We start from the raw sequence: 72,089 nt of genomic DNA, 5'->3' as shown, positions 1-72,089 counted from the left end.
CACGCAGCCGCGCATCAGACACGCATGACACACGCAGCTGTCAAATGGTTTTTGCGCTCGCAAAACGCTGCGTTGTTTGCGCGCGCAAAAACGCAACGTTCGTGTGAATCTCCCCTTAGAGGACTTACAGTCGAAGTCGTTTTTGTCTGGAGACGACCCAATCTCTAATCTCCCCACCACGGATCAGGTGGCATCGGAAACGTTTATTAACCCCTTCAGGACCCAGCCTGTTTTGGCCTTAATGACACAGCCGATTTTTTCAAATCTGACATGTGTTAATTTATGTAGTAATAACTCCGGAATGCTTTTACCTATCCAAGCGATTCTGAGACTGTTTTCTCATGACATGCTGTACTTTATGCTAGTGAAAAAATTTGGTCGATAAATTTTGTATTTATTTCTGAAAAACACCAAAATTTAGGGAAAATTTAAAAAAATTAGCATTTTTCTAAATTTAAACGTATCTGCTTGTAAAACAGATAGTAATACCACACAAAATAGTTGCTAATTAACATTTCCCATATGTCTACTTTATGTTTGCATCGTTTTTTGAACGTACTTTTTCTAGGACGTTACAAGGCTTAGAACTTTAGCAGCAATTTCTCATATTTTAAAGAAAATTTCAAAAGGCCATTTTTTCAGGGACCAGTTCAGATCTGAAGTGACATTGAGAGCCTTATATATTAGAAAATCCCCATAAATCACCCAATTTTGAAAACTGCAACCCTCAAGGTATTCGAATCAGCATTCACAAAGAGTTTTAACTCCTTAGGCGTTTCACAGGAATTAAAGTAAAGTAGAGGTGAAATTTACAAATGTTATTTTTTTTGCCGAAATTCATTTCTAATAATTTTTTTTTTTTTGTAACACAGAAGGTTTTAACAGAGAAATGCAACTCAATATTTTATTGCCCAGATTCTGCAGTTTTTAGAAATATCCCAAATGTGGTCCTAGTGCGCTAATGGACTGAAACATCGGCCTCAGCAGCAAATAAACACCTAGTGGATTTTGGGCCTCCTTTTTTTTAGAATATATCTTAAGCACCTTGTCAGGTTTGAAGAGGTCTTGTGGTGCCAAAACAGTGGAAACACCCCAAAAGTTACCCCATTTTGGAAACGACACCTCTCAAGGAATTTATCTAAGGGTATAGTTAGCACTGTAAAGCATTTTCTCCGGATTACGGCAATACCCCATATGTGGTAATAAACTGCTGATTGGACCCATGGCAGCGCTCAGAAAGGAAGGAAGCGCCATTTGGATTTTGGAGCACGGATTTTGCTGGATTGGTTTTCGGTGGCATGTCGTGTTTGCAACGCCCTGGAGGGACCAAAACCCCCCAAAAGTGACCGCATTTTGGAAACTACACCCCTCAAGGAATTTTTCTAGGGGTATAGTTAGCATTTAGACCCCACAGTTTTTTTGCAGAATTTATTAGAATTAGGCCGCGAAAATGAATGTCACAATTTTTTCCACTAAAATGTTGAATTTTCTAATTTTCACAAGTGATAAAGGAGAAAACGACAACCAATTTTTGTCAATTTTTCCAGAGTACGGCAATACCCCACATGTGGTCATAAATTTTTTCATTACAAATGAATTAACCCTTTCAGGACTGATCCATTTTTTGCTTTCTTATTTTCGTTTTTCACTCTCCGCCTTCCAAGAGCCATAAGTTTTTTCTTTTTCCGTCAGTAGAGTGGTGTGAGGGCTTATTTATTGCGGGAGGAGCTGTAGTTTCTATTGACACCATTTAAATTACCATAAAATGTACTGGGAAACTAAAAAAAAATTATTTGCAGGCTGAAATTGAAAAAAAATCTGATTCCATTTTTTGGGTGTTTCGTTTTTAGAGCTTTTGTCGTGCGGTAAAAACGAAAACTTTACTTTATTCTGCGGCTCAATACAATTACGGGGATACCAAATTTATATAGTTTTTTTTATATTATACTACTTTTACAAATAAAAATCTAATTGTTAAAATAAAAATTGTTTTGTTTCACCACATTCTGTGAGCCGTAACTTTTTTTATTTTTTGGTTGATTGAGCGGTGGGAGGTCTTATTTTTTGTGGGACGAGCTGTAGTTTTTATTGGTATATTTTTTTGGTACATAAAAAGTGATCAAAAAGTTGTATTACAAGTTTTTTTTGAGAGCTAAGGTGACAAAAAAAACTGCGATTTTGTCTGTTTAAATTATTACAGTGTTCACCATGCGAGTTAAATAATGGTATATTGTAATAGTTCGGCCTTTTACGGACGTAGCGATACCAATTTTGTTTATTTTTTTACATAACTTTAGAAGAAAAATGGGAAAAGTTTTTTTTTTTAACTTTCCATTTTTTTTTCTCACTACTAAAAACTTTAATTCTTCTACACATTTTATTAGTCCCCTTAGGGGACTTGAACCAGCGATTATTTGATCGTTGGTACAATATACTGCAATACTAATGTATTGCAGTATATTGTTTTTATATTTACAGGCTTCTGTAACAGCACGATCACTGTTCCTGTCCGTTAGTCCCGGGTGTCAGCTGTAATACACAGCTGACACCCGCAGCATATTGAGCGGGCTCAGCACGTGAGCCCGCTCCATAAATCAACCCCCGCACCATGACGTGCAACTAAGTCATAGTGCGCAAAGGGGTTAATGCACAGCGGATGGTTGAAAGTGAATATTGCAATTTTGCACTCATATGCCATTGTTGTGCCCAGTTTTTGCTACTGAAGACAAATACCTCATAAAACGTTAAGCGGGTTCTCCCAGGTATGGCGATGCCATATATGTGGGCACAAACTGCTGTTTGGGTACGCTGCAGGGGTCAGAAGGGAGGGAGTGCCATTTTGCTTTTGGAGTGCAGATTTTGCTTGGTCATAGTTCTGTTGGGGTTTTACTGGTGTTTCAGTTTATATTGTGGGGGCATATGTAATCTGTGCGGAGTACATCAGGGCATAATAAGAGGGTATAATAATTCGGTAAATAAATAATCTGCAGATATGTGGCCGATGTCGCACTGATAAATGGAGCCCGATCTTATCCGCTTTTTGAACACGCTGCACATTTTGCATCGCCATATGCTGAGAGCCAGAACTTCAGAACTTCTTTATTTTTTTTCCACCGAAGCGGTGTGAGAGCTTATTTGTTGCGGGACAATCTGTAGATTTAATTGGTACTATTTTGGCGTATATGCGATTTTTTGATCACTTTTTATTCCATTTTTTTGCAAGCCGGGTGACCAAAAACAAGCAATTCTGCCAATGTTTTTTAGTTTCTTTTTTGCGGCGTTCACTGTGTGCTATAAATGACAATTTTACTTTATTCTGCGGGTTGGTACAATTATGGCGATACCACATGTATATAGGTTTTGCAGCATTTGCGCAATAAAATCACTTTTTTATAAAACAATTTATTTTCTGTGTCACCATATTCTGAGAGCCATAACTTTTTTAATTTTTAGTCAAAATAGCTGTGTAAGGGCTTGTTTTTTGCGGGCGGGTTGTAGTTTTTATCAGTACTATTTTCGGGTACATGCGCATCTTTGTTCACTTTTTATTCTCTATTTTGGGAGGGGTGGTGACCAAAAAATAGCGATTCTGGTGTAGCTTTTTGTTGATTTTTTTTGGGGTGTTCGTCGCGCGGGAAAAATAACATTATAGTTTTATAGTTGGGGTCGTTACAAACGTGGTGATACCAGATATGTGTACTTTTTTAACGTTTTGAATTTTTCCTGTAGTGAAAGTCTTATTGTAGGAAAAAAATGAATTTTTTGTTTATATAACTTCTAACTTTTATTTTGACACTTTTTTTAAAACATTTTTATTACTTTTTTTTACTTTTTTTAAAGGTTATATCCAAGAAAGCCTGGCCAAGGGTTACATTCGACCCTCTACTTCTCCGGTAGGTGCTGGCTTCTTCGTGGGGAAGAAGGATGGTGGTCTCAGGCCGTGCATTGATTACCGAAATTTTAATAAAATCACTGTAAGGAACCCCTTCCTTTGATTCCTGATTGAAAATTGAATCAGGTTCAGGGGGCCCAATGGTTCTCTAAGTTCTATCTTCGGGGGGCTTATAACCTTATCCGGGTCAGAGAGGGGGATGAGTGGAAGACTGTGTTTAATACACCCGAAGGTCATTTCGAATATCTCGTCATGCCCTTTGGGTTGTGTAATGCTCCCGCGGTCTTCCAGAATTTCATAAATGAGATTTTAAGAGACTATCTGGGGGTATTTCTTGTAGTGTACCTTGATGATATACTTGTGTTTTCCAAGGACTGGTCCTTCCACATTGAGCATGTCAGGAAGGTGCTCCAGGCCCTTCGGAAAAACAAGCTCTTTGCTAAAACCGAAAAATGTGTGTTTGGGGTGCAGGAGATGCCATTTTTGGGCCAAATGCTCACTCCTAACGAATTCCGCATGGACCCTGCCAAGGTTCAGGCTGTGGCAGAATGGGTCCGCCCTGCCTCCCTGAAGGCCTTACAGTGTTTCCTGGGGTTTGCTAATTATTACAGGAGATATATTGCTAACTTCTCGGTCATCGCTAAGCCTCTTACGGACCTCACTCGTAAAGGTACTGATCTCCTCCACTGGCCTCCGGAGGCGGTTCAGGCTTTTGAGATCCTTAAGAGGTGCTTTGTCTCTGCCCCAGTGCTGATTCAGCCTAACCAAATGGATCCATTCATCGTGGAGGTTGACGCCTCCGAGGTGGGAGTGGGTGCTGTTTTGTCCCAGGGTACTAGGTCTCTCACCCATCTCCGTCGCTGTGCCTACTTCTCCAGGAATTTCTCCTCCACTGAGAGAAATTATGACGTTGGCAAGCGCGAACTCTTAGCCATTAAATGGGCATTTGAAGAGTGGCGCCACTTCCTAGAGGGGGCTAGGCACCAGGTAACGGTCCTTACTGACCACAAAAATCTGGTTTTCCTAGAATCTGCCCGGAGGCTAAACCCGAAGCAACCTCGATGGGCGTTGTTTTTTTACGAGATTCAACTTTGTGGTTACCTATAGGGCTGGGTCAAAAAATATTAAAGCTGATGCTCTGTCGCGTAGCTTCATGGCTAGCCCTCCTCCTGAGGAGGACCCCGCTTGTATTTTGCCCCCAGGTATAATCATATCCTCTGTGGATTCAGACTTAGTCTCCGAAATTGCGGCTGATCAAGGTTCTGCTCCTGAGAACCTTCCTGAGAACAAGCTGTTTGTTCCCCTGCAATTCCGGCTAAGGTTGCTGCGGGAGAATCATGACTCCGCACTATCTGGCCATCCAGGCATTCTGCGTACCAAGCACCTCATTTCTAGAACCTATTGGTGGCCTGGGTTGCTTAAAGACGTTAAGGCCTAAGTCGCCGCTTGTGAAATTTGTGCCAGGTCTAAGACTCCCAGGTCCCGACTTGCGGGCTTTCTATGTTCTTTGCCCATTCCAAAGAGACCTTGGACCCATATCTCCATGGATTTTATCACCGATCTACCTCCATCTCAAGGCAAGTCGATGGTGTGGGTTGTAGTAGACCGCTTCAGTAAGATGTGCCACTTTGTACCCCTTAAGAAACTACCCAATGCTAAGACGTTAGCTACCTTGTTTGTCAAACACATCCTGCATCTCCATGGGGTCCCGGTCAATATTGTTTCTGACAGAGGGGTACAATTTGTTTAATTATTTTGGAGAGCTTTCTGTAAGAAGCTGGAGATTGATCTGTCCTTTTCCTCGGCCTTCTATCCTGAAACTAATGGCCAAACTGAGAGGACTAATCAGTCTCTAGAACAATACTTTATCTCTGACTGTCAAATTGATTGGGTCTCCTTCATTCCCCCCGCCGAATTTTCCCTTAATAAACGGGTCAGTAACTCGTCGGGGGTCTCCCCCTTTTTCTGTAATTTTGGGTTTAATCCACGGTTCTCCTCCGTTTCTCCTGGTGGTTCCAACAATCCCGAGGTAGATGTCGTTCATCGGGAACTGTGCACAGTCTGGGCCCAGGTTCAGAAGAACCTTGAGGCGTCCCAGAACATCCAAAAGACTCAGGCAGATAAAAGACGTTCAACTAACCCCCTTTTTGTGGTCGGGGATCTGGTGTGGCTGTCTTCAAAAAATGCGCCTTAAAGTTCCGTCTAAGAAATTTGCTCCTCGTCTTTTCAGATACACAACGTGTTCCATGTCTCCCTCTTGAAAAGCTGCTCCCCGTCCTTGGCTTCATCGAGGAAACCTCCGGTCCCTGTTCTCACTCCGGATAGGCTAGAATTCGAGGTAGCCAAGATTGTGGACAGCAGGATGGTCCAAGGCTCTCTCCAGTACCTGGTCCATTGGAGAGGATACGGGCCTGAGGAGAGGACTTGGGTATCCGCCCGGGTACTATTGCTCAGGAAGTTTCATCTTCGGTTCCCCAACAAGCCAGGCCCACCTAGGAAGGGTCCAGTGGCCCCTCATAAAAGGGGGGTACTGTAAAGGGTTTGCCAGACACAGGTTCTGTGTCGACGCCTGGGGTTAATCAGCCCTCATCAGCTCCAAGGTCTTCTAGAGTGACACGATCTGTTACCACTCAGGCTTACAGGCTGAGGAGAGGGAGAACCTATCACAGCCTGGCCTGATGGTTCTATTTATACCCTCACTTGCAACATGTTCCTTGCCTGTGATTGTTCTGGTTTCCTGGCTCTGCTATTCCTGCTATTTACCCGATTGACCGCTATTACTTATCGACCCTGACTTGCCTGACTTTTTTATTGCTCTGTTTTTGCTACTACGTACTCTCCTGGTTTGATTCGGCTCGTTCACCGCTGCCTGTTGCTCACGGTAGCCCCGTGGGCAACTGCCCCTAACCCCCCTTGCTTCTGTGTGCCCTTGTCTTGTGTTGTCTGTCTTGCACGTACTGAGCGTAGGGACCATCGCCCAGTTGTACGCCGTCACTTAGGACGGGCCGTGCAAGTAGGCAGGGACTGAGTTGTGGGTAGATTAGGGCTCACCTGTCCGTCTCCTTACCCCGATTCATTACAGTTTCATATTATAAAATGAATGCCTCCAAGTCTCAGATACAGGGTGTATCGATACCCCTAGCATTGCGCCAGGACATTCAGAGGGTGTTCCCGTTCGGATGGGAGGAGGTGTCGATACCCTACTTAGGTATCAAGTTGTGTTCCCCAACTTCTACGCTAGCTCATCTTAGAATTCTCCCCCTACAAGCTAAATTGCAAGACAAATTGAAACGCCTATCAGACACTGAGCCTTCCTGGATGGGTCGGATGGTACTATATAAAATGCTTATCCTCCCTAAGATACTTTACATTTTTAGGACTGTTATGGTCCATATGCCTGGATCCCTACTCCGGAAGTTACAGGACCAATTGATGAGATTTATATGGAATAATGGTCAGCCTCGTATAGCTCGGCATCGACTTTATATACATAGGAAGAGGGTGTGCCAAACCTTGATGCATACCACAAGGCTATAGTGGTGCGTCAGTTGAGATACTGGTGCCTCCCGTTCTCAGGCTCTAGTTGGCCTATGATTAAAAGACATCTGATAGGAGATGTTTCTCTTCCCTCGTTACTTTTGACCCATGCGAAATTTCCTAATAGCTTGATGCTAGAATTTCCTACAGTGCAGGTTTCGCTTCAAGCGTGGAGAGCGATTTTAAAACTGATCCCCTCCTCTGCTTCTACTCGCATGCTTTCTTTACCAGTGGATGCTCTTGAGTAGAGATGAGCGAACTTATGAAAAGTTAGGTTCGGCTGGTTCGCCGAATTTCATGAAAAAGTTCGATTCGGACCGAACTAGTTCTGACCGAACCTGTAATACAAGAAAGCCCCTAAAAATCGTGTATAACACTGTTTAAAAGTCTTAGAAGCCCTGTATAACACTCTTAGGTCACCCATGAGTGTATCCAAGTACTTTTGAGCTGTCTTTAAGGCAAAGTTAGTGTCAAAGTTACGCCAACATGTATGGCTATAGGAAAACGGATGGGACACGGTGATAACTAACAGAAACCACTGCACTTGTGTATGTTGTATGCTTAATGCATTGTTAAAAAAGGTACAAAAATTAACCATTTTTGGCAGGGTTCATACATATAAGGTGGTAAAAGAAGAAGCAATGGCTTTTGACAAGCCCTCAAAAAATGTACCCTTTTTATTGGCAGATGCCTGCCTGGGTTTATCCATACATGGATGTAAAAGCAACATGCAATTGCTTTTCAAAGCCCTCCAAAAATGTACCCTTTTTATTGGCAGATGCCTTTCGGGGTTCATCCATACATGGATGTAAAAGTAACAAGCAATGGCTTTTCACAAGCCCTCCAAAAATGCACCCTTTTTATTGGCAGATGCCTGCCGGGGTTCATCCATACATGGATGTAAAAGCAACAAGCAATGGCTTTTGACAAGCCCTCCAAAAATGTACCCTTTTTATTGGCAGATGCCTGCCGGGGTTCATCCATACATGGATGTAAAAGCAACAAGCAATGGCTTTTCACAAGCCCTCCAGGCCTGCTTGTAGCAGACGGCAGTGGAGGTGTATTGGTGGTAGTAGAGGTAGCCAACAGACAGCAAGGGTGGTAGTAGTAGTAGCAGCACATTAAAAGAGACTGGACAGTCATAGGACTAAGCCCTGTGGTGGGGCAGGCCTCAGGCCTGCTTGTAGCAGACGGCAGTGGAGGTGTATTGGTGGTAGTAGAGGTAGCCAACAGACAGCAAGGGTGGTAGTAGTAGTAGCAGCACATTAAAAGACACTGGACAGTCACAGGACAAAGCCCTGTGGTGGGGCAGGCCTCAGGCCTGCTTGTAGCAGACGGCAGTGGAGGTGTATTGGTGGTAGTAGAGGTAGCCAACGGACAGCAAGGGTGGTGGTAGTAGTAGTAGTAGTAGCAGCACATTAAAAGAGACTGGACAGTCACAGGACAAAGCCCTGTGGTGGGGCAGGCCTCAGGCCTGCTTGTAGCAGACGGCAGTGGAGGTGTATTGGTGGTAGTAGAGGTAGCCAACAGACAGCAAGGGTGGTAGTAGTAGTAGCAGCACATTAAAAGAGACTGGACAGTCATAGGACTAAGCCCTGTGGTGGGGCAGGCCTCAGGCCTGCTTGTAGCAGACGGCAGTGGAGGTGTATTGGTGGTAGTAGAGGTAGCCAACAGACAGCAAGGGTGGTAGTAGTAGTAGCAGCACATTAAAAGACACTGGACAGTCACAGGACAAAGCCCTGTGGTGGGGCAGGCCTCAGGCCTGCTTGTAGCAGACGGCAGTGGAGGTGTATTGGTGGTAGTAGAGGTAGCCAACGGACAGCAAGGGTGGTGGTAGTAGTAGTAGTAGTAGCAGCACATTAAAAGAGACTGGACAGTCACAGGACAAAGCCCTGTGGTGGGGCAGGCCTCAGGCCTGCTTGTAGCAGACGGCAGTGGAGGTGTATTGGTGGTAGTAGAGGTAGCCAAAGGACAGCAAGGGTGGTGGTAGTAGTAGTAGTAGTAGCAGCACATTAAAAGAGACTGGACAGTCACAGGACAAAGCCCTGTGGTGGGGCAGGCCTGCTTGTAGCAGACGGCACTGGGGGTGGATTGGTGGTAGAAGTAGTAGCAGCACCAACAGCGGCACATTTAAAAAGAGTGGACAGGACAGAATCCCGTAGTAGCAGGCGGCAGTAGCAGGCGGCAGCAGCAATGTCAGATCTAATCAGTGGCATCAGGCACAGGGGTTTTAAAATCCTCACCGATCCACGCTTGATTCATTTTAAGAAACGTGAGATTTTCCAAGCTGTTGGCGGACAATCTTGTTCGCTTAGGGGTGACGAAGCCCCCTGCCGCACTGAATACCCTCTCTGACGCTACACTGGAGGGTGGACAAGACAGTACACCCATGGCAAACTGGGCCAGTTCTTGCCAATGATCCAATCTGCTGACCCAGAAGTCCATGGGGTCTGGGATCAGGATTTCTGACAGAGAAAGGGCACAGTCCAGGTACGAGTGAACCTGGTTGTTTAGGTGCTGGACCTGGTGATGGTGAACATCCCTTTGGTGACTACGATGTGTGTCAGGTCGGGATATTGGATGTAAAAATGTTGTCATCATATTTTCCAAATTGGCTGCTGCTGCTGCTGCCACTGCCTATTGCAGAGGTAGCTCTGCCAGAGGCGGTGGAACGATGAGACAGTGGGGAGCGGAGAGTGGCCCCCCGGTCAGACATGCTTGCAGCAGGTGTTTGCCGTTTGAAAGCCGTGACAAGCTGGCTGCATAGCTTCTCTCGATAATAAGCCAATTTTGCCTCCCTCTCGGAAGGCGCAAAAAACTCCCCCATTCTGGCTTTATACCGAGGGTCTAAAAGTGTGGCTATCCAGTACTTATCTCTTTTCTTCATGCTAACAATACGACAGTCAGCGCGCAAGTAAGGAAGCATACAGCTCGCCATCCTGGCCAGCGTTTCAGAGGGCCCGGTTGATTCCATCTCCGCCCCATACTGCCATGGTTGTCCATCATCAAGGTCGTCGTCAGACTCGTCATCACCATCACTGTCATGTTGTGCGGCTGCCTCGTCCCCTATCCCTTCCTGTGATTCCATCTCCAAATCCAGCTCCTCTTCAGGTCCTGTTTCCTCATCCTCATCCTCCTCCTCCTCCTCCTCAACTTCTATAGCCAGATGTGATCCTTCCTCCATCCTTTGCTGAATCATCGCTGTGAGCGTTTGCTCCATAATGAATATCAGCGGCATAACATCGTTCATTCCACTAGCGTCACGGCTCACAAATCGTGTGGCCTCTTCAAAGGGCTTCAAAACGCGACATGCGTCTCTAACCAGCTGCCAGTGCCTGACCTCGAAATTACACTGGCTCCAAACGCTGCCCGTCTGCTGCATCAGGAAATCATTCACGGCTTTCCGCTGTTCATACAGACGGTCCATCATGTGCAGGGTGGAATTCCAGCGTGTTGGAACGTCGCAAATCAGGCTGTGTTCTGGGAGATTGTTTTGACGCTGCAAGTCCAGGAGGGCGTGCTTAAATGCATACGAACATCTAAAGCGAACGCAAACCCTCCTGGACATGGCCAGCACACCCTTCAAACCAACATATGACTTTAAGAAGCGTGTTATGACCAGATTGATCACATGTGCCATGCAAGGAGCGTGTGTCAGGTGACCTAGACGCAGTGCAGCCACAACGTTCTTCCCGTTATCAGAGACAACATTGCCCAGTGTGAGTTTCAGAGGAGACAGCCAGCGTGCGATTTCCTCCTTGATGCACAGCAGCAGCTCCTGCCCTGTGTGGCTTTTCTCGCCCAGGCTCAGCAGGTGTAAGACAGCATTGTGGCGCTTCACCTTGCACCTATGAAAAGAGGAGGGAGGAGGAGTGGAAGATACGCTGTGTCCTGTCGGGGACGGGAAGACCTCCATTGAGGAGGGCAAGGAGGAGGAGGAGTAGGAGGAGGAGGATGGTAGGCGCCTGGTGTCCGGAGTTGAACCAGAAAGATACAAGCGTGGAGGTGGTAATGCCTGGCATTGCTGCGGTGGTGCATCGGACTGCAAAATATTGACCCAGTGGGCCGTGAAAGACATGTACTGTCCCTGCCCATAGTTGCTGCTCCACGTGTCGACGGTGGCATGTACCCTGCTGCACACGGATAATTGCAAGGATTGGCCCACCTTTTCCTCCACGTGCTTGTGCAAGGCAGGGACAGTTGTTTTGGAGAAGTACTGTCGGCTAGGTATTCGCCACCTAGGCTGAGCGCACGCCATCAATTGCTTGAAGCTGGCGGAGTCGACCAGGTGGTACGGCAGCGACTGCACCACCAACAACTTAGGCAGGTGTGAATTAAGCCGCACGACAAGTGGATGACTGGGTATATATTGTTGCTTATTGGACAACGATTCCGTAATGGTTAACTGACGGGACGTAGGAGGAGCACTAGATGACAGTGATGATGATGATAACGACATGGTGGATAAGGCCTGGCTACTACTTAGATGACAGGGACTCGGAGCAGCAGCAGCAGTGGCAGAGGGGATCTTCATTAGATGTACATGATGGTGGGGCATGTCGATTGTCCCACATGGCCTTGTGATGCCGCTCCATTTGTTTACGTAGAGCGGTAGTTCCTACATTGCTGCCCTGCCCACGCCTTACTTTCTTCTTGCAGATACGGCACTGTGCCATGTTTTCGTCCTCCGGGAAGGTACAGAAAAATTGCCACATGGCAGAGTACCGTAAAGAGGTAGTACCACGTCCACCACCACCACCCGAGCTTGCCCCTTGTCTGGCAGGCTTTTTTCGGGAGCCTACACCAGTAGCATCAGTGTCGCCGTCACCAGCTCCTGAGCTGACCCTACCGCTGCAACGTTTTGCAGATTGACTTCTGCCCCTACCTCGGCTTGGCTGTTTATCACTGCCAGTGCCGCCACTACTACCCTCCTCCTCTGACGCAGTCATCACCTCGTCACCTGGTTCCCACGTCCTGTCTAAAAGAACATCATCATAGCCCTCCTCATCATCCCCGCCACTTCTGTCACTGAGTTGTGAATGTGATGTGACATCATGGCGGGCTCCATGCCCCCCCTCTAAACTGCGTCTGCCACCACGGCTACCACCAACACCCCCACTACCACAGCTATGCGTCTCGGACACCGCTTCCACCTCCACCGCCGCCGCAACACACTCCATTGGCTGACTCGCGGAAAATAAATCATCATCACTATGTTGTTCAGTATCTTCCTTCGCACCCGAGGAGATGTCTCTTAGGACTTTCAGGAATGATGGCTTCCCGCTAGGAAGGGGGAGTGAAGACATAGATGATGGAATGGAAACGCTAGAAATACCCATATTACTACTGTCACTGTGCCAAGGAACTGTAGAGGATCTGGAATCCAACTAAACCTGGCTTGAAGCCAGATCGTCAGAGTCTTCCTGCTGAGATGACCGCGAGCCAGCCAACCAGTCCACAATGGCCGTATTGTCTAAAGTAACCCGCCCACCGGAGGAGATGGACAAGTCTGGCTTGCTGATACTGCTACTACTACCAGCAGGCACATGGCTGCTGCTACTAGTGGAACTGGGCACATGTCTTGTGCCACAAATGCTGGTACTGGGTCTGGCACCAACAGATCCAACATTTGGACTGGAAGAGGACACGGCATGGGTGTTTTTTCCTCTACCCCGTCCTTTCACAACCTTTTTTTTACCAGACATTTCACTGCTGGAGTGCAGCAAGTTGAATCAAAACCCCGGGGATGAGCCCCTTCTAAATGCATATTCACACACTGGCTTGGCAAATGGCAATGAATGAGAATTTCTATCAGCCAGCTGCGGTGCACTCAGGGAATGCTGGGCGTTGTAGTACTACAAAGGCTGTCTCAGCTGCCTGTATTGCAAGTTGGATGCAACGGCCCGGGATGAGCCCCTCCTAAAAGTGTATTCACACACTGGCTTGGCAAATGGCAATGAATAAGAATTTCTATCAGCCACACCGCGGTGCACTCAGGGAATGCTGGGCGTTGTAGTACTACAAAGGCTGCCTCAGCTGCCTGTATTGCAAATTGGATGCAACGGCCGGGGATGAGCCCCTTCTAAAAGCGTATTCACACACTGGCTTGGCAAATGGCAATGAATGAGAATTTCTATCAGCCACTGCACTGACTCAGGGAATGCTGGTCGTTGTAGTACTACAAAGGCTGCCTGTATTGCAAGTTGGATTGTTATGTTAACGGTAACGGGGATGAGCCCCTTCTAAAAGCGTATTCACACACTGGCTTGGCAAATGACAATGAATGAGAATTTCTATTAGCCACTGCACTGACTCAGGGAATGCTGGGCGTTGTAGTACTACAAAGGCTGCCTCAGCTGCCTGTATTGTAAATTGGATGCAACGGCAGGGAATGAGCCCCTTCTAAAAGCGTATTCACACACTGGCTTTGCAAATGGCAATGACTGAGAATTTCTATCAGCCACTGCACTGACTCAGGGCATGCTGGGCGTTGTAGTACTACAAAAGCTGCCTCAGCTGCCTGTATTGCAAATTGGATGCAACGGCCGGGGATGAGCCCCTTCTAAAAGCGTATTCACACACTGGCTTGGCAAATGGCAATGAATGAGAATTTCTATCAGCCACGCCGCGGTTCACTCAGGGAGTGCTGGGCGTTGTAGTACTACAAAGGCTGCCTCAGCTGCCTGTATTGCAAGTTGGATGCAACGGCCCGGGATGAGCCCCTTCTAAAAGCGTATTTACACACTGGCTTGGCAAATGGCAATGAATGAGAATTTATATCAGCCACTGCACTGACTCAGGGAATGCTGGGCGTTGTAGTACTACAAAGGCTGCTTCAGCTGCCTGTATTGCAAGTTGGATGCAACGGCCGGGGATGAGCCCCTTCTAAAAGCGTATTCACACACTGGCTTGGCAAATGGCAATGAATGAGAATTTCTATCAGCCACTGCACTGACTCAGGGAATGCTGGGCGTTGTAGTACTACAAAGGCTGCCTCAGCTGCCTGTATTGCAAGTTGGATGCAACGGCCCGGGATGAGCCCCTTCTAAAAGCTTATTCACACACTGGCTTGGCAAATGGAGAATTTGTATTGCAATTTGGATGTTGAAAGTAGACTCCCGCTGTAGTGGATGAGCCCCTTCGATTGCTGGATTCCTAAAGCTTTCCCTAACTGCACAGAGATACTATCCCTACAGCTCCTGTCTGTAAAATTGCCGCTGAGCTCCGTGCATAGACTTTTATTGCAGGCTTGAGCCCGCCCCTATGCTGCCTCCCGATTGGCTGGGAAAGCCGTTTGCAAGGCATTATGGGGTAGCCTGATGTCAGGTGATATTGTGAAATCCTCCATTTTACATCTAACATGTGGCAGGCGCCAAAATGTAGCCGGGTTCGGTCAAAACGGGTTCGGCCGAACCCGGTGAAGTTCGGATTCGCTGCGAACCGAACTTTTCACGATGTGCGGACCGAAACCGGGTTCGGTTGTCCCGGTTCGCTCATCTCTACTCTTGAGCTTTTGATTCCTTATTTAAAGATGAGGGATTGGGCTACTTTAGAAATTGAGACACTGGACGACCTTTTCCGGAATGATTCTATTAAATCCTCCTCGGAATTGAGGTCGGAGTTTGCAATTTCACACTCTGATTTTTTCAAGTACCTGCAGGCTCGACACCTTCTCCCTTCTAGGTCTCACACGCAAGTTCAAATTCCCTCTAAGCTGTATGAAATGCTCTTCACGTCCTCCACGGGGGATTCAAAGTTAACAAGGCCTTTCTATGATATGATCTTGGGGGATGTGGTGGCTTCTAAGATCCCGCAAATGTTAAAGTGGGAGGGGGATTTGGGGTTTACTTACCTTATTGTTGATTGGTCTAAAGCTATTAAGTAGACGCTTAGGTCTACTATGAATTCAAATCTTCTGGAGTTTCACTACAAAACCCTTTTAAGATGGTGTTATACTCCATCTAAGCTGTCCAAGATCTTTTCAACTTCTAGTCACTTGTGCTGGCGGGGGTGTGGGGGAGTGGGATCCTTATATCACATTTTCTGGGATTACCGGTTATTACTCCATTATGCGTGGCAGTCTTTGTTCTCTTCTCTAGACTATTGGGTATTCTGTTTGTACCGAACGTGGCTATGGCTCTCCTGTCCTTAGATATGGTATCTGTTTAGCCGGCTCACAGTGCTCTAGTCTGTCATATTTGCCTCTCGGTTAAACTTTTGTTGGATAAAAATGGAAGTCTGACATGGCTCCTTCTCTGCGGGAGGTTATTGATAGAGTTTCGTCACATTGTGTGTATGAGAGACTTTTTGCACTCCGACAGAACAGGTTAGGTAGTCTTAAGGCCCAGTGGCACTTGTGGACAGATATGTTCCCTTGTTGAGGTTCCACGCTTGAGAGTTTGGCCTTTGACGACGGGAGGGTGGGAGTCCTCCTCCCTTTCGGGTTGTTGTTGTTATTATTATTATTTTCTTTATGCCTTTGTAACATGCTATTGGATGTACAGATATTTGGTGCTTATCATTGTTTCCTTTCCTTCCCTCCCTAACTTTCCTCTCCCCCTCCAGTTATTCTCATTTGAATGCCTTCATTGTCCTTGATTGTATTGTTTTGCACTTTTATGTGTACACATTTTGTATTTATGTAAATTGATGGACTTATTTGATAAATTAATAAAAAATTAATGATTTAAAAAAAAAAGGCATTTGACGGCCATTTATGCTAATTCACAGGGGAGGTTCTCCAACCATCTACGGATAACCAGATTCCTGAAAGCAGTTAAAAAATTAAGGCCATACTATCACAATCCTCTGCCCTCTTGGGAATTGCCCATTGTTTTGAAGCACGTCAGCCGTGCCCCGTTTGAGCCGCTTCATAGTATAAGCCTTAGACTGGGTTCACACACACTATTTACGGACGTAATTCGGGCGTTTTAGCCCCGAATTACGTACGAAAATGCGGCTCAAAAGCGTCGGCAAACATATGCCCATTCATTTGAATGGGTCTTACGATGTTCTGTGCCGACGGTCATTTTTTTTACGCGCCGCTGTCAAAAGGCGGCGTGTAAAAAAGACGCCCGCGTCAAAGAAGTGCCTGTCACTTCTTCAGACATAAATGGAGCCGTTTTCCATGGACTCCATGGAAAAACAGCTCCAATTACGTCCGTAATGGACGCAGCAAAAATGCCTGCACATGCCATTACGGCTGAAATTACGGTGCTGTTTTCTCCTGAAAACAGCACCGTAATTTCAGCCGTAACGGACACTGCCGTGTGAACATACCCTTAAGCTTCTCTCATATAAAACCCTATTCTTGATAACTATTACCTCCGCAAGGCGGGTTGGCGTGTTGCAAACTCTGTCCTGTAAAGAGCATTATCTTAGGATTTTGCCCGAGTGCGCTATCCTTAGAACAATGCCAGGGTTCTTACCAAAAGTACCATCTAGCTCCAACTTAAATCAAGAGATAGTTTTGCCGGTCCTATCTGTAGACTCTGCCTCTGATACCCCTCTTGATTCACAATGCTTAGACGTAAGGAGGTCTCTACTTGCTTATCTAGAATTAACGGCCCCCTTTAGACAATCCGAAGGGCTGTTTCTCCAATTTCAGGGCCCAAATAAGGGGAAAAAAGCCAGCAAAGGCTCACTAGCTAGATGGCTCAAAGAAATCATCAGGGACTGCTACTCCTTGGAAGGCCTAGAGTCCCCTTTAGATATTCGGGCCCACTCAACCAGGTCCACATCGTGGGCAGAAAGAGGCCATGTCCCCTTAGACCAGGTCTGCAAAGCAGCCACTTGGTCTTCTTTCTCGACCTTCATTAAACACTATAGGCTCGACTTGTTTTCTTCTGAAGGTTCTGTCTTTGGCAGGAAAATACTAGTGGGAGCATCCAAAGCCTAAACCCCCCCCACCCATATTGTCATTGCTTGTTAAGTCCCTTAAGTGTGCTGCCTTAGGATGATCAGGAAGTGGAAAATTTACCTGAAATTTTCATTTCCTGGAGTCCATGGCAGCACAAGTTTCCCAACCTATATACAGTGAAGGAAATAAGTATTTCTAAGGATGTCAGGGACAAGATCATAGACCTGCACAAAGCTGGAATGGGCTACAAAACCATAAGTAAGACGCTGGGTGAGAAGGAGACAACTGCTGGTGCAATAGTAAGAAAATGGAAGACATACAAAATGACTGTCAATCGACATCGATCTGGGGCTCCATGCAAAATCTCACCTCGTGGGGTATCCTTTATCCTGAGGAAGGTGAGAGCTCAGCCGAAAACTACACGGGGGGAACTTGTTAATGATCTCAAGGCAGCTGGGACCACAGTCACCAAGAAAACCATTGGTAACCCATTACGCCGTAATGGATTAAAATCCTGCAGTGCCCGCAAGGTCCCTCTGCTCAAGAAGGCACATGTACAGGCCCGTCTGAAGTTTGCAAATGAACATCTGGATGATTCTGAGAGTGATTGGGAGAAGGTGCTGTGGTCAGATAAGAATAAAATTGAGCTCTTTGGCATTAACTCTACTCGCCGTGTTTGGAGGAAGAGAAATGCTGCCTATGACCCAAAGAACACCATCCCCACTGTCAAGCATGGAGGTGGAAACATTATGTTTTGGGGTGTTTCTCTGCTAAGGGCAAAGGACTACTTCACCGCATCAATGGGAGACTGGATGGAGCCATGTACACATACAGCCAAGGCAACAAAGGAGTGGCTCAAAAAGAAGCACATTAAGGTCATAGAGTGGCCTAGCCAGTCTCCAGACCTTAATCCCATCAAAAACTTATGGAGGGAGCTGAAGATCCGAGTTGCCAAGCGACAGCCTCGAAATCTTAATGTTTTACAGATGATTTGCAAAGAGGAGTGGGCCAAAATTCCATCTAACATGTGTGCAAACCTCATCATCAACTACAAAAAACATCTGAGTGCTGTGCTTGCCAACAAGGGTTTTGCCACCAAGTATTAAGTCTTGTTTGCCAAAGGGATCAAATACTTATTTCTCTGTGCACAATGCAAATAAATATATATAATTTTGACAATGTGATTTTCAGTTTTTTTTAAATATAATCTATCTCTCACTGGTAAAATTAACCTAGCCTAAAAATTCTAGACTGTTCATGTCTTTGACAGTGGGCAAACTTACAAAATCAGCAAGGGATCAAATACTTATTTCCTTCACTGTATATACTGCTGCATACATTACGCTTTCTGAAAGGATTTGGGCTCTATTTAAGGTTACCTTGGACCTCCTAATTGTTTAATTGATTACTGCTGAGTAATATGTTTCTTCTATCTGGTCAGATAAAGTATCTTAACCCTTAAGTGGGCTGCCTACGGACTCCAGGAAATGAAAATTTCAGGTAAATTTCTCACACACACACACACACACATATATATATATATATAAAATAAATCACGAAAATGTCTTAAAAAATCTGCTTAGCATAAACAAAAGGTAATTTTCTGATGACACATTCACATTAAGGGGTTAATGGCTCATCCATATATCAGATATACAGCCTATGCTTAGCTATTATAAATCTACTAATAGAGCATGTGATAAGAATGTAAAATTATTAGCTAGAAATCACCTAATGGACCAGCATCTAATGAACCAGATTAGGTTAAAATCTACAGGGTTGAGATTCACAGTGAATGAATGGAGAATTGCATTTATAAAGATTCACTCATCTCTATATTAAAGCCTGACAATGTCAGGGGCTGGAGATGAAAATCTGCCAAATGAAAATCTTACAAACAGCATGTTCTCCAAATCAAGCACCATACAGCCCCTTCTATAGATAATCAGACTCGCATTCCTCTGTGAGCAGATTTTAGAAATTCAGCTTTGAAAGCATTTTATTTAGTAAAAGTTTATATATTAAGTGCTGACCCTGAAAATACTAATTCAATATCCAAGCTGGATTGTCAGACTGGATTTCATTAACTGCAGCATACCAAATAGGAAAACAAAATTTAATTTAATTTTAAGGAAAAGCCCAAGAAGCAAGTAAACACATTTACAGTCAATCAGTTTGATTATTCTAACAAAGCTGACTCATGTATGATGCTCTGTGTAAAGCACAACATTTTATTGGGATTTCAAATTATAGCATTTTGTAAGTATTCATATATTTTATTAGAAAAGGCATGCTGATTCTGACAAGAGAGCAACCGAAAATGGACAGGTATATTTTAAGCACAAGTAGAAATATGTTACTATACCTGTATTATTTTCTTTTGCTTGTATAGCACCAACATATTCCGCAACATTGTATAATGATTGTCACAACTCATTGTGGCTCACAATCTAATTAACGCTCACAAGGGCCAAATTCAAAGGAAACAATTAACCGATCAGTATGCTTTAGGAGTTTAAAGGGATTGTCCAGTCCCTAAAAATTGATGGCCCATCCTTAGGATAGGCCATCAATAGCTGATTGGTCGAGGTCCGACTCCTGGCGATTCACTGCATGAGCAGATAAAGAATAAAGGGAAAGCAGCTTTTGTACAAGCACTGCGGCCCCATCAAAACAGCTCCTTTCAACGATGTGCCGCTTGCGTCGTTCAGCTCTAGCAGACCTGCTCAGAAGAGAGCAGATCTGCATTGCTGCCGGACGGCGCGGGAACGGGATCAGGGTGAGTATGTACAGTTTTTGTTATTTTTCTACTAAAACTGTGAGTGGCATTATCTACAGTGGGGGCTGTACCTACAGGGGGGTCTACATGTGGAGATGTGGAGCACTATATACAGGGGGAGCTATATGTGGAGCGCTATCTATAGCGGGAGCTATTTGTAGGGCAGTATCTATAGGGGTGGGCTATATGTGGGACACTATATATAGGGTTGGGCCATATGTGGGACACTATATACAGGGGTGGGCTATATGTGGAGCACTATCTATAGTGGAAGCTATTTGTAGGGCACTATCTATAGTGATGGGCTATATGTGGGACACTATATACAGGGGTGGGTTACCTGTGGGGCACTATCTACAGGGGGCTATTTGTAGGGCACTGTCTACAGGTGTGGGCTATATGTGGGACACTATATACAGGGGCAGCTATATGTGAGGCACTATCTACAGAGGTGGGCTATATGTGGAGCACTTTCTATAGGGAAAGGTATATGTAGGGCCACACGGTGTCTCAGTGGTTAGCACTATTGCCTTGCAGCTCTAGAGTCCATATTATGGCCACTATCTACAGAGGGCTGTATGTGGGGCACTATCTACAGGGGGCTATGGGGGCACAACCTACAGGGGGCACGGTCTGTGTGTGGGTCACAGTATTTGGTACTATTATAATCAGGGACACAGTGTATGGCGCTATTATAGTTAGAGGTGCAGTGTATGGTGCTATTATGTTTAGAGGTGTTGAGAATTTTATCTTCGTTTATAGGTGCAGAAATATTTTAAAAGTGAGAAGCTGAAAAAAAACATCTGAGCGGAAAAATGCAGAAATGGGTCATGGCCTGGAGAAATCCATCATAGAGGTCTGGACCGGAGGGAGAAGAAAATAAAAAAAATCTGAGACGTCACAGGTGAGTCACTAAATGTAAATGTTTATTCTGCCTCTAATCAGTACTGTAGTGGCTGTATGATCTGCAGTGAGATAATGGGTGGTATGATTTTTTTTATGAAACAGCATCTCCCAGCATATCCTTACCATTGTTCAGGCCATGCTGAGAGCTGTAGTTTTAGGCCGTGCGAACCTATAGGGCAGGGTTTGCACTAAATTGTGCTGTATTTGTTCTGGTGTTGTATATATGTACTGAGCTTGGTTCTGGGGCAGTATTTATATATTGAGCTTTGTTCTGGTGCTGTATTTATGTACTGAGCTTTGTTCTGGGGATGTATATATGTATTGATCTTGATTCTGTGGATGTATTTATGTACTGAGCTTGGTTCTATTGCTGTATTTATGTACTGAGCTTGTTACTGGTATTGTATATATGTACTGACCTTGGTTCTGGTATTGTATATATGTTCTGAGGTTGATTTTGGTGCTGTATATATGTACTGAGCTTCGTTCTGGTGCTGTATATATGTACTCTGAGCTTTGTTCTGGTACTGTATATATGTCAGAGATTTGTTCTAGTGCTGTATTTATGTACTAAGGTTGGTTCTGGTGCTGCATATATGTATTGAGCTTGACTCTGGTGCCATATATATGTATGAGCTTGGTTCTAGTGCTGTATTTATGTACTGGGCTTGGTTGTGCTACTGTATATCTGTATGAGCTTGGTTCTGGAGCTATAATTATATAGGATATATTTATAATAACAAAATTGCAGGGCAGATGGAATTGTTTTCAATTCATCGTATATTTATTGGGAACCTGTCTGGTAGTTTCAACCGCTTGAACCGCCACCATGCGGTAATTCATGACCTGACAAAATTTCCAAATGTATGTTTTTTCATATGCAGCAAAATCTATAAAATCAACTTTTAAAACGGCATACCCTATATGCTAATTACTCATTAAAGGGTCATGGGGCGATGCTGCTATCCTTAAGAGCCACATAGTCCTGCCTCCAAACCCACCTTTCCATGTTTGATTGACATCCCCCTGGCTGAGATAACTTTCTCGGATATGCCATTGCCTTGTACGACTTGAGGGGCTGTGTGGCACTATATACGAGGGGGTCCTATGTGGCACTACACACATGGGGGAGCTGTGTGGCCCTATATACAAGGGGTTGTGTGGCACTACTAAGGGGGGGCTCTGTGGCACTATCTACTAAGGGGGGCTGTGTTGCACTATATACAAGGGAGGGGGCTGTGTGGCACTATCTACTAAGGGGGGCTGTGTGGCACTATATACAAGGGAGGGGGCTATGTGGCACTATATACAGGGGGGCATTATGGCGATATCTACAGGGGGGCTGTATGGCACTATCTACAAGGGGGAGGTGGGGGCGCTATCTACAAGTGGGGTGTGACACTGTCTACAGGAGTGCTGTATGGCACAATATACAGGGGGCACTATCTATAAGGGGGGCTGCGTGTGGCACCTGGGGGGGCAAAGTCAAGAGTTTGCTATGGGACCCAGTCTTTCCTAGTTACACCACTGGATCAAATATAGTATGTCATTGTAATTATTTATTATGGAGTTATCTCATTGGGATGTTTCCTAGCAACAGCTACTAAGGTCAGCAAGTGACTATTTAAACCGGCACCGGATATAACCATTCACACTTGAGAAAGGGGGAGGGCCCCTGAAACATCGCACCAGGCGTAGCAAGACGCCGACTGTTCCTCCCCGTGTATCTCTGCCGAAGTCCTAGTAAGAAACTAGCCAGGAAAAGAGATGTCTAACAGGAGCTTTAAATGGACTCTAGCATATTGGGTGATACATTTTTATCTGTACACACTATTGTAAAAAAGTCGGTTTTTTTTTTATAGGTTTTTTCCACCAAATGAAAAATGCAAATTTTTGCAAAAAAAAACTGCTTCTTATTCTATAAGTGCTCTACTATACTTACTGTATTAACACACCACCAGCATGGGGAGATGTGGTCATTGATAACATTTATTAAAAAAAACTAATACATATGGTAGTGTCAGGGATCATTACTATGTATATTGTCTGAAAAATATTATCCTCACACATATGTATATACATTTCAGTTCTTTGTGTAATATACTGATATATATAACAAGTTCTTTGTTCATGTCGGACACACCTATGGAAGACACCGCCCCCTGGAATGCAAAGAGGAGTGTGCAGAAGAATGTATAGCAAAAGTTACAGCAGAAGAGCCAATGGAATTCAAGCAAGTCACACATCTATAGGGAGGGGCATGTGTCTTCTCTGTGTGTGTTTCTTTGTTCTGAATAAAAGTTCAGTCCCTCCTGGCTGACATTGAAGCTGTACCTCAGACATTTGTGTGGTGTACTTCTCTCCAGGCATGCCTTCAGCTTTCAATTTACAGAGGTGGTTATTCGGTGTGAAATGCGGACCTGACATTTGGTGCCGAAGCCGGGACCTCACTCGAGGAAAAATCAAAATCCGGACAGTCGACAATCACAGGGTGAAACAGAGGACTCAAAGTTGCCCACTGAAGGAATTTGATCACCTCCGCAATAACACGGTAAGCGAATTGATTTTATAAATCTTCGTCTTATCTGTGTTAGTGGGCAGTCTTGTAGCGATCTGTAGAACCCTTTTGTTGATTTCCTGGATTATCTCAGGCGACAGAGGTGATATTTTCCGCTGTGAGGTTGAAAACCTGTGAGACCTTAGTCGCGCCCGACTAACCATCCTCTGGGTAATTAGGGACTGGATAAAGTTATATAACACGACCAGAGAGCTGCAGACTGTGGAATTTTTAATATTTCCAGCGAGGCCAGAGAGTCTAAATAAATAAAGTTATATAACACGACCAGAGAGCTGCAGACTGTGGAATTTTTAATATTTCCAGCGAGGCCAGAGAGTCTAATTGAATATTTTTGAGAGTCTAATTAAAGATTTGTATAATTCTAGCGAGATGTAATAATAAATACATTGCAGACTAGAGATGATACTATTTCGGCGAGACTTAGCGTTGGAGACTGTGAAATTATATTATTTCCTGCCAGACCAAGAGTTGCAGATCGAAAATTGTTATATAAATTACGTGTATAATATAGACTGTTAGAATGGATGGTTTACGGTCCATATTCAAATCTCCAGGATCGTGCGTAAAATGAAGAAATTGATGGAAGTGTGTGGGATCCATAGAGGAGGGCGGCTCCAAGCCGCAGATTGGGCAAAAGGTATTCTGGAGAACAAAGGGAAGTTGGAAGGTAGTAAGTTGATGGAAAGTGCTTTAGAGGGATTTGCAGAAGAGGAAGTTAGGAATAAGAAAGGTATTGTATGCTATATGTATTAGAAAACACAGGACCAGCCGACGCCCGGTAATGGTGTCCGTACCTCATGTTGAGTGTGTCCTCATTGTTGGTGGGAAACCACCCCCCCCCCCCCTCACAGCTGCGCACTGTGTTTCCAATGGGAGAGGCTGCCCCCCCTGCCCCTGATGTGGCCACGCCCGGCCCAACCAAATCAGTATGAAATAATCACCTTGTTAATTTTGTCATTTGTAGTGTTTTTTCTATTTACAGAAGTTCCAGTCTAGTTCACTGATGAAACAACACGTCATCATAATATAGAGATGGTGGCCGACAAATTGTACGGTTAAAGATGTGTTTGATACGTAGATAATTCCTATACAATGGTGTGATGAATGATTGCAGATACGTATGTTGTTTTGCCGGCATTGAAAGTGTTAAGTTGTGAGAAGTTGTGAGAAGCTTTGAGTTTGTGACCCCCCTCCCTCCCCTCTAAAGTGTGCTGTGTTTGGGAGGAGGAGGAGGGGGGCTGACTGGGTGCAGTCTGCAGGGCTGATGAGACAAAGGGATTTCAATATGCACTGCTGAGATATATATATATCAGTAATGTCTACAAACCGAAATACATTTCTTCTCTTTTGCGCAAGCGCTGTTGGTTATAAAAGTTACGATATTTATGTGTTCTGATGTGATCAGATTTCATGTGTTTTGATGTTAATTCAGATGTATTAAACTTTAGATACTGTGAGACACGGGGTTTTGAAAATGTATGTGCCCCCACCGTTCCCTATTTTTATATACAGTTTATTGGTTTGCAGTAATTAATGTTATCAGAGATAATATTTTCTGTTTTATTGAATAACTAACTACAATTGTTTTATTTTTGATTTCACACATGAGTTATGTCATTGTAAAGATCAAATGTATTTTCGTCAGGAAAAAGTCATTTTTTGTTTCAGGCTGTTGTACATTACAGAGGGTTAAATTAGTGTTATGTTGAGATGTCGTTTTGAACTCTGCTACATCACTCTCGCAGAGTCCACAAAGGGGGGAAGGGTGAAGGAACTGATCAGGTACAATTTTGGTTTGTTTTGAGTTAATTAATTTGGTTTCAGGAGATCTAAAAATGTGTAAGAGACCATCCCCCTCCAGCAAAGTTACACAGGAGGCAGAGGTGACGTCACTCACACGAGTCTTTATGGATTTAGATGTGGGAGAAGGCAAAACAAAAATTGTCTGGACATTGTTAATTTGATGTAAAGTTTTTAGGAATGTTTTCTTTTTATTTGTTTTTGTATTAATCAAGTATTTGCAGAACCTGATAAAAGTGAGATTCTCAAAGTGCTCGTGATTATCAGATGAGTGTGGAGAAGTGTATAACATTTGGTTTTATTTTAGAGAATGAAGACGCCACCCCTTTGAGATGTTCTATCTATATGTGACATGGGTTTTTAATGTAAATTTGTAATAAAGAGATATTTTATTATACAGTATGTACAAGCCGGGATACGAGGCACCAGGTAAATCATCCAGAAACCACTCTCACCTTCTTGTTCATTTCAAGGAGCGGAGCTGGAGGTGCTCGCTGAGGCTGTAACCTGGCAGAAGGTAAGACGGCCGACATTTACACTGACTCTAGGTACGCTTTTGGCATCGCCCACAATTATGGGCCCATTGGTAGTAGGAACTTTATTGGATCATCGGGTAAGCCAATTGAGAGAGCGAGAGAAGACAGACCTGACAACAAGGATATGTGCAGCCAGGTGTCAGTTAATTGGCTTGTCCCTGGATACAATAATGCCACCACTAGGTTTGTAGCAGCCGGCATGATGTGCGCACGGCGTGACATAGGTAAAACAGCAAAGGTACCTGTGAAAAGTGCAGCCCGGCCAGATTAACAGTCCCAGCGACTGCAGAACATACAACTACCGGAGGTAGAAGTGTATGACAATGTGCTCGTGTGTGTAGGTGTAGACCTGTTCTCAGGGGGGCCTGAAGCATGGCCGGTATCTTCCCCACTGCAGACGTTGTGTGTAAGTGACAGGGGAACAATGGTATCCCAGGTATTGACCTGATGTTTGTACAATAAGATATCAGCAGTTCTCCAGATGTTATCCCAAAGTTAGTTTGTTTAATAATTGTATTTAAGAAGTGTTGTGGGAATATTAAATACTGAGGTTAAGTTTTATGTAAAGTTCTGGACCAGCCTTAGCATTGGACTATTAGAGTCATGCGTCAAATAAAAGGTACAGAAGCGGAATATTCCCATTCGAAAAAAATTTATTTGTTTATTTTTATTTTTGTTGTGAAAGGGAAATTTTAGAGCAGAGAATTCTGTGCAGTGTATATGTGTATGTATAGATATGTATATAAAGAAGAAAAATGAGTTTGCATGTATCATTTCTAGTTATTGCTCAATGTGAACGTTTGATGTAAAGATGTTATTTGTTAATGTTTTTCTTCAAATTAATTATTTGATTAAGATCAATTAATGTTTATACAATGAAAAAGTTTGTTCTCCACAGGAAGAGTCCAACTGGGAGCGGAAGGCGTGAGAACCAGATTCTAACAGAATGTGGACGGATAAGGGAACGTGAATCGGTAAGACCCAAGGCACTCTTGATGGCTTTTGCATTGATGGTGTATGACCTCACATAGGCCCCAAGACTGCAAGGATCGATTTGGTGAGATCTAATTGGTATGTCCCAGGCTTTACAGCTGTTGCTGCTAAATTCTGTTAGAGCTGTTTGATTTGCCTACAGAACAGTCCTGGCAGACCGGTGCCAACCTTATCATACCCGCCTCCCACGAAGAGAACCGACCTTGAGAGGCCTTCCCAGGTAGAACGAACCAGATTAGAGTAAGAAAAATAGGTTTAAGACGCTTGTCAGATAAACATGTGGAATCTGTGTATCTTTCTGTGAGGTGGAGATGTTCCAGGCAATCAGCTGAGATCAAGGTACAAATCCTGCTGAAAGGGTATCACCAAGTGCAAATGAAATGTACCCAATAATTTACACATCTTCTAGGTGCCCTGTCCATTGTAACAGAGAAGTTTTTCCTTATATAAAGGTTTTTGATGTCATTTAGGGGCCTGACATTATTGTATGTACTTAGAACAACGTTTATAATGTATGCGGATGATGTTATCACCAGATTAGTATTTATTTTAACAATTGACAAGAGTTGGGGGTCCCCAGCAAGTGCCAGTAAATATGAACTAAAAGACTTTTAATATGATGAACTCCATCACTGAGATGCGGCAGGCACAGCCTGAGCCAGTACAACGCGTTTATCATGAACTGACGGCAGTGTCACAATTCTAAGCGGCCGCCCAGACGAGTAACTTGCCAGAGGAAGAGTACAGATGCGGAGGGTTTGATAGTCACAATACAACTCCACTAATCCGCCTACGTGGGATCTCACCCCAGGCTCACAACATGCGGTGCTATGTACAGCCTGATGACGTAAACTAAAGGAGACGGTGTCGGACAGATGAGAAGGACCAAACCAAGTCCTGATGACATCAGCAAAGTAAAGACCAAAGACCTGAGTGAATCCGTCAGCAGGATCAAGTGTTTTGATAAGTAAGTGACCAGGAGGGGGTAATAATAACTCCCCCACTGGACACCAACGTAGTCTGACTCCACAATTGTGTGGGTTACCCTGAGGGTGACAGTCAGTGAAGAGCAGAAGACAGGAGAAGAAGAAGACGATGGTGTACAGGACTGGCAATGAACTGATGGGACCCGAGACCTGAGGGTGATAGCATGAGATTGGTGATAGCATTATGTTATTAGCTGAGGCCCTATTGTTTATAATGTCTGAGGTTTATAATTATAATGTGTGTAAATATGCCACGGTACTGCAAATTACAATCTGAGGAGTTTTATGTGAAGGTGTGAGGTGAAGGTCACTGTGCTGCCCATGACCTGTCATATCTGCAGGGGTAAAGTCCCATTAGGACAGTAAGTGACAGTGCGACAATTATTACTGTTAATAAAAATGTAGACCGGATTAATATATATATATTACAACCAGCAACGGTTTGTAGATTATATCAAGACAACCATCCTGTATCCAGAGGAGAATAGGGAAAGTTAGGACCACTCCGACACCTTGGAAGTCCAGGTACAAAGGGGGGTTGCTCATCAGGAGTAGCTCGTCTCAAGCTGGTGAAGAAATCCAAAACCCCTACCCGCCTGGTTCGAGTGGTCAGTGGTAGGTTGCTAGGCAAGACTCAGGGATAGAGTAATAATATTTTTAGGGGGGACTGTCAGGGATCATTACTATGTATATTGTCTGAAAAATATTATCCTCACACATATGTATATACATTTCAGTTCTTTGTGTAATATACTGATATATATAACAAGTTCTTTGTTCATGTCGGACACACCTATGGAAGACACCGCCCCCTGGAATGCAAAGAGGAGTGTGCAGAAGAATGTATAGCAAAAGTTACAGCAGAAGAGCCAATGGAATTCAAGCAAGTCACACATCTATAGGGAGGGGCATGTGTCTTCTCTGTGTGTGTTTCTTTGTTCTGAATAAAAGTTCAGTCCCTCCTGGCTGACATTGAAGCTGTACCTCAGACATTTGTGTGGTGTACTTCTCTCCAGGCATGCCTTCAGCTTTCAATTTACAGAGGTGGTTATTCGGTGTGAAATGCGGACCTGACAGTAGCACTGCAATTGAAAGCATACAGTGTAAAAGTATAACGAGTAAAATCAATCAGTTATTCTAACAAAGCTGGCTCATGTATGATGCTCTGTGTAAAGCACAACATTTTATTGGGATTTAAAATTATAGCATTTTGTAAGTATTCATACTTATTATTAAATATGCACTGTGCACGTTACACTTTTTGCTTCAGAAAGACCCCTGTGTGGGTCAAAACATAGCAATGCCATGTTGGATATACAAATAAACATGTAAGGCCCCATGCACACGACCGTGTTCGGTCCGTGATATACGGTCCGCATGTCGGCTGCATGTCCCGGACCGAACACAGTGCAGGGAGTCGGGCTCCTAGCATCACACTTATCTATGACGATAGGGGTCACTGCCTGTCCGCGGAACTACTGTCCCGTACTGTAATCATGTTTTAGTGTGTGACAGTAGTTACGTGGATAGGCAGTGACACCTAGCGTCATAGATAAGTATGATGCTAGGAGCCCGGCTCCCTGTACTTTGTACGGTCCGGGACAAGCGGCCGACATGCGGACCGTATATCACGGACCGAACACGGTCGTGTGCATCAGGCCTAAGTCTTTTTTGCACCTGACTGGAAGCTGTCTACTATATTCTTTTTTTTGTGCATCATTGGAAGTCCGGAGTGGGCTAGCTGAACACTAGAGTTTTTACCTTATAGAGTGTGCTGCTGTTGCTTTATATTTTGATGTAGAATAAAGTTATCATGTTATTTATATTTCACAGTCAAAAAACAATACAAATAAATTCTAAAATGGCATAAAAACAAATCTCAAAAACAATCGCAGAATGTCTGTTTTGTTTTCTATCCCCCAAAAAATAAAAGTTATTTGAGAAATAGTAATGAAATGGTGCATTGGATAATTCAACTCATCTCACAAAAAACATGCCCTCATACAGCTACATAGATTAAAAAATAGAAATGATATGGCTCTCGGAATGCGGTTATCGAAAATGGAAAAAAAAAACACTGCTATTCAAAATAGGTTGGTTTTAAGGAGTTAAAAGGGTTGTCCCAGAATTGAAAATTATCACCTACCCATGGGATAGGTGATAAATGTCTAATCGCTGGGGGTCCCACCTCTGGAACCACCACCGATCTCAAAAATGGAGTCCCGAACTTCCAGTTATTCCTCACTTCACCCCCTACAGTGAGGAGGAGCTTGAATGGAGGGGCGGTCGAGCATGTGCCCGCGGCTTAATTTAACATCTATGGGACTGATGGAAACAGCCGAACAATGTACTGGGCTGTTTACATCATTATCCTAGACTTTTAATGGACATTCAATGTCTTGTTCACTGTGGTCGAGCAGTGTGGAGGAACATAGGGGCCCCCCTGTTCTTGCGATCTGTGGGGGCCCCAGTGTAGGGGCCTTCAGTGATCAGACAGTTATTATCTATCCTGTGGATAGGTGATAGTTGTCAATTTTGGGAATACCCCTTTACTAAACTTTTCTATACACTTTTTTTTAGGCTTTGGAGGTAGGTGTAAACACATAATACATTTCTTTGTTCCATTTGTGACGGTATTCTAACGCATTTTGCTTAGTAAATGCATTGTATTGAGTTTTCCTCTTTTGTCATGATGTATCTGTAGCGCCCATGGCTGCGGGCCGTCGGGTTTACTCACCTCCCGACGCCCGCAGCCATGGATCTGTGAGCGCTGGCCTCCATCTCCCTCCTAGGAGATGCCAGCGCTCACTTCCGCTCCGTTCGGCTGGATCCCGTAGGGTGCGCGCGCACGCTCGCGCCCGGCCTTAAAGGGCCAGCGCGCGCAATTAGGAAATCGTCATCACCATCAACTGCCACGATTTTCTGGTCTATAAGAAGGCCCCTGGCCTTCTAATCCTTGCCTGAGCGTTGTTAGTCTTTCCCAGTCTGTCTCGCAAATGGTTCCGTAGTGTCTCCCGTTCCAGCTGTTACCCGTGCCCTGTTACCGTTCCTGTGCCTACCCGCGTTCAAGTGTCTTCTGCCACGTCAAGTGCCATCTGCCATGTCAAGTGCCATCTGCCACGCCAAGTGCCATCTGCCTCGTCAAGTGTCTTCTGCCATGTCAAGTGCCATCTGCCATGTCAAGTGCCATCTGCCACGTCAAGTGTCTTCTGCCACGTCAAGTGCCATCTGCCACGTCAAGTGCCATCTGCCACATCAAGTGTCATCGGATACTGCCCGCCACGTCTGGCGCCACTTGCCGCACCTGCCTCCATCCGTGCTGAAGCCACAGCCACCGCCCGGACTATTTCAGGTACCCAAGCATACTGTCTGCCATTTACTTCTGCTTCGACTGTGACCTGGTCAGCTGCCTCCCCGCTACGGCGGAGCGGCCTAGTGGGTCCACAAACCCTGTGCCCGTGACAGTATCAAGACGGAAATGCTTTTCACCTCATTCACTTGGGTTAATAGTTTTTAAGGGTCCGCTGTTTCCTGACTAAAAGGGTTCATATTTTTACTACCCGCATGAAGTCAGTACTGTATGAGACATTCCCTTATCAAGGGTTATCCTGAAAGATTTCTTAAACCTGCACAAACTCTGACATTTCTGTTCTTTTCTATATCTAAGTGCACTCTTGTGTCCTTCTCATCATGCAATTAAACCATTATCACAAGAATGCTTGTCTGTTATTGTACAGAGAAATGGAGAGAAAGTTTTTTGTTTTTTTAAAAAAATGCAAAGTCTAAAGTGTTTGTCTCTCTACAGATATTACCTTTCAGAAAGGAGTTACCACCGCAATCAGTTAATAGTCGTGGTTTCGGCTCCCAGCATCCCGGCAAACAGCTGATTTTGGAAGACCAGTCCAGATAGGCATTTCATTTGTAGCAGCTGCTGCAGAGGAAATATAGTATTACAAAGCATCCATTTAGATCAATGACTGTACATGTAATACATTGATGGCTCCAGTCAGATTAGGAGCTGCTTTCCATTCTGGCTCATAGAGGGGGTCTCGAGTGGGGGAACTTCCTTTATGATGACCATATGCCTACTAGGGCATATGGACAAAGGTGGTATTTATTAGACAAATCCTTTAATGATCGTTGGTCAGGATGCTGTGGCTTACACATATTAAGGCACCAATTTTTTTTTAAAACACAATGGGGCTGATTTACCAAGACTGCCGTTTCATACGCCAGTCGTAGATTCTGCTCTGCTGGAGTAAGATGCAACAGATTTATTAATAGGCACATGCCTCTTAATAAGTCTATTTCATCTTTCCATTGGCCGTGTGGCACAATTACAATAAAAAAATGTGCTCACCTCACTGCTCCGCTTTTATCCCCGGATCTTCTCAGTCTCCCACATTAGGTCGTGGTGCATACAAGGTCCTGATGCTGAGCAGCGCCAGTACGTTATATGCGATGCAAGCACGCAAAACACAATGTCCAGTGTTAGGATATTGTGTGCTGTGTCACATATAAGGCTCTGACGGCGTCAGGACCTTGTATGCGCCGCAGCCGGATGCGGAATCCTTAGAAAATCCAAAAGAGAGAAGCTAAGCGGTAAGGTAAAATATTTATTTACATTTTAATATCTAATCATGATACAGGGCCTAGTATGAGACTTGCTTGAACCCTGTTGCAACCCTGATCCCAGAGGGAAATCTACGCCAGCTAGGAGCTGGCATATAATTCCTCTATAATTTAAACCTGTCTCTCTCTCTACAGTTCCAGGCCCCGCTATGCCCCTTGCTCAGGGGCCCCCAAATACACTTCACAGCATTGGTGAGGCAAGGGAACCAACAGTTTCCTTTCCCGCAATTCGGCACATTTGTTGTGATGCAGGCGGCGCAATGGCGCCATCACACAACCTGCGCGGCAAAATCCAGGAACCGCAGCACACGTTCTTAAAATTCCAAAACTATAGACTCAAGTAGAGAAAGCGTGTCACCGAGCCTAATTCACACTGCTGCTAGGCAACCATCCCAGGTGAGAGACTGACACATGGGATACCATAATGGTACACATGGGAAAGTTTAGTTTTGACAGGAGTGTCCCTTTAAGATTTTCCCTCTAAACGTTGCGTGTTAATTGGAAAAGCCTCATACATGAAAAAATATTTCCCACAATACAAACTATTTTTCCCATGGTTACTATAGTTATTTCTTTACTGTAAGTTATATAGCTCAACATATTCTCCAGCATTGTACAGAGCTCATCAACATTCGAAGGTCCCCGTATACAATGGGTATGCAATCTAATTGACCTATTTAAGGCCAGATTAAGGGCAATTTCATGTGAAGTCAATTTATCTTGTAGATTGTAAACCCTCACGGGCAGGGTCCTCTCTCCTTTTGTACCAATATGTACCAGTCTGTTATACATATGCCAATACTTGTTTTTATAGTCCTATTTTGTTTTTTAACCCCTTTTCATACATACAGCTCCCTGGAATTAATGGCACTTTAAAAAAAAAAAAAAAATCACAACCTATCAGTATTTTTTGGGAGTTTGGGAGGAAACCCATGCAACACGGGGGAAAACATACGAATCTCCATGCAGATGTTGTCCTTGGTTGAATTTAAACCCAGGACTCCAGTGCAGCAAGGCAACAGTGCTAACCACTGTACTAATGTGCTAGATATGCACTGCTCTTACTTGACTTGCACATAGTTACTGCAGCGTTTTGCATGGATACCGACAAATAATTTGAATTCTGGCTTCTGGGATTTGTAGTCTCACATGGGATCACAGGCACCACTCATATATTATACTAAAATAATAATAATAGTAATAATAATAAACATAAATAAAGACACAAGAGATCATTTTGAATAAATAAGGCCGCGGTAATTATTAAAGGGTAAATAAACGTTTGATAAACTTCGGACATGTCATAGTGACATGTCAGAAGTTTTGATTGGTGGGGGTCCGAGCACTGAGACCCTCTCCAATCGCTAAATTGAAACGGCAGAAGTGCTACGCAACGTCAGCGATCGCATACCACAGATTCCTATCATCCTGCAGACGTCTGCCTTCCCAGAGATGACAGCACATGAAGCCTTCATGTCCTGCAGTGACCACTAGGGTGCGCGCTCCAGCTCATTCCCGGCCTCAATGGGCCAGAGCACACACATGTTTTGAATTGACTGTTTGTTCCCATGATAACCCTGGGCTATAAGAGGGGCCCTGTCCCTCCCTTCATTGCCTGAGCTTTGTTGTGTTTACCTGTGTTAGTCTTTGCAAATGGTCCCTTAGTGTTTTCCAGTTCCCAGTGTTCCCGTTACTGCTACCTGTATCCGGTATCCCGTGCTACCGTGCTTCTGCCGCTTCGTTTTAGCGTTTGGTGGGGGTCTCAATGCTCGGACCCCCACCAATCAAAACTTCTGACATGTCACTATGACATGTCAGAAGTTTGTCAAATGTTTAGTTACCCTTTAACCCGTTGCGTACCTGCTCCGCAATAGTACGGCACAAGCCGCTTATTGAAGCGGACCTGCGCCGTACTATTGCGGAGCAGGAATAAACTGCCACTATGTGAAATCACAAAGTGATATAACAGCGGCGGCAGCTGTCATTGACAGCTAACCGTCTCTGTTACCGGCCTGGGGACCAATTAGCAGGCCCCCATGCCGGCGATTGCTGTGATTGGTCAGTCTTCAGAGACTGACCAATCACAGCCGCCTGTGACGTCGTCTACAGGAGAGAGCTCCTGTCACTAAAGGACTATTTTTATTAACCCCTTCCCGAAAATGGGCGTATAGTAACGCCCTGAGGATGAAGCGGGCACAGGAGCTGTGCGCGCTCCATCTTCATCGGGTGTCGGCTGTAATATACAGCCGACATCCCACTGCAACAACAGCGATCACTGTTCTCTCCGATCGCTGTAGTTTAACCCCTTAAATGCCGCTGTCAATAGCGACAGCGGCATTTAAGTGATTGATACAGAGGGAGGGGGCTCCCTCTGCACCCCATTGCCCCCCCCACCGCAAAAAATCGCGGGGTTCTGATAGTTGCAATGGCAACCAAGGAGCCTAGCAACGGCTTCCTGGTTGCCAGGTACGGGACCCTATTAGGTCCTGCCCCAGGCAGGATGTAATAGGCTCAATTGTCAGTTGTAAAGTGACAGTTACAATACACTGCACTACACAAATACATACAGAAGTAGTGCAGTGTATTGTACAGGGGATCAGAAGATAAGATCTTCCAGTCTCCTAGTAAGTGTAAAATAAAAAGTCCCCAAAAAAGTTTTAGATAAATAAATAAATAAAAGTTTGACGTAATAAAAATAATAATCGCCCTGTTTCCCTGATCAAGTCCTTTATAATTAGAAAAAAATTAAAAGAAAAAACTAGACATAATAGGTATAGCCGCTTTTGTATCGACCTGACCTAAAAAAAATCACATTATTTATCCCGCACGGTGAACACCGTAAAAAAAATACAATAAAAAACAATTGCAGAATTTCCTTTTTTGGTCACGTTGTTTCCAAAAAAATGGAATAAAAAGTGATCAAAGTGTTTCGGAAAGACAGGACAAATAGGAAAGGTGGTGGTGTATGTCTGTATGTGAGAAATGATATGAAGGCGAGTGTGAAAGAGACAATAGTGGGTGAATACTGTGAGGAGGTTGAAACCTTGTGGGTGGAACTAGAAAGGGAGGTAAACACTGAAAAAATTACTTTTGGTGTAATCTATAGACCCCCCCAATATAACTGAGGAGATGGAAGGTCAGCTATATAAACAGATGGAGCGGGCTGCACAGGTGGGTACTGTAGTGATAATGGGAGATTTTAATTTCCGGGATATTAATTGGTGTCATGGTTCAGCTTCAACTGCAAAGGGGAGACATTTCCTCAACCTGTTGCAGGAAAATTTTATGGGCCAGTTTGTGGAAGACCCGACTAGAGGTGAAGCTCTGTTGGATCTGGTCATTTCTAATAATGCAGATCTTGTTGGGAATGTCAATGTTCGTGAAAACCTCGGTAACAGTGATCATAATATAGTTACATTTTACCTATACCGTAAAAAACAAACGCAGGCTGGGAGGGCAAAAACATTTAATTTTAAGAAAGCCAAATTCCCCAGGATGAGGGCTGCAATTCAGGATATAGACTGGGAAGAACTAATGTCATATAATGGGACAAATGATAAATGGGAGATTTTCAAATCTACTTTGAGTTATTATAGTGCAAAATTTATTCCTATAGGTAACAAGTATAAACGACTCAAATGAAATCCCACATGGCTTACACCTTCTGTGAAAGGGGCAATACATGACAAAAAAAGGGCATTTAAAAAATACAAATCTGAGGGTACATCTGCAGCCTTTGTAAAATATAAAGAGCTTAATAAAATCTGTAAAAAGGTAATAAAATTAGCAAAAATACAAAATGAAAGGACGGTGGCCAAGGATAGTAAAACAAATCCCAAAAAATTCTTCAAGTATATAAATGCTAAAAAGCCAAGGTCTGAACATGTAGGACCCCTAGATAATGGTAATGGGGAGTTGGTCACAGGGGATCAAGAGAAGGCAGAGTTACTAAATGGGTTCTTCCGCTCTGTATATACAACTGAAGAAAGAGCAGCTGATGTAGCCGGTGCCAGTGCTGTTAATATATCAGTTGATATACTGAAATGGATGAATGTAGATATGGTCCAAGCTAAATTAAATAAAATAAATGTGCACAAGGCCCCGGGACCAGATGGGTTACACCCTAGAGTTCTTAAAGAGCTTAGTTCAGTTATTTATGTCCCGCTTTTCATAATATTCAGAGAATCTCTAGTGACTGGTATAGTGCCAAGGGACTGGCGCAGCGCAAATGTGGTGCCTATTTTCAAAAAGGGCTCTAGGTCTTCCCCGGGTAATTATAGACCAGTAAGCTTAACATCCATCGTGGGGAAAATGTTTGAGGGGCTATTGAGGGACTATATACAGGATTATGTGACAAAAAATAGTATTATAAGTGACAGCCAGCACGGTTTTACTAAGGACAGAAGTTGTCAAACTAACCTAATCTGTTTTTATGAAGAGGTAAGCAGAAGCCTAGACAGAGGGGCCGCTGTGGATTTAGTGTTTTTGGACTTTGCAAAGGCATTTGACACTGTCCCCCATAGACGACTAATGGGTAAATTAAGGACTATAGGTTTAGAAAATATAGTTTGTAATTGGATTGAGAATTGGCTCAAGGACCGTATCCAGAGAGTTGTGGTCAATGATTCCTACTCTGAATGGTCCCCGGTAATAAGTGGTGTACCCCAGGGTTCAGTGCTGGGACCACTATTATTCAACTTATTTATTAATGATATAGAGGATGGGATTAATAGCACTATTTCTATTTTTGCAGATGACACCAAGCTATGTAATATAGTTCAGACTATGGAAGATGTTCATGAATTGCAAGCAGATTTAAACAAACTAGGTGTTTGGGCATCCACTTGGCAGATGAAGTTTAATGTAGATAAATGTAAAGTTATGCATCTGGGTACCAACAACCTGCATGCATCATATGTCCTAGGGGGAGCTACACTGGCGGATTCACTTGTTGAGAAGGATCTGGGTGTACTTGTAAATCATAAACTAAATAACAGCATGCAGTGTCAATCAGCTGCTTCAAAGGCCAGCAGGATATTGTCGTGTATTAAAAGAGGCATGGACTCACGGGACAGGGATGTAATATTGCCACTTTACAAAGCATTAGTGAGGCCTCATCTAGAATATGCAGTTCAGTTCTGGGCTCCAGTTCATAGAAAGGATGCCCTGGAGTTGGAAAAAATACAAAGAAGAGCAACGAAGCTAATTAGGGGCATGGAGAATTTAAGTTATGAGGAAAGATTAAAAGAATTGAACCTGTTTAGCCTTGAAAAAAGACGACTAAGGGGGGACATGATTAACTTATATAAATATATTAATGGCACATACAAAAAATATGGTGAAATCCTGTTCCTTGTAAAACCCCCTCAAAAAACAAGGGGGCACTCCCTCCGTCTGGAGAAAAAAAGGTTCAACCTGCAGAGGCGACAAGCCTTCTTTACCGTGAGAACTGTGAATCTATGGAATAGCCTACCGCAGGAGCTGGTCACAGCAGGGACAGTAGATGGCTTTAAAAAAGGGTTAGATAATTTCCTAGAACAAAAAAGTATTAGCTCCTATATGTAGAAATTTTTCCTTCCCTTTTCCCGTTCCTTGGTTTAACTTGATGGACATGTGTCTTTTTTCAGCCGTACTAACTATGTAACTATGTAACTATGTAAAAGTCGCGCGTAGCCAAACATGGTACCAATAAAAACTACAGTGTGTCACGTGAAAAACAAGCCCTCACAAAGCTCCGTCGACAAAAAAATAAAAAAGTTATGACTCTCAGGACATGGTGACACTAAGACATTTTATTTAGAAAAAAGGGTTTTTATTTAGTAAAAGTAGTAAAACATATAAAAATGATATAAATTTGGTATTGCCATAATCGTATCGAACCGCAGAATAAAGTAAACATGTTGTTTATACTGCACAGAGAACGCCGTTAAAAAATGATAAGAAAAACTGTGAAAGAATTTCTGTTTTTTGGTCTCCTCCCATCACAAAAAAAATGGAATAAAAACTGATCAAATTATCGCATGTACCCCAAAATGATACTAATAAATACTACAGCTCGTCCCATGAAAATCCAGCACTTACACAGCTCGTCAACGGAAAAATAAAAAGTTATGACTCTTCGAACCCAATAATGCAAAACGACGGCCCAGACTAATTTATATGTGCAGCAATTCTTCACCTAAAACCCCAAGTCATCATTTGCAGCCCCCACTGGTAGACCCTGTAAATACAGCGGAAACTATGACATTTTGGGGTCTGTGCTACATATGGGGCTAGTGAAGAAGTCAAAGATTAGGCAATGCTGGAGTGCGGATGTTTTGTACAACACCACAGACACACTTTAAAAGTGCGACTCCTGCACCCAATAATCCGGCCTGTGCATAAAAGATTGGTTCAATTGCGTACGTCACTATCCATGGATAATTAATTTTATTATTCATTCTCCCCATTATTACATCATCCTATTATGACCTGTTGCACTCCGCCCAGCTTACATATACCCTGATGTACTCCACATAGCTTACATATACCCTGATGTACTCCGCCCAGCTTACAAATACCCTGATGTACTTCGCCCAGTTTACATATACCCTGATGTACTCCACCCAGCTTACATATACCCTGATACACTACGCCCAGCTAACATATACCCTGATGAACTCCGCCCAGCTTACATATACCCTGATGTACTCCGCCCAGCTTAGATATACCCTGATGTACTCCGCACAGCTTACATATAACCTGATGTACTTCGCCCAGCTTACATATGCCCCCACATTATAAACTGAAACACCAGTAAAACACTAAACAAAACTACTACCAAGCAAACTCTGCGCTCCAAAAGCCAAATGACTCTCTTTCTAGGCCTGGCAGTGTGCCAAAACAGCAGTTTATGACCACATATGGGGTATTACCGTACTCTGGAGAACCGCTTAACAATTTATGGGGCGTATGTCTCCAGTGGTACAAGCTGGGCCCAACACATTGGGCACTGAAATAGCATATCTGTGGAAAATGGCAATTTTCAATCAGCAACATCCACTGTGCACTAATTTCTGCAAAACCTTTGGGGGTCAAAATGCTCACTACACTTCTAGATGAATTCCTTGAGGGGTGTAGTTTCCTAAATGGGGCCACTTCTCGGGAGTTTTCACTGTACTGGTACCTCAGCGCAATGCAACATGGCGTGAAAAACAAATTTTGTAAAATCTCCACTCCAAAAACGAAATTGCACTTTTTCCATTTAGACCCTTGCCGTATGTCCAAATAGCCGTTTACAACCACATATGGGGTATTTCCCTACTCAGGAGAAATTATGTAACACATTTTGGGGTATCTTTTCTCCTGCATTCCTTGTGGAAATGAAAAATTATGTTTTCATTTTCACGGACCAATTCTAAAAATGCTCACTACACCTCTAATTTAATTCTTTCAGGGGTATAGTCTCCAAATTGGGATCACACCTGGGGAATTTCTACTGTACTGGTACTTCAGGGACTCTACAAATGCGACAAGGCCCCCAGAAACCAATTCAGCAAAATCTGAGCTGCAAAATCCAAATGGTGCTCCGTCCCTTCTGAGCCCTGCCGTGGGTCCAAACAGCAGTTTATTACCACATATGGGGTATTACCGTAATCAGGAGAAATTGCTTTACAAATGTTGAGGTGCTTTTTCTCCTTTATTCCTTATAAAAATTAGAAAATTTTCCCCAAAAAAAGTCTCTTTTCATCTTCAAAGACTAATTCCAATAAATTCAGCAAAAAACCTGTGGGGTCAAAATGCTAACTATACCACTAGAAAAATTCTTTGAGGGGCATAGTTTCCAAAATGGGGTCACTTTTTGGGGGATTCCACTGTTTAGGTCCCTCCAGGGCGTTGCAAACGTGACACGGCACTGAAAACCATTCCAGTAAAATCAGAGCTCCAAAATCCAAATGGCGCTCCTTCCCTTCTGAGCCCTGCTGTGGGTCCAAACAACAGTTTATTACCACATATGGGGTATTTCCGTAATCGGGAGAAATTGCTTTACAAATGTTGGGGTGCTTTTTCTCCTTTATTTCTTGCAAAAATTAGACATTTTTACGTTTTTCCAGAAAAAAAGTAGATTTTCATTTTCACAGACTAACTCCAATAAATATGGGCAAAATACCTGTGGGGTCAAAATGCTAACTATACCCCTAGATAAATTCCCTGAGGGGTGTAGTTTAAAAAATGGGGGTCACTTTTGGGGGTTTTCACTGTTTTGGCACCACAAGACCTCTTCAAACCTGTCATGGTGCCTAAAATATATTCTGGAAAAAAGGAGGCCCCAAAATCCACGAGGTGCTCCTTTGCTTCTGAGGCCTGTGTTTCAGCATTAGCAAACTAGGGTGTCCATTAGCACACTAGGGCCACATGTGGATATTTCTAAAAACTGCAGAACTTGGGCAATAAAAATTGAGAAGCGTTTCTCAGGTAAAACCTTCTGTGGTACAGAAAAAATTTATTACATATGAATTTTGTAAAAAAAAAATGAAACTTGAAAATTTCAGCTCTACATTCCTTGAATTCCTGTAAAACGCCTAAAGAGTTGAAACACTTTCTGAATGCTGTTTTGGATACTTTGAGGGGTGCAGTTTTCAAAATGGGTGTTTTATGGGGGTTTCTAATATATAGGGCCCTCAAAACCACTTCAGAACTGAACTCATCCCTAAAAAAAATAGCTTTTTGGGGGCGTGGCCAGCTATGCTTGAGTGAGGACGTGCTTTCTTGAACTCCTCCACCAGCGTCCATAATTCTACACTATATCGGCTGACATCCCACTTCTATGATGGGTAAGGCGACCAAAAAAGGCAAGGTGGCCCCCTCTACACGGCCTCCATCTCCCCAGCCTGCTATTGAGGCCTTCTTTGGGAGACAAACACCCATGCATCTTAGGGGCCCAGCCCGGCCCGAGGACACGATGGCCGCCTGGCCCTGACACCCGGGCCACCCCAGTGCCCTGAGGGCTCTGCCCAGCTACCCCCAGACGGTTCCCTACCTTTTGGAGTGCCTCCACTGGGGTTTTCTGCCTCCTCGCTCCAGGATGGGGACGAGGTAGCTTCTGGATCCCGGACTGCGCACCATTCTGCCGCCCAAGATGGCCGCCGCGTCCTCGGTGTGGCGGATCCCGACCCTACAGGAACTGCTGCTCGGTCCCGGCCGACCTCTCCGGATGGGGTGCTAGGCCTATGAGGGCCCCCCTGCACTCCACTGAAGCCTCTGCCGCTGCCGCTGCTGCTGATGAGGGCGGCATGGCGAGTAATAGCACACAAGCGGCCCTTCAAGATGGCCGCCGTGACTCTCCTACGGCGCATCCCGACCCGGCCTGTACCTTCCTGCGCTCTCGGCCGACCTCACCTGAGGGAGGGGTTGTGACTGTGGGGACCCCTCCGCGACGTGCTGCTGCCTCTGAAGTTGCGGCGGAGGGCAGCCTGTTGATCCGGGCCGCGCACATGGCCTTCCAAGATGGCCGCCGCCATGTGCTACAGGGAGCGAGGGGACCGGAAGTGGGTCCTGTTGAGGAAGTGGTCCTCCCAACTTCCGCTCTCGGACCGGAGGCTCCGCTGACAGCCCCTTCTGGAACCAGAATGCCTCCAGGCATTCTAAGCGCAGCTGTGCTGGAGGACTCCTGTGAGGATGGCCCTGAGTCCCAAGAGAGGCTCCAACTTCCAGCCTTTCCTCCCCAGGCTGCACCAGCAACGCTGTGGGGACTAAACTGTGAGTACGGGGGTCATGGACCCCATGTCCCTGTATATGCTGCTCAGGCCCCCATGCTCCCTCGACCTCACAGGGGCTCTAGCCCATTGGGAAATCCCCCTGTCTGGCTCTCTGGCTCCTCCTGGGGTAACCAACCTCGTGCCCCCCTGATCCTCACGCCTTCAATGACCCAGGAGCCTACCCCGCCCCATCAACCCTTACCGCCCTCACGCGCCCACAGTCAGGGCTATGCCATCCTCTCCTCGGGCCACCATGCTCTGGAATCTGTCCACACCCTGGAGCCTGTTCTGCGTGTTCCTGGATTAAGTCAAATGGACTTCTCATATATACCTGTCGATGAGAATAGACCGGCAACTCTCCTGGACATACATCAGATGGCCCAACTGCTACCCACTAGGGCGGATATGACTTCCTTTGCCAGACAGATAGTGGACGAATGCAAGTTGGAGTTCTCCCAGTTTCGAGCTAAACTTTCCTCACTCTCCAACAGGGTGGGTACTCTCGCCCAGGATCGGGCCGCTGACAACGCAGCACTGACCAATGTACAAGCCACCCTACAGAATCATTCTGCTCAATTGTTTACTCTGCAACAACATCTGGACGACATTGAGAATCGTAACCGGAGAAACAATATACGTATCTGGGGTCTACCTGAATCTATCCCAGAGGCCGATCTTTTCTCCACATTGTCTACTATCATCAATAGAGATGAGCGAACCGGGACAACCGAACCCGGTTTCGGTCCGAACTTCCGGAAAAGTTTGGTTCACAGCGAATTTGAACTTCACCGGGTTCGGCCGAACCCGTTTTGACCGAACCCGGTCAAAAACATTATACAAATCGGCAGCCACTTATCTCTATCAATCACTGATAGAGAAAAGAGGCTGCTGATTAAAAATAAAATAAAAAGCATTTCATACGTACCTGGTCGTTGTCTTGGTGACGAGTCCCTCTTCTTCCTCCAGTCCGACCTTCTTTTCTGACGCGGCAGCCTGTGATTGGCTGCAGAGGCCTCTGCAGCCTGTGATTGGCTGCAGAGGCCTCTGCAGCTTGTGATTGGCTGCAGCGCTCACATGGGCTGCATCGTCATCAAGGAATGTCGGGCCGGATGTCGAGAGGGACGCGTCACCAAGGCAACGGCCAGGAGACCGGACTGGAGGAAGCAGGGAGTTCCCGGTAAGTATGAACGTCTTTTTTTTTACACGTACTGTGATCGGTAGTCACTGTCCAGGGTGCTGAAACAGTTACTGCCGATCAGTTAACTCTTTCAGCACCCTGGACAGTGACTATTTACTGACGTCGCCTAGCAACGCTGCCGTAATGACGGGTGCACACATGTAGCCACCCGTCATTACGGGTCCTCATGCACACAACCGTAAAAACACCCGTTATTACGGGTCGTAATTACGACCCAAAATAGCGGGCACATAGACTTCTGTTAGCCACGGGTACCTTCCCGTTTTCTCACGGGAAGGTGCCCGTGCCGTTAAAAAGATAGAACATGTTCTATTTTTTTATTTTTCGGGCCGTGCTCGTAATTACGACTCGTAATTACGAGCACGGCCGGGCACGGCCGGCCACGGGCAGCCGGCCGCTTTTGCGAACCGTGCTGTCATTATAATTATAGCAGCACGGCCCGTAAAATAGAAAAATAGAACATGTTCTATTTTTTTAAAGGCACGTGCACCTTCCCGTGAGAAAACGGAAAGGTACCCGTGGGTAACAGAAGTCTATGAGCCCGTTATTGCGGGTCGTAATTACGACCCGCAATAACGGGTGTTTTTACGGTTGTGTGCATAATGGGAGCACGGCTCGGAAAAACGAACGGCTGCCCGTGCTCATCTCCTGAAATACTCTGTGCTGCCTTAAACTCTGTGGACAGGTCAGGATCCTGTTTCTTTTAAATGCTGCTGGGGAACCCGCTCGATCCACTATATAAGGCTGCGCTACAGTGCAGCATTTAAAAGAAACAGGATCCTGACCTGTCCATAGAGTTTAAGGCAGCACAGAGTATTTCAGGAGATGAGCGTGCAGATTCAGTGCTGCTGTGAACTCTGCTCTTACCATTACGTAGCTCTCAGTCTGTTACCTCTCCTCCACTACTGTCCTCAATAACACCTTCATAATTGGCAAGTCACCACGTAACGGTAAGAGCAGAGTTCACAGCAGCACAGAGTATTTCAGGAGATGAGCGTGCGGATCTTGTGCGTGGTGGTGACTTGCCAATCATGTGAAGGTGTTATAGAGGACAGGAGTGGAGGAGATGTAACAGACTGAGCTACGTAATGGTAAGAACAGAGTTCACAGCAGCACAGAGTATTTCAGGAGAGGAGCGTGCAGATTCAGTGCTGCTGTGAACTCTGCTCTTACCATTACGTAGCTCTCAGTCTGTTACCTCTCCTCCACTCCTGTCCTCAATAACACCTTCACATGATTGGCAAGTCACCACCCCGCACAAGATCCGCACGCTCATCTCCTGAAATACTCTGTGCTGCTGTGAACTCTGCTCTTACCATTACGTGGTTGCTTGCCAATCATGTGAAGGTGTTCTTGAGGACAGGAGTGGAGGAGAGGTAACAGACTGAGAGCTACGTAATGGTAAGAGCAGAGTTCACAGCAGCACTGAATATTTCAGGAGAGGAGCGTGAAGATTCTGTGATGCTGTGAACTCTGCTTTTACCATTACGTAGCTCAGTCTGTTACCTCTCCTCCACTCCTGTCCTCAATAACACCTTTACATGATTGGCAAGTCACCACCCCGCACAAGATTTGCACGCTCATCTCCTGAAATACTCTGTGCTGCTGTGAACTCTGCTCTTACCATTACGTGGTGACTTGCCAATCATGTGAAGGTGTTCTTGAGGACAGGAGTGGAGGAGAGGTAACAGACTGAGAGCTACGTAATGGTAAGAGCAGAGTTCACAGCAGCACTGAATCTGCACGCTCATCTCCTGAAATACTCTGTGCTGCCTTAAACTCTATGGACAGGTCAGGATCCTGTTTCTTTTAAATGCTGCACTGTAGCGCAGCCTTATATAGTGGATCGAGCGGGTTCCCCAGCAGCATTTAAAAGAAACCGTGTGTGTGTTTGTGTATGTGTGTGTTTGTGTATATATGTGTGTTTGGGTATGTGTCTTTGTCTGTTTTTGTATGTGTGTTTGTGTATATGTGTGTGTGTGTTTATGTGTGTTTGTGTATATATGGGTGTGTTTGTGTATATGTGTTTGTGTATATGTTTGTGTATATGTGTGTGTATATATGGGTGTATTTGTGTATATGTTTATGTGTAGATGTTTGTGTGTGTGTGTTTTTGTATATGTATGTGTTTGTGTATATGTGTGTATATGGGTGTGTGTTTATGTGTGTGTCTTTGTGTATATATGGGTGTGTTTGTGTATATGTGTTAGTTCCTGTATATGTGTGTGTGTGTGTGTGTGTGTTTGTGTATAACTGTGTATATGTGTTTGTGTGTTTGTGTATATGTGTGTGTTCGTGTATATGTGTGTGTTTGGATATGTGTGTGTTTGTTTGTATATGTGTGAGTTTGTGTATATGTGTGTGTGTTTGTCTGTTTATGTGTGTGTGTGTGTGTGTGTGTGTGTGTGTGTGTGTATATCTAGTTGTGTTTGTGTATATGTGTGTGTTTGGGTATGTGTGTTTTTGTTTGTATATGTGTTTGTGTATATGTGTTAGTTCATGTATATGTGTGTGTGTATATGTGTGTGTGTTTGTGTATATCTTGTTGTGTTTGTGTATAACTGTGTATAAGTGTTTATGTATATGTGTGTGTGTGTGTGTGTGTGTGTGTGTGTGTGTGTGTGTTTGTGTATATGTGTGTGATCGTGTATATGTGTGTGTTTGGATATGTGTGTTTTTGTTTGGATATGTGTGATTTCGTGTATATGTGTGTGTGTTTGTCTGTTTATGTGTGTGTGTGTATATCTTGTTGTGTTTGTGTATATATGTGTGTGTTTGTGTATGGTTGTTTGTTTGTGTGTGCGTGTATATATGTGTGTAGGTGAGTAGAAGTATTGGTATTGTTCACATTGATAACTGTTTTTTTATGTTGTTGCAGATTTTGATGCACCGATTGGACTACATCTTCGATTCATTGGACTACTGCGTAGATCTACGTTTTTTCAAATTTTAATAAAATGGTTAACGAGGGTTTTGTTGGGGATTTCTTATTTCAATAAAAAAGAATTGTCTTTGTGGTTTTTTCTAAACTTTATTAGTGTTGTGATGGTCGGGCACTGGGGCGGCCGTAGGCTGGTATTATGAGGCTGGGAAGGGCCAAAAACAGTGGACCTTCCCTCCCTTGTAATGCTAGGCTGCTGCTGCTGTGTTGTATCGGGCTGGTTATAAAAATGGGGGGGACCCCCACGTCGTGTTTTTTTTTTAATTTAACAAATTTAACAATAGACGGGTCCCCCACATTTTTAATAACCAGCCATATACAAGGCCGCAGCAGTCTGGCATTACATGGGTGGGAAGGGCCAGTGGTTTTGTCCATTCCCAGGCTAATAACACTGTGTTGTATGTGGCTGGTTATGATAAATTGGGTGGAACCCCATGTCTTTTTAAAAAAATAAAAATAAATAAATAAATAATTTAAAAAAATGACGTGGGGTCCCCCCCACTTTTATAACCAGCCAGATACAACACAGCAGCTGCAGCCTAGCATTACAAGGGTGGGAAGGTCCACTGTTTATGGCCCTTCCCAGCCTCATAATACCAGCCTGCGGCCGCCCCAGAGCCCGACCATCACAACAGATGGTCGGGTACTGGATCGTACTTGGCTCTTCCCGGCACCCCTGGTGGTGGTGGGTACCGGGGTAATAATGGTGGTTAGTGTTAGCCTCTGCACCGGCTAACACTAAGCCTCGCCTTAGTAATGGATGTTGTCACTCAGACAGCGGCCATTACTAAAGTGGTAGTAATAAAATTTGAAAAGAAAAAGACAAAGATATAGATAAAATATTTTATTGAAATAAAGCACCCCCAACACAACCCTCATTAACCATTTTATTGTAGAAAAAAAAAACGTCATCTGAGTAGTCCTCGAAACCGACGTAGTCCAAACACCAAACCTGTAAAAAAATAAAAATAAAACATGTCGTGGGCTTAGATTCAGTTTAATGTGTGATACTGACTGTTATACCATGTATAGAAGCCTGCCACGAAGTTGACTTAGATACAGGGCGCCAGCAGACAGTATCATACATGGCCATACAGACATATATACAAACAAACATACATGCAAACATACATACATACATATATACAAACATACATACATACAAGCATGCACATATATACATGCAAATATACATACATGCAAACATACACACATATATACATACATACATACATGCAAACTATCATACATACATACATACATACATGCATACACACAAACATGAAAGCATACATACATACAAACAAACATGCAAAGATACATACATACATATATACAAGCATGCACAAATATACATGCAAACATAAATACATGCAAACATAATTACATACATGCACATATATATAAACATACATGCAAACATACATGCAAAAATAAAAACATGAAAACATACATACATGCACATATATACATACATACATGACAACATACATACATACATACATACATGACAACATACATACATACATACATACATGCAAACATACATACATGCAAACATACATACATACAAACATGCATACATGCATGCATACATGCAAACATACACACATGCAAACATACATACATGCAAATATATACATGAAAATATACATACAAACATGCACATATATACATGCAAACATACATGCACATATATACATACATACATACATACATACATGACAACATACATACATACATACATACATAAATACATGCAAACATACATACATGCAAACATACATACATACATACATACATACATACATACATACATGCAAACATACATACATACATGCAAATATATACATGCAAATTTACATACACACATGCACATATATACATACATACACATATTTACATACATACATGACAACATACATACATACATACATACATGACAACATACATACATGCCAACATACATACATACATACATACATACATACATAAATGCAAACATACATACATGCAAACATACATACATACATACATACATACATGACAACATACATACATACATACATACATACATACATACATACATGCAAACATACATTCATGCAAACACATACATGCAAACATACATACATACATACATTCATGCAAACATACATACATGCAAACATACATACATACATACATATATACATACACACATGCACATATATACATACATGCCAACATACATGCAAACATACATGCACATATATACATACACACATACATACATACATACATGACAACATACACACATACATACATACATACATGACAACATACATACATACATGCAAACATACATACATACATGCATACATGCAAACATACATACATGCAAACATACACACATGCAAACATACATACATGCAAATATATACATGCAAATATACATACAAACATGCACATATATACATACATGCCAACATACATGCAAACATACATGCACATATATACATACATACATGCCAACATACATACATGCCAACATACATACATACATACATACATACATCCCCCAAAAAAATAATAATACGTTCATACTTACTTTCCTTCTGTCCAGCCTCCAGCGATGACGTTTCATCCATGTCGCCGCTGCAGCCTGTGATTGGCTGCAGAGGCGGTCACGTGGTATGAAGCGTCATCCTGACGTGCGTGACCGCCACTACAGCCTGTGATTGGCTGCAGAGGCGGTCACGTGGTATGAAGCGTCATCCTGACGTGCGTGACCGCCACTACAGCCTGTGATTGGCTGCAGCGGCGAAAGGGATGAAACGTCATCGCTGGAGGCCGGACAGGAGGAAAGTAAGTACGAACGTATAATTTTTATTTTTTTATTACATTTAAATTGTATTTTGCGCGTGCCGAGCATGTACTGTCAAGGTTGCTGAAAGAGTTAGTGCAGCCCATTAACTCTATCAGCACCCTGGACAGTAGCATGCTCGGCGCACGGAAGTGACAGGTTCGGTCCGAACTAGTTCGGTCCGAATCTAACTTTTTTGTGAAATTCGGCGAACTAGCCGAACCGAACTTTTGATAAGTTCGCTCATCTCTAATCTTCAACAACTTATTGGGTCGCCCGCCAAATACTCATATTGAACTTGACCGAGCTCATAGAGCCCTCCGTCCATTGAGTCTTGATGACCAGCGACCTCGAGATGTTATTTGCCGGATACATTTCTATGCCATCAAAGAGGCTATTCTGCAAAAAGTCAGACAACAATCCTCCATCTCTCACCACGGGACGCAGATTCGTATATTGACGGACCTGTCTAGACACACCCTGGGGCAAAGAGCAGCGCTGAAGCCCCTCTTGGAGGTTCTTCGGAATCGGGATATCATCTATAGATGGGGCTTCCCCTTTGCCCTAATTGTCCGACGCGTGGGTCACACCTATGCCTTGCAGTCTCCCAATGACTTATCTGACTTCCTTAGAGAGCTCGACCTTACTACCGTCTCCATCCAAGAGTGGCCCTCGTTGTTGTCCTCTGCAGGCAGGGGATCCCAGCTAGGACGCCCTCCTTTGTCACGCCAGGATTTGATGGGAGGCCGGCCTCCGAGAGGCCCCAGAAGACGATCTGGCTGCGGAAGCGGCTGGGAGCATGCTCGCTTAGATGAGACGGCGCCTTCAGCATGAGGACCTGGGTTACTGGGAGCGTCATGTGTATACTTTGGAACTTAGTTTCTTATGTTCCTGGAAGCCTTCTTATGTTTTTGCTTACTGTGAGATGCCTAGTTTGTTTTCTGCATTAAGAAATTGTGTTCATTATTACTGCTATATGCCCTCCCCTCTATTCTCAATGTATCTATAACAATAGCTGTGTATGTTTATACTTATTTTATTATATGCTGGGAGAGCGGGTCGCTCTCATGGCTAGCTGTCACTCTCCCCCTGTAGGTACTGGACCGATCCAGAGCGCAGATGTTGCTCACTGGTCCCTTATATTCCTGTGTTTAGCTTATGCGGAAGTTTCTCTGTTGCTGCCTTTTTTTTTTGTTGTTGTTGTTTTTTTTTCTCACGTAATATTTTCCTTGCTCAGGTTGTTCCCCCTTCTTCTCGTCCTCTTCTGTGTGGTGATCCTGGACTCCTTCCTCTCCTGTTCTCTCTGGAACATTTCAGACTGCGGTTCCGCATCCGCCCATGGCTGACCTCACTGTGGCCTCCTTCAATGTGAAGGGGTTGAATACACCTGAGAAGAGAGCGCAAATCTTGCATCACCTCCATAAGCGGAAGGTACATATTGCTTGTTTCCAGGAAACACACATTAAGGAGGGTCATTCCCCGCCTATTAGACACAAATTTTACACACACTGGCACTTTAGTAACAACCCACATTCCAGATCCTGTGGGGTAGCCATAGCTTTGCACAAATCCCTCTCCCATCAGGCCCTCAATATTGTCACCGACACGGACGGTAGATATGTCATCCTAGTCTTGAACATTGGTGGACGTGAGTTCACGGTGATCAATGCCTATGCCCTTAATACTGGTCAGGTCCCTTTCCTCCTTGAGCTCATAGACACTGCCATATCGGTTGTACGGGGGACTGTAGTGTTATGCAGTGATTTTAACCTCACCTTGGACCCGACCCTAGATAATTCTACTGGTCGCTCCAGTATCGCCTATGGCGCTATCAGACGGGTGAGACGCGCACTATCTCAGCTTCAGTTATGCGATGCTTGGCGCCTTCAGCATCCCTCTGATAAAGACTTTAGCTTCTACTCTAATCCGCATGGCACCTACAGTCGCTTGGACTACATCCTCCTCCAACATCATGCTCTCCCATGGGCAGTTTCCACGTCCATAGGTAATATTTTATGGTCCGGTCATGCTCCAGTGTTTTGTACTCTGCACCTTCCTATTCTCACTAAAGGTCCCTGGTCTTGTAGACTTAATGAGTCCCTGCTTCTTGATGGGGTTTGTGGTACCACGCCCGTGATACCACTTCCCCCATGATGCAGTGGGAGGCGCTTAAATGTGTGCTCCGCGGGGTCCTCATTAAACATGGCGCGCGGCTTAAAAGAGAACGGGCCCACTCCCTGAAGCTTGCTCTTCAAAAAATTAGCTCCCTTGAATTGGCCCAGAAACGTGCGCTCTCTCTCACACTCCTGAAGGAGCTGCAGAACGCCCGCCAAGAAGCTAGACATCTGTTAGACTCGGCCCAGCAGCGTGCCCTCCAAGATTGTAGGAGTAAGTTTTATGAGTTTGGAAACAAAAGCGGACGCATGTTGGCCAGGGCGTTAAAGGCCCGGTTGGCCCAATCCCATATACCACACATTAAATCCCCTGTTGGCCAAGTAGTCCACACGACCCCCGAGATCGTGGATTGTTTTCATACCTTTTATTCGGATCTCTATAACCTTCGACCCTCTGCTGACTCTCCCTCCCCGGATCAAGCCTCTCTCCCCTCTCCCTTCACGCCTTTATCTAGTGCGGTGGCTGAGGAGATGGACGCTGATTTTACTTTACCGGAGCTCCTTGCAGTTATCAGGGATCTCCCGGGGGGGGAAGAGTCCAGGTCCGGATGGATATACTGCCAAATTCTATAAGACATTGACTGATTGTTTGGCGCCACTTCTTCTCCACACCTTCAATTCTATCTCCCCTGCAGTTTTGTTCCCCACGGGCTCCACCTTGGCACATATTACAGTTATCCCTAAACCCGGTAAGGATCCACAGCTCTGCTCCAGCTATCGCCCCATTTCTTTGCTCAATGTGGATTTGAAAATATATGCCAAACTGCTCGCGAACAGATTAAATACCCACCTTCCCCATTTAATTCACCCAGATCAGGTGGGCTTTGTGCCGGGCCGAGAGGCACGAGATAACACACTGAAAACCCTAGATATTATCCATCATGCCCAGTCCCACCATATCCCCTCATGATCAATGGCGTAGCTAAAGGCTCATCGCCCCCGATGCAAAAGTTCTTATTGGGCCCCCCCGCAAACTTCTCATGGCCGACTGCCAGCTGCATCGCTGGGTCTCCTAAGTGACCCAACGATGCAGCACTAGCAGCCGGGGGCGTTACTAAGGGCTTAAAATGTCAGGGGAAATAGCCCCAATACGTATGTGTCCGCCAAAAAAAAAAAGTGTGTATAGGAGACAGCATAGCATATCTATAGCACTACGACCCTATCAACTATGGATAGGATTAGATACATTGGCTCAGCAGACAGTATCACACATGATAGGATTAGATACAGTTGCTCAGCAGGCAGTATCACACATGATAGGATTATATACAATGGCTCAGCAGACAGTATCACACATGATAGGATTAGATGCAGTGGCCCAGCAGACAGTATCACAAATTATAGGATTAGATACAGTGGCTCAGCAGACAGTATAACAAATGATAGGATTAGATACAGTGGCTCAGCAGACAGTATCACACATGATAGGATTAGATACAGTGGCTCAGCAGACAGTATCACACATGATAGGATTAGATACAGTGGCTCAGAAGGCAGTATCACACATTATAGGATTAGATACAGTGGCTCAGCAGACAGTATCACACATGATAGGATTAGATGCAGTGGCCCATCAGACAGTATCACAAATTATAGGATTAGATACAGTGGCTCAGCAGACAGTATAACAAATGATAGGATTAGATACAGTGGCTCAGCAGACAGTATCACACATGATAGGATTAGATACAGTGGCTCAGAAGGCAGTATCACACATGATAGGATTAGATACAGGACTCAGCTCGCTGACATTGCGGCTCCAGCGCTGGACCCAGGAAAGGTAAGAATAATAATTTTGCTTCTTTATGTGTTACTGTTTATTTTTGTGTGTTTGTGTTTTTTACAGGTTCGGTTGTTGGACTTCGGATACGAGGACTTCAATGACGGCGTTTTTTTATTCTTAATAAAATGGTTAATGAGGGTTATGTTTTTTTATTTCAATAAAATATTTTTTCTATGTGCTTGTATCTTTTAAAACTTTATTATCACCGCCTTAGTAATGGCCGCTGGCTGATTGACAACCTCCATTACTAAGGCGGGGCTTAGTGTTAGCCGGTGCAAAGGCCAACACTAACCCCCATTATTACCCTGGTACCCACCGCCACCACGGGTGCTGGGAAGAGTCGGGTACGAACCAGTACCCGACCATCTGCAGTGACGGTCAGACACCGGGGCAGCCGCAGGCTGGTAGTATTAGGCTGGGGAAGGCCAAAAACAGTGGCCCCTACTTCCCTGGTAATGCTGCCTGCTGCTGCTGTGTTGCTTCTGGCTGGTTATGAAAATTAGGGGGGACCCCACATCGTTCTTTCCAATTATTTTATTTTTTATTTTTTTTAAATGATGTGGGGTACCCCCCATTTTTCATAACCAGCCAGATACAATAAAGCAGCAGCAGCCTAGCATTACCAGGGTGGGAAGGGCCACTGTTTTTGGCCTTTCCCCTCCTGATAATGCCAGCCTGCGGCCACCCCAGATGGTCAGGTGCTGGATCGTACCCGTCTCTTCCCAACACCCCTGGTGGCGGTGGTGGCGGTGGGTACCGGGGTAATAAAGGGGGTTAGTGTTACCTTCTGCACCGGCTAACACTAAGCAATGGATGCTGTCAATCAGCCGGCGGCCATTACTAAGGCTGTAGTAATAAAGTTTAAAAAAAAACACAAAGACATAGAAAAAATATTTTATTGAAATAAAAATAAACCACACAACCCTCATTAACCATTTTATTGATAATAAAAAAAGCCGTCATCGAAGTAGTCCTGGAATCCGACGTAGTCCAACGACCGAACCTGTAAGAAAACACACAAAAAAAGATTAGTAAGACATGTGTTAGGCCTAGATACAGGGCCCATGTGTGATACGGTCTGTAGGACCCTGTATCTAAGCCTACCACAAGGTAGGCTTAGATACAGGGTCCAGCAGACAGTAATCTTATACAGTATAAGATTACTGTGTGCTGGGGCCCTGTATCTAAACCTACAGTGTGGTAGGCTTATATACAGGGCCCATCAGACAGGATCACACATGGGCCATGTATCTAAGCCTACCATGTGATTGGCTTAGATACAGGGCCCAGCAGACAGGATCACACAATCTCTGAACCTGTCTAATGGGCCCTCTAAGCCTGCTACATCGTAGGCTTAAAGAGGTTGTGCAGTCCCTAAACATTGATGGCCTATCCTCAGGATAGGCCATCAATAGCTGATGTGTCGGGGTCCGTCTGCCGGGACCCGCCAATCAGCTGTTTTGAAGGGGCCGCAACTCTCGTACGACAGCTGCTTCCCCTTCATTTCCATTACTCGCTCACACTGTGAATCGCTGACACCGATTCACAGTGTGACCGGAATAAAGTGACCGAAATGAAGGGGAAGCAGCTCTCGTACGAGTGCTGCGGCCCCTTCAAAACAGCTGATTGGCGGGTCCCGGGAGTCGGACCCCGCCAGTCAGGGCTACTAATCTTACCTTCCTCTTCAGCCGCGGCGGAAGTTCTGTCCTCTCGATGTTGTGCGCGGCGCATAGCGCTGTGACGTCATGTGCTGCGCACAGCGCTTGACGTCAGGACCTCCGCTGCGATCCGGAACCAGGAAGGTAAGTACAGTCTGTTACTATAGTAACAGGGGCCCGCGGCCCGAGATACTATAGTAACTTTTTATTGATGTGGTGCGGGGGGCTGTGGGCCCCCCTGGCTTCGGGGCCCGGTCGCAATTGCGACCGCTGCGACCCCTATAGCTACGCCAGTGCTCATGATCCTGTCCCTGGATGCAGAGAAGGCATTCAATAGGATCTCCTGGCCTGCTCTTCTCCAGACTCTGCAACAAATAGGCCTTGGTCCTTCCTTCATAGGTAAAATTATGGCCCTTTATCATTCCCCATCTGCCCAAATAAAAATAAATGGCTCCCTCTCTGCGCCCTTTACTATTCATAACAGTACCAGGCAGGGCTGTCCTCTCTCCCCATTGTTGTACGTCCTCGTTATGGAGCACCTCATGGCCTCCATCCGGAACAGCTTGGATATTAAAGGTATTAGCATACGTGAGACGGAGTATAAGTGCTCCGCCTTTGCTGACGACCTTTTGGTCTATCTTATGGACCCACATATATCCCTCCCATCGTTGATGTCCGAGCTGTCCCGTTTTGGCTCATAGTCCAACTTTAAGATCAACCTCTCCAAGTCCGAGGCCCTGAATGTATCTCTTCCGCCCACGACATTCTCACTCCTCAAAAGTAATTTCCCCTTTTCCTGGCCTTCTAGAGGTATAATGTATTTGGGAGTTCGTATAAGTTCTGACCTCTCCCAACTCTTCACTAATAACTTTGCCCCTCTACTAGGCAAATTCCGCATTGATCTCGCCTCATGGCATAAAAAGGAATTTTCCTGGTTTGGCCGTATTAACATTATTAAAATGTCTCTCCTTCCCAAGTTGCTGTATCTCCTGCAGATGGTCCCCATCTCCATCCCCTCTTCTTATTGGCTGCATATCCAACAGTGTTTTGGAGCCTTCATCTGGCCGGTAGGTCGCCCCCGCCTGAGTAGGGCTATGCTTACTAGCTCCACGGGCGCGGGTGGGGTCGGTCTGCCGGACTGTCGTCTTTATTAACTGGCGTCGACTCATGCTCGTCTTCTCGACTTCTTTCATAACTTTGACTCTAAACTTTGGGTTCAATTAGCCCAACAGCTATGTGCCCGTACCCTGTCTACTTTCCCATGGACCCTGCCTGGGAACAGACTGAGACCTGACTCCTTTGTTGTTTTTCATATTCTCATGGCACTGCGCTCTTCCGGGAAAGGGGGTTCCCCCGTGGACCCACTGGGACCATTGATCCCTGTTACCGACAATCCAGCATTTCCTGCTGGGGAGGCACGTCTCTCCTTCTTAGGCAGGTCTTCCACTAATCCTATGTATTTCACTCAGGTCCTATCCGATTCTTCTTTGCTCCCATTAACTAGTATCTGCCCGGCTGAACCACATATTTCAATACTCCCAATTAAAACATTTCTATAATGCTACTAAACGCCAGGCTCAGCTTCATCGCCCCCTTACTGACTTTGAAAGACTGTGTGTTTGCACCCGCCCCCCTGCACATGCCATCTCCACACTCTATGGGTTACTCTTAGACCTGCGATCTTCTCACCTACCATCCTTTTGCAAGGCCTGGGAGGTTGAATTGAACATGACATTTACTGACGCACAGTGGAGGCGATCTTTCCAGCTGTCCCAGAAAGCCTCGATTGCCATACAAGCTCAGGAGACCAGCTACAAAATTATCTCTAGGTGGTACCGGGTCCCTTCTGCACTGCATAAATGGTACCCGTCTGTACCTGACACGTGTTGGCGCTGCGGGGAGGCGGGTCCATGTCTCATATTTGGTGGAGTTGCCCCTCCTTGCGAAGGTTATGGGACACAATTCTTAAAATCATATTGGAAGTTTCGGGGGTTTCAGTCCCTAGCTCCCCCGAGGCGACCCTTTTATTTATGTTCCCTATGCCCCTACACTTCTACAAGCGCTCTCTCATTAGGCACCTTCTGCAGGCTGCTAAAGGGATCATTCCCCGCAAGTGGAGGGCGGTAGCTCCTCCACTTTTGGAGGACTGGTTTCAGGAGATTGCATTGATACAGCGTATGGAACGCCTCTTGGCTCAGACCCCAGATGCCTCTGCACAATATACAAATACGTGGTCCCGGTGGCTTCAGTTTCTCTCCTCTCCCACCTACCGCACTGTGGTGGCTTGAGGTCCAGCACTCATCCCTTCTCATGTGATTGCATCTGAGAGGGGACTGCATGCGAGTGTAAAGGAGAATGCTGGTTTGCTCGGCTCGCTCAGGTATTTATTATGTGCATAGCGGCCTTTTCTTACTTTTAGGTCTTCATGAGTATCCGGAGATGGAGCCCAGGCTCACCACAACCTACCCTAGTCTCTTCCCGGCTTTGTTTGTCTACTATGCTATTCTTTCCTTCTCTTCCTTGTGTCTACTCTGAATGGTCTTTGCTCCCTGTGGTGGTGCTTCCATGCTTTGGCCATTGCATCTCAGGTTTTACAGGACGTTGACGTATTGCACATTGTTTGGTTCTCCTCACCACTTCTTTTTCCGTCTTACTCCTTCCGATTTTGTTGCCCAGATGGCTGTAGTGGTGGGGGCTCTTCATGGGTTTTGATGTTTACCCTTTTTGTTTGGGCTGCGCCCTATTTGCCATGTTATATTATGGAGACACATTTTCTATGTATGTTTTTGTACGTGTTTGTATTAAAACTAATAAAAACTTTGAATTTGAAAAAAAAAAAAATTGCTTTTTGCCATTTTCTTAAAAAAGAGAAATTGCTGCTATAGTTCTAAGCCTTGTAACGTCCTAGAAAAAGAAAAGGATGTTCAAAAAACGATGCAAACATAAAGTAAACATATGGGAAATGTTAATTAGTAACTATTTTGTATGGTATTACTATCTGTTTTACAATCAGATACATTTAAAATTGGAAAAATCATAATTTCTTCAAATTTTCTCAAACTTTTCATGTTTTTCACAAATAAGCAATGAATTTATCGACCAAATTTTTTCACTAACATAAAGTACAATTTGTCACGAGAAAACAGTCTCAGAATCAATTGGCTAGGTAAAAGCATTCCAGAGTTATTACCACATAAAGTGACACATGTCAGATTTGAAAAAATGGGTCTGGTCCTCACGGCCAAAATGAGCTGGGTACTCAAGGGGTTAAGGGTTACCAATTAACAAACATAAATAGCAAATAATTAAACTCATAAACCAAATACCAAAGGGCTTAGTAAGAAGACTCAAGCCAAGTAGTCCAATTTGAGTATTAATATACCCAGTCCACCCATATTTAAATGGGTGACAAGCCACTAAAAAATACTGAGACTTGATGTAAGGGAGGGAGGGTGGGGCGCTGCTCCGGACCCTCTTCAAGTTGGACTGACACCTCTTCAGCCAAAGCTCAGTTTTTATAGAAGAGACTTACCCACCGAAACTGCTGCTGGCCAATCAAGGTGATTGACAGCTTGCCTCGAAAAGATTCCAGAAGAATTTCAGCGTTCTTCTCTGGTAACACGATAGGCCAATAAACTCAGAGAAAAGGTAAGTACCCAAAAAAAAAACATAAAAGGAAATAGAGGGAAATACAGGAGCATATCACTTAAATAATAAGGGTGCCGTGATCCCATGTGGCCCCTAGGCTTAAGGCCCATTGCCTTACACTCTCATCAGTAAATTCCCCAAAAATGTTTATAAATAATAGGGTTTTTGTGCCTTTAAGGAGATTTACAGAATAAGTAAAAAGAACATCTGGGATTTGAAAGCAGAAAACAGGCTTGATGAAAAGCAAGTATTTGTGAGACTTTTACTAGGAGATTACGATACTCATCAACCTGCCTGTGGCGACAAATGGAAAATCATCTTTTTTTCTCAAAAGGTGTAAGAAAACAAGCCGAGAGCCTCAACAATTTAAGCGCACACATGGGTGGCTGGAAATGTTACCGTTTAACAGTCTTCTCACTATTCACAGGAGACGTGTTTATTTAAAATGCAGTGATCTGTATTTGCACATTTTAGCACATTTCAAGACACTGCTATTTTTAGCACAGCCTCCTTGTTTGCCAATGGGGCCCAATATTTCAGCTCTGCATTTACTAGCACAGACGTTACATGGAAGAAACATTGGGTATAATAATAATTCAGTCCACCTACCACTAGGTAAATAGAATCTTGCAGCAAAGATTCAAGAAAAACATTAATTAGAAATGTAATAAAAACTACTGCATATTTTAATATTTAAAGGACACTTCTTTAATTAAAGGGCATTTTGGTAAAAAAATAAAATAAAATGTAGCTGCCCTGGGAATTTTCCATGCTCAAAACACAATTAGGTCAAAAATCAGGAAAGAAATTATAATAAAATAATAGTTTTAATACAGTGTCTTGATGGCCACATGAGCAGGGGCGAACACAGGCAGCAGGAGGCCCCTGGCCAGGGGCGGATTAAGGGTACCATGGGCCGTAGGCCGTTCACAAAGTGTGGGCCCCCCCTGAACTCTGAAGATGCTGTACCGTATGTTTTCAGATTTCTGTTCAGGCGGCCACAGATCTGGCACGGTTTTGAATTCGCTGCAAAAGCAGAATGAGCCATACAGAAGAGAGAAAGCAGAATACTTTGAGACTCTAAAGAGGTCAACAGCTTTAGGCCCTGTTCACAAAGAGTTTTTTGCAGGTGTAAAAATCTGCCTCAAAATTCCTTCAGGAAATTTTGAGGCAGATTTTGACCTGCCTGCACGCTGTTTGCCGCGTTTTTCGCATCGTATTTCGGCCTTTATAATGCAACAAAAAAATGCTTTCTCTGCCTCATAATGTCAATGTTAGGTCATGGATTTAGACGCCAGAACATAGGGCATGTCACTTCTTTTTCCCGTGAGCGATTTTTAGTGCTCACAGGAAAAAAAAACGCCTCCGCCTCCCATTGAAATCAATCAGCATTTTTTGGCGCTGTTTCCAACGTGGTTTCTGCATCAAAAACATGGCCAAAATACCAAAAAACTGTGAACAGGGCCTAAAATTGTTAGTGGTTTACGGAAAAAAAAATCTGCTGTCCGTGAATATAACCTAAAAGAACCAATCTCTGTTGTTTAACCCCTTAAAGTCCAAGCCATTTTTTATTTTTTTCATTTTCGTTTTTCACTCGCCGCCTTCCTGGAGCCAAAACTTTTTTATTTTTACGTCAATGGAGTGGTGTTTGAAGGATTACTTTTTGTGGGAGGAGTTGTAGTTTTTATAGGCACCATTTAAAGTACCATATAATGGTTGAATGGGAAAAAAAACTGATTCCTCCATGTTTTTTTGGGTTTAGATTTTACTGAATATATTTACAGTACCTTATCTTAAGATAAAAGTAGATTTAACCCCTTCAGGGCTATGCCTGTTTTGGCCTTGAGGACGAAGCCGATTTTTTCAAATCTGATATGTGTTACTTTATGTGGTAATAACTTGGGTATGCTTTTAATTATCCAAGCGACTCTGAGATTGTTTTCTTGTGACACATTGGACTTTATGTTAGTGGAAAAATTTGGTCGATAAATTCAGTAATTATTTGTGAAAAACACCAAAATTTTGAGAAAATGTGCAAAAATTTACATTTTTCTAAATTTAAATGTTAGCTTGTAAAACAGATAGTAATATCACACCAAATAGTTACTAGTTAACATTTCCCATATGCCTACTTTATGTTTGCATCGTTTTTTGAACATCCTTTTATTTTTCTAGGACGTTACAAGGCTTAGCACTTTAGAAAAAGAAAATAGATCTGGAGTATATATATATATATATATATATATATATATATATATATATATATATATATATATATATATATATATATATGTGTATATATATATATATATATATATATATATAAAATATAACTTTTACTATATATTTTTAAAAGTTTTTCATATAGAAAAATGTATAAAAATGTGGAATGATTTATTTATTTTTTTTTGCATAATCAATCCATGCACGGTATATTCAAGTAACATGTTGTGAGTCTTAACAGGTCACATAACATCATATTTCAATACACTGGAAAGCTCCAAAATCTCCCAATTCATGTATATACTTTGCCAATATTATGGACGTATATGAAAACAACCAAGTGTCAACGCCCCCCAATCCGTCTGGTCTCGGATGTTTTTCAAACTTTCTGTCAATACAGGGGAAATAGGAAACCTCTCCACATGTTTTTCAAAATCCTGGTGACACGTTTCCTCACGGCCAAAAGATTCTTCAGGGGAGATTGGCCAAAATCAGCTTTTTCCTAAACTCCATAGGTGCTGAGAGTAATCTAGGCTGTCTCTTCCTTTCAAATATTACTTGCAGTGACAAGGGATTAAGTGTAGCCCATAAGTACAGGCTCAGATAGTAGCGCCTGTTTCTAACATCTGACGTCTGAAAGCTTAGAACTTTAGCAGCAAATTCTCACATTTTCAAGAAAATTTCAAAAGGCAATTTTTTTAGGGTCTAGTTCAGTTCTAAAGTAAATTTGAGGGCCTTATATATTAGAAAGACCATATAAATCACCCCATTTTAAAAACGGCACCCCTCAAAGTATTCAAAACAGCATTCAGACAGTTTCTTAACCATTTAGGCATTTCACAGGAATTAAAGCAAAGTAGAGATGAAATTGACAAATTTCATTTTTTTTTACTAAATTCCTTTATAATAAAAAAAATTCTGTAACACAGATTTCACCAGAGAAATGTAATTCAACATTTATTGACCAGATGCTTCAGTTTTTAGAAATATCCCACATGTGGCCCTAGTGGGCTAATGGACTGAAACACAGGCCTCCGAAGCAAAGGAGCACCTTGTGGATTTTGGGGCCTTCTTTTTTTAGAATATATTGTAGGCACCATGTCAGGTTTGAAGAGGTCTTGTGGCACCAAAGCAGTGGAAACCCCGCAAAATTTACCCCATTTTGGAAACTACACCACAAGGAGTTTATCTAGTGGTACAGTTAGCATCTTGACCCCACAGGTTTTTTGCTAAATTTATTGGAATAACTCTATAAAATTGAAAATCTACTTTTTTTCTGAAAAAAACAGACATTTTAAATTTTCACAAGGTATAATAAAAAAAAAGCATGCCAAAGTTTGTAAAGCAATTTCTTCCGATATGTGGTAATAAACTGCTATTTGGACCCACGGCAGGACTCCGAAGGGAAGCAGCGCCATTTGGATTTTGGAGCACAGGTTTTCAGCATCATGTCGTGTTTGCAACGCCCTGGAGGGACCAAAACAATGGAAACCCCCCAAAAGTTACCCCATTTTGGTGATTACACCCCTAAGACATTTTACTAGGGGTATAGTTAGCATTTTGACCCCACTGTTTTTTTTGCTGAATTTATTGGAATTAGGCAGTGAAAATGCTGTTTGGACACACGGCAGGGCTTAAAAGGGAAAGAGCGCTATTTTTCATTTGGAGCTCAAATTTAGCTAAAATGGTTTTCGGGTGTCATGTCGCATTTGCAAAACCCCTGAAGGACCAAAACAGTGGAAACACCCAAAAACTGACCCCATTTGGGAATCTAAACCCCTTAACAAATCTATCTAGGGGTATAGTGAGGATTTAGATCCCACAAGTCTTTTTCAGAATTGATTAGAATTAGGCCGTGAAAATGAAAATGAATATTTTTTTCACTAAAATGTTGAATTGTTTCATTCTCACAAAGGACAAAGGAGAAAAAACACCCCAACATTTGTAAAGCTATTTTTCCTGAGTACGGCAATACCCATTATGTGGTCATAAATGTTTTTGATTAGAGATTAATTAACCCTTTCAGGAGTGATCTCTGTTTTTTTTTGTTTTTTTTCGTCTTTCACTCCCCGCCTTCCAAGAGCCATAACTTTTTCCGTCAATGGAGTGGTGTGAAGGCTTTTTTTGCAGGATGAGTTTTTATTTTATTTTTGATTGACACCATTTAAAGTACCATATAATGTACTGGTAAACTGAAAAAAAAAATATTTGCGGACTAAAATTGGAAAAAACTGCGATTTCTCCATTGTTATTTGGGTTTAGTTTTTACGGCTTTCACTGTGCGGTAAAAACGACAACTTAAATTTATTTTGCAGCTTAGTACGATTACAGTGATACCAAATGTATATAGTTTTTTTTAGATTTCACTACAATTACAAAGGAGAAATTATAGGTTAAAAAAATAATTGTTTTGTTTCATAACATTCCGAGTGCCATAACTTTATTATTTTTTGGTCGATTGAGCGGTGTGAGGGCTTATTTTTTGAGTGACAAGCTGTAGTTCCCATTGTTTGGTACATACAACTGTTTTTATCACTTTTTATTAAATTTCTTTTGAGAGCTAAGGTGACCAAAAACAGCGATTTTGGTGTTTTAAATTCTTTATTTTCTACGACGTTCACCGTGCAAGTTAACCCCATAAGGACGCAGCCACTTTTGGACCATATGACACAGCCTCATTTTTTAAATCTGACGTGTCACTTTATGTGGTAATAACTCTGGAATGCTTTTACCTATCCAAGCGATTCTGAGATTGTTTTCTCGTGACATATTGTACTTTATGTTAGTGACATTTTTTTTCTAAATTCAAATGTATCTGCTTGTAAGACAGATAGTTATACCACACAAAATAGTGACTAGTTAACATTTCCCATATGTCTACTTTATGTTTGCATCATTTTTTGAACATCCTTTTATTTTTCTAGGACGTTACAAGGCTTAGAACTTTAGCAGCAATTTCTCATATTTTCAAGAAAATTTGAAAAGGCTATTTTTTTAGGGAAAAGTTCAGATCTGAAGTAGCTTTGAGGGCCTTATATATTAGGAACCCCCACAAATCACCCCATTTTAAAAACTGCACCCCTTAAAGTATTCCAAACAGCATTTAGAAAGTTTCTTAACCCTTTATGCGTGTCACAGGAATTAAAGCAAAGTGGAAGGGAAATTTGCAAATTTCATTTTTTTTGCAGAAATTCAATTTTAATCAATTTTCCCTGTAATACCGAAGGTTTTTACAAGATAAACACAACTGAATATTTATTGCCCTGATTCTCCAGTTTTTAGAAATATCCCACATGTGACCCTAGTGCGCTACTGGACTGAAACAAAGGCCCCAGAAGCAAAGGAGTACCTAGTGGATTTGTCGGCCTTCCTTTTCTTAAATTATATTTCAGGCACCATGTCCGGTTAGAAGAGGTCTTGTGGTGCAAAAACAAAGGAAACCCCCCAAAAGTGACTCCATTTGTGAAACTACACCCCTAGAGGAATTCATCTAGGGGTGTAGAGAGCATTTTAACCCCACAGGTGTTTCATAGATTTCATTAGAATTGGGCAGTGAAAATGAAAAATTACATTATTTTTCAATAAGATGTAGCTTTACCTCAGAATTTTTATTTTTTTCAACAAATAAATGAGAAAAAGCACCCCAACATTTGTAAAGCAACTTCTCCAGAGTACGTAAATAACCCATATGTGGTAATAAACCACGGTATGAATACACATCAGGGCTCAGAACAGAAGGCACGCCATTTAGCTTTTGGAGTACAGATTTTGCTGGATTGATTTCTCGGCACCATGTCTCATTTGTAAAGCTCCTAAGGTACCAGTACAGTGGAAACCCCCCAAAAGTGACTCCATTTGGGAAACTACACCCATAGAGGAATTCAACAAGGGGTGTAGTGAGCATTTTGACCCCCCCCCAGGTGTTTCATAGATTTCATTAGAATTGTGCAGTAAAAATTAAAAATTTAATTTTTTTTCCACTAAGATGTAGCTTTAGGTCAAAATGTTTCATTTTCTCATCAAATAAAGGAGAAAAAGCACCATAACATTTGTAAAGCAACTTCTCCAGAGTACAGCAATACCCCATATGTGATAATAAACCACGGTATGAATACACATCAGGGCTCAGAAGGGAAGGCACGCCATTTAGCTTTTGGAGTACAGATTTTGCTGGATTAATTTCTCGGCACCATGTCTCATTTGTAAAGCTCCTAAGGTACCAGTACAGTGGTAACCCCCCAAAAGTGACTCCATTTGGGAAACTACACCCCTAGAGGAATTCAACAAGGTGTGTAGTGAGCATTTTGACCCCCCCAGGTGTTTCATAGATTTCATTAGAATTGTGCAGTAAAAATTAAAATTTAAAAACATTTTCCACTAAGATGTAGCTTTAGGTCAAAATGTTTCATTTTCTCATCAAATAAAGGAGAAAAAGCACCATAACATTTGCAAAGCAACTTCTCCAGAGTCCGGCAATACCCCATATGTGGTAATAAACCACTGTGTGAATACCCATCAGGGTTCAGAAGGGAAGGAGCGCCATTTGGCGAGCAGATTTTGCTGGATTGGTTTTTCTGCACTATGTCACTTTTGCAAAGCCCCTTAGGTACCAGTACAGTGGAAACTACCCAAAAGTGACTCCTTTGGCAAACTACACCCATTGAGGAATTAATCTAGGGGTGTAGTGAGCATTTTGACCCCACAGGTGTCTCATAGATTTTATTACAAATGGGCAGTGAAAATGAAAAATTACATTATTTTCCAATAACACGAAGCATTAGTTCAAAATTTTTCATTTTCTCAACAAATAAAAGAGAAAAAGCACCATAACATTTGTAAAGCATTCTCTCCAGAGTAGGGAAATACCCCACATGTGGTCATAAATGGCTATTTGGACACACAGCAACACTCTAAAGGGAAGGAGCGCCATTTAGTATTTGGAGTGGAGATTTTACAAGATTCCTTTTTTTACACCATGTTGCATTGAGCTATAGTACTAGTACAGTGGTACTCCCGAAAAATTACCCCATTTTGGAAACTAGATCCCTCAAAGAATTGATCTAGGGGTGTAGTGAGCATTTTGACCGCACAAGTGTTTTGCAAAAATGAGTAAACAATAGATGTTGCAGATTGAAAATTGCTGTTTTCCACAGATATGCCATTTCAGTGCCCAATGTGTTGTGCCCAGCTTGTACCACCATAGCCACACATCCCATAAATTGTTAAGCGGGTTCTCCAGAATACAGTAATACCCCATATGTGGTCATAAATTTCCGTTTGGGTACACTGCCAGGCTCAGTTGGACCACCATTTGGCCTTTGAAGCGTAGATTTTGCTTGGTGTATTAGTGGTATTTCAGTTTATAATGTGGGGGCATATGTAAGCTGGGCAGAGTACATCAGGGTATATGTAAGCTGGGCGGAGTACATCAGGGCATATGTAAGCTGGGCGGAGTACATCAGGTCATAATAGGATGATGTAATAATGGGGTGAATGAATAATCCATGGATTGGTGTGGTACGCTTTGAACCAGTCCTTTATGCACAGGCCGGGTTTATTGGGTATTATACAAAATATCTGCGCTCCAGTATTGGCTAATCTTTGACTTCTTCACTAGCCCTATAAGCCGCACAAGGATCTAAAGTTTCCTCATCTCCGCTGCATCTACAGGGTCCACCTGTGGGGTCCAGCAAATGATGATGTGGGATATTTAGTGAAATTCTACTGGACCTAAAAATGAGTCTGGGCCGTCATTTTGCATCATTTTGCATCATTACGTTTTGAGAGTCATAATGTGTTATTTTTCCGGTGACTGAGCTGTGTGAGGGCGCGTTTTTTGTGGAACGAGCTGTAATTTTTATTGGTTCCATTTTGGGGTACATGCAATTTTTTTATCACTATTTATTCCATTTTTTGGGAGATGAGGAAACCAAAAAACAGCAATGCTAGCACGTTTCTTTTTTTTTTTTTTTTACAGTGTTCACCGTGCAGTATAAACAACATGTTAACTTTATTCTGCGGGGCGATACGATTACAGCGACACCAAATTTATATTGTTTTTTTACGTTTCACTACTTTCCCACAATAAAAATATGCGGTAAAAATAATGTGATATTTTTATAGATCAAACCGTTCCGAACGCGGCGATACCTATTATGTATAGTTTTTTTTTCATATTTTCATTTTTTTTCTAATAATAATGGGGTTGATCAGGGAAACAGGGCAAGTGTTGTTTTTATTATTTATTTATTATTTATTAACTTTTATTTATTTATTTTTCTTTCACATTTTTTTTTACATTTTTTACTTTTTCTTTTACACTGACCTGGGGATTTGAAGATCTGGTCTTATGATCCCCGCTACGATGCACTGCACTACTTATGTAGTGCAGTGCATCGTAACTGTCATTCTTCATTTGACAGTAAGCGTATTAGGTCCTGCCTCGGGCAGGACCTAATAGGCTAACGTACTTTGGCAACCAGGAAGCCTAGTAACGGCTTCCTGGTTGCCATAGCAACAATCGCCACCCGCGATCCATCGCGGGGAGGCCTGGGGGGTACAGAGGGAGCTCACTCCCTCTGTAAACCACTTCAATGCGGAGGTCGTCATTGACAGCCGCATTGAAGGGGTTAAATGGCTGCGATCGGCGGTAACAGCCATTGCAGCCATTGCAGCGACATGTCAGCTGTGTATAACAGCTGACAGCCACTGAATATAAAGTGTGCACAGCTCCTGTGCTCGCTTTATCTGCAGGCCGTGACTGTACGCCCGTCTGCGGGAACTCACTTAGATTTTGGACGTACAGTCACGCCCAATAGCGGGAAGGGGTTAAATAACGGTATATTGTAATAGTTTGGACTTTTACAAACATAGCGATACCAATTTTGTTAATTTTTTATATTACTTTAGAGGAAAAATGGAAAAAGGGGTGTTTTTTGGACTTTAAATATTACTTTTTTTTCACTACTAGTAACATTATTAAACTTTTCTTTTACACATTTCATCAGTCCCCCTAGGAGACTTGAACCAGCAATCGTTCTATCGCTGGCAACAATACACTGCAATACTAATGTATTGCAGTATATTGTCATTTTGACAGGCTTCTGTAACAGTGCGATCGCTGTTTCTGTCCATCAGTCCTGGGTGTCAGCTGTAATACACAGCTGACACCCACAGCATATGGAGCAGGCTCAGCATGTGAGCCCGCTCCATAAATCACCCCCCGCACCATGACGTGCTATCACGTCATGTTGCGCAAAGGGGTTAATGCGCAGCGGATGGTGCAAAGTGAAAATTGAAATTTTCCACTGATATGCCATTTTAGCGCACAACATGTTGTGCCCAGTTTGTGCCACTGAAGACAAATACCTCAAAAATGTTGTGGGTTTTCCTGGGTATGGTGATGTGACGCTGTAGGGCTCAGAAGGGAGGGAGCGCCATTTGGCTTTTGGAGCGCAGATTTTGCTTGGTAGTAGTTCTGTGTGGGTTTTACTGGTATTTCAGTTTATAATGTGGGGGCATATGTAAGCCGGGCAGAGTACATCAGGGCATAATAAGAGGGTATAATAACTCGGTAAATAAATAGTAATTCATAGGTGTGGCCAGTTTCACACTGATAAATGGTGCCCAATCTTATCAGCTTTTGGAACGCTCTGCACGTTTTGAGTCAGAACTTTTTTATTTTTTCTCCACCGAGGCTGTGTGAGGGCTTATTTGTTGGGGGTCAATCTGTAGTTTTCATTGGTACCATTTTGGGGTACATGCAATTGTGACATTCTTTTTATTCTTTTTTTTTTTTACAGTGTTCACCGTTGGCTATAAATTACAATTTGACTTTATTTTGTGGGTCGATACGATTACGGGGATACCATATGTATATAGGTTTTTTATGTTTTGCAGCGTTTGCACAATAAAATCACTTTTTTTAAAAAAAAATAATCTATATTTTGTGTCACCATATTCTGAGAGATATAACTTTTAATTTTTTTATTTTTCAGTCAAAAAAAGCTGTGTAAGATCTTGTTTTTTGCAGGACGGGTTGTAGTTTTTATTGGTATTATTTTGGGGTAAATGCGATATTTTGGATCACTTTTTATTATATATTTTGTGAGGGGTGGTGACCAAAAAATAGCGATTCTGGCATTGTTTTTTTTTTTCTTTTTGCAGTATTCCCCGTTCGGGAAAAATAACATAGATTTGTCGTTTGGGTCGTTCCAGGCGCAGTGATACCATAATAATAATAATAATAATTTTTATTTATATAGCGCCAACATATTCCGCAGCACTTTATAATTCAGGGGGTACATAGTACAGACAAAATCAGACATTATATATTGACAAAACTAATTTACAATTCAAGTGAGGACCGTACTCACAAGAGCTTACAATCTATGAGGAAATAAGGGAGATACAAAGTGTAAAAAATGCTTAAAGGGAACCTGTCACCAGCATTTCACCTATTAAACCAACAGTACCTGGTGGCAGTGGGTGAAAAATCATTTCTATATAACCTAGAATTGTCTTCTTAGTCGGCTCTGTATCTTTAGTATTCAGTTTTTTAGTGTTCCCACATCGTATGCTAATGAGCATAAAAGAGTCATATCTTCATTTGAAAAGAGTCAAAACTTAGTTTGAAAAGAGTCAAATCTTCATTCCTCAAGTTTTTCCGAGTTTACCCCGCCTTCTTACTTTTGATTGACAGCTCCTCGCCACACAAAATCCTGAGCTTGCGCATTGATGTCCTATTCTGGTGTGTGCGAACAACGGGACACCGGATTATTAGGACAAAAAGGCGCAAAATGTTTGCAGAACGTTATTTACAGTCGGAGGGGGAGTTTAGGAGAGGGGATAACGGCAATGAACTTTTGATAGCAGCGGCCAGTGAGGGATAAGTAAAGTTCAATAGGTGAAATGCTGGTGACAGGTTCTCTTTAAAGGAACAGTGTCATCGCAAATAATTTTTTTATATGTTAAAGATGTTAGTGCTGTAATAAAAACGTTTATATTCATTTGTGTGTTTGTGTTTTACTGTTTCTTATTTTTACACTTTTTCTTCCCTATGGGGGCTGCCATTTTTTGTTCCATTTCTGTGTGTGTCGATTAACGACACACACAGACATGGAATACGGCAGCCACAGTCCCATAGGGACTGCGAACGGCTCCCGTCCCATTGACTGCCGTGTACGGCGTCTGTGTGGGAACTGCGCATGCGCCGCTCCCACACAGTCCTATTCGAAATTGGCGCCGTCCGGCGCCATTTTCCTGTGGACCGGAAGTCGCGGCCGGACAGTAATATTACTACTTCCGGTCGCGGCTTCCGGACTTGTGCACATGGAACAGCGGCAGCAAACGGAGCGGACGGGCCGGAGGGAGCCGCGGTGGCAGGAGCAGGTAAGAGATTTCAATGTATGTTAGTGTTTGTGTGTGTTTACTACTGTATGTAAACCTACTACACTGTGGGTTACCTCAAAAAATGGCGACACACAGTGTAGGAGGTTAAACCTTTCAAACCCCTCGTTTATCCCGGCACTAGCCAGGATAAAGGAGGGGTGGATGCTGAGAGCTCACTAGAGCGAGGGCTTTTAACCCAATGTTGCAATGCTGCAAATTGGGAACAGCCCCATCTAGTGGCCAAAAATGGGTAGTATTATAAATTAGAAATAATTGATAATATTTCCTGGCTCGTGCCAAAAAAAAAAAAAAAATTTGAACAATGTTTAATCACCCACACACTAAATGTTTAAATTTTAAAAAAAAAACATGTTTTTCTGGCAACACATTCCCTTTTAAGTATAATGGTCCAGCCATCTTTTATACATTTGGGGTAGTACACATAAAGTTGCATGCGCCGGTTACCAGCCAGTGTCTGTGTATGACAGACATGAAGTGCATCAGGGTGCAATGAGTGTGGGGGATACTGCTGAATGAAGGGGCCTCATTACATATGTAAAGGGGGGCCAGGGAAAGGAATTAGATTAGGGAATGTTATAGGCCTGTCTAAAAATATGTGTTTTCAGGGCACATCTAAAACTGTGGAAGTTGGGAATTAATATGATTGTCTGGGGTAGTGCATTCCAGAGTACTGCTGCAGCACGAGAAAAATCTTGGAGATGGGAGTGGGATGTTCGGATTATGGGAGATGTTAATCTGAGGTCTTTGGCAGAACATAGAGCGCGAGTAGGGTGGTAAACAGAGATGAGGGAGGAGATGTAAGGAGGTGCAGCACTGTGGAGAGCTTTGAGTGTAATATGTTTGAATTTAATTCTGAATAGTATGGGCAACCAGTGCAACGGCTGGCAGAGGGTAGAAGCGCTAGTGTAGCAGTTAGTCAGAAAGATGAGCCTGGCTGCTGTATCGATTGGAGAGGGGAGAGTTTAGTGAGGGGAAGACGGATTAGTAATGAGTTACAGTAATCAAGACAAGAATAAATGAGAGCGACAATGAGAGTTTTGGCTGTTTACACATACAAATATGTGTACTTTTTTTTTTACGTTTTCATATTTTTCCTATAATAAAAGACTTATAGGGAAAAAAAAGCAGTTTTTGCTTTTTGTGACATACAACTTTTATTTTTCTACATTCTTTACCTTTTTTTTTACCTTTTTTATTTTTCCCTGTAATGTCAGGATAGGGAGACAGACAGGTGTGCCCTAATCTATCCGCCACTCAGTCCCTGCCTACTTGCACAGTCCGTCCTAGGCGACGGCGTACAACTGGGCGACGGTCCCTACACTCAATATGTGCACGACAGACAAAACAAGACAAGGGTACACAGAAGCAAAGTGAAGTGGGGCAGTTGCCCACGGCAACACCGTGAGCAACAGAGTAGTGGACGAGCCGAGTCAAACCAGGAGTGTACGGGGTAACAAATGCAGAGCAGGAGAATAGTCAGTCAAACCAGGGTCAATATGAAGCAGAGGACAATGGTAACAGCAGGAACAGCAGAGCCAGGAAACAGGAGAATCACAGGCAAAGGACAAGCAGCAAATGAAGGTATAAGTAGACCAAGGGCGGGAGCTAGAACGGTCTGGCCAGGCTGCGATTGGCTCTCCCACTCCTCAGCCTACCAGCCTGATTGGTAGCAGATCGAGTCACTCTAGCAGACCTAGGAACAGATGCAGGCTGATTAACCACGGGCATCGACACAGAAGCTGTGTCAGGCAAATCCTTTACAGTACCCCCCCTTTTATGAGGGGCCACTAGACCCTTCCTAGGTGGACCTGGCTTGTTGGGGAACCGAAGATGGAACTTCCTGAGCAATAAGCCGGCGTGAACATCCCGGGCGGGTACCCAAGTCCTCTCCTCAGGCCCGTATCCTCTCCAATGGAACAGGTACTGGAGGGAGCCTTGGACCATCCTGCTGTCCACAACCTTGGTCAGCTCGA

Source organism: Rhinoderma darwinii, chromosome 1 (genome assembly GCF_050947455.1).
Source record: "Rhinoderma darwinii isolate aRhiDar2 chromosome 1, aRhiDar2.hap1, whole genome shotgun sequence".
Classification (NCBI taxonomy): Eukaryota; Metazoa; Chordata; class Amphibia; order Anura; family Rhinodermatidae; genus Rhinoderma; species Rhinoderma darwinii.
Note: the sequence above shows the minus strand (reverse complement) of the source record.